Below are 72,089 nucleotides of genomic sequence, written 5' to 3'. Positions count from 1 at the left end.
TTTACCTGACAAGAAACGAATCGACGACCAGCGTTGCCCTCTGTCCATGCTATCTGTTCAACCAAAGGTCGACCACAATCACAAGAATTCATCTTGGATACTTTTTTTAAGAATGGAGATGAAGAACTTGAATAATAGATTGAATATGAGAGAAGTATTTAATTTATTGGGAATAAATGAAAAAGTGGGTGGGTTGGTGGGGATAACAAGAGGGAAACGTATAAAGACCAAATTACCCTCACGTGGAGATCACGTGGGAATGGGTTAACGGGAGAAGCAAACAGAAACCGTCATTTGGGCTATCCTTGCACAAGAATTCAAGCATAATGACTATCCACCCTCAAATCCACAACTATGTCAATCCTAGCTGGGTGGTACAAACCACAGGGGCTATCCGCGTAATTTTCTCATGTATAAATAATATATATACCCGTCCGTGCGTTTCCTTCAAACGAATCTTCGAAAACCAAAAGCCAACTTTCCGCCAAACGTAACTCATCCCATTCGTTCCAAGTGTTTTGAGTGATGTTTACGGGTGTGTTTCTTGGCCTTTTTTCAATTTCTTTAGCCTTTCCTTTGCCCTTTGCCTTTGCCTTTGCTCGTGCCCTTTCGGAAGTGGGTGTCGGAACCTCGTCTTCAAAAGATCGAGTGAATGATTGTTGTGATCGTTGCAAACTTTTTTCCTTTTGCCATTCCATCCAACTAGCATAATCTTCGGGTGACATTTGAGTTTGTGGTATTCGGGTTTGTGTGTCGACGGGTTCGGGATGAGCTACGTTAAATTCGTGCCAATTAAAATTGAGACCCATCGGGTTTGATTCGTCGTAAACGTAGTTGGGTGAATTTGGGTCGGAAGAATTGAAATTCATGTTTGTGAAAGAAATGTTGTGAAGATGATTTGTGAATTGATGTTTAAAGTTTGTAGTGAGGGTGTAAATATATAGAAAAAGAAAGAAATAAAAAATGAAAAAAAAAAAAAGGAAATAGCCGTTGCAAACGGCTAGAAATTTAAAAAAAAAAACTCCAACGGCTCATTTTTTCCACCGTCGAGTTTTGGTGGTTGGAAATCGACGGCGGGATCGACGCCGTGCCGGTGTCGACCGACCGTCGATCCGGCGTCGATTTTTGGGGGACGGTCGATTTTGCTATGGATACCGAGTGCTCTTAGATAGGCCTCATTGTTGGAAATGTGATGGTTATCGTTCTATAGAATTATACGTCTTCGTTAATATATTTACCGTACTCTATTTGACCAAAGTAAAACATAGAAATCCCTATACACGCATAATTTAAGTTTCTATAATTTAACCATTCAAACTGACATAATAATTGATTATAATGTTTGTGTAAAATAATAGTATTTTTTACACAAAAGTTATTTTTTAAGAAAAGTGAATAATAATCGTTATGTAAAATTTATTTTTGTACATCAACAACATTTAAAAAGATTATCGCTAGAAAATTCTACAATGAGTATGTAATTATAACTGTGAAAAAATTTGAAATTACAGTCTTTTTATTTTATTTAAAAAAAAATAAATGCCTAAAACACTTAAAAAAGTATGTTGCGAATTAATATAATAAAATATAAACCATCATATAAACTAATTAGTGACTTAAATGTAGTATGTAGTATGTAATTGTCGTTTGGTAATATCAAACGACCAAAATGTGTTGCACGGCGTCGATCCCGGCGTCGATTTTTGGGGGACGGTCGATTTTGCTATGGATACCGAGTGCTCTTAGATAGGCCTCATTGTTGGAAATGTGATGGTTATCGTTCTATAGAATTATACGTCTTCGTTAATATATTTCCCGTACTCTATTTGACCAAAGTAAAACACAGAAATCCTCATACACGCATAATTTAAGTTTCTATAATTTAACCATTCAAACTGACATAATAATTGATTATAATGTTTGTGCAAAATAATAGTATTTTTTACACAAAAGTTATTTTTTAAGAAAAGTGAATAATAATCGTTATGTAAAATTTATTTTTGTACATCAACAACATTTAAAAAGATTATCGCTAGAAAATTCTACAATGAGTATGTAATTATAACTGTGAAAAAATTTGAAACTAGAGTCTTTTTATTTTATTTAAAAAAAATAAATGCCTAAAACACTTAAAAAAGTATGTTACGAATTAATATAATAAAATATAAACCATCATATAAACTAACTAGCAAAATGGGCCCGCGCGATGCTGCGGGGCTTCTGGGTTGCGCATTCATAGTTAACGGAGCGTTATGTATTTACAGAATAGATAGTACCTAGGTGTGTGTATGTATTATATCCGAGATATTTAGCGTTTTTTTTAGAAGTGTCCGTTTCGCGTATAGTTAGTCCCGTTGTGTTCATAAGGTTTTTTTGAGTTGAACGGTGTGTTCGAAAAAATTTAACGCGAGGCGAGCGGAAAGATATGTCCCGTTGAAAATATGAGTGAAGTTTAATTAAGATTTTTAATTAAAATATTAAGTTTCATGTTTAACCCCTGAAAGAGGGGTTGGATTTGAAAGTTGGGAAAAAGTTGAGGGGGTTTTTGGTTTTTTTCTCCTCCTTTTCCACTATTGTCGTTTTGACAATTTTTGTGGGGGGTTGGGGTCAAAACGACAAAAACCCGCATGGGAGTTGGGGTCAAAACGACAAAAACCCGCATGGGGTTTAGTATATAAGGTTAATAATTAGTGACTTAAATGTAGTATGTAGTATGTAATTGTCGTTTGGTAATATCAAACGACCAAAATGTGTTGTTGTTTTAGTATATATCGAAAATAGTGACTTAAATGTCGTATGTAATTATCGTTTGGTAATATCAAAAGACCAAAATGTAAAATGTGTTGTTGTTTTAATATATATAAATAAAACGGAGTAGTAAATAATTAACTAGTTCATTTTAATTCGTACAAACATAAGTTTACTTTCAAAATATTGAAGCTAGTATTGGAACTTCGAATCATTGTTATTGCAGGCATCAGAAAGACAAATATTTACATCACTAGTTAAGTTGTCTTGACAACTTAATTACCTTATAAACCCTAAAACCCACACAAAAATAATAATAATAATAATAATAATAATAATAATAAACCAATATGATACCACAAACTCATATTGCTACAATCTCCGAGCCGTTATCTCCTGAAAAAGGAGATCGGCTCGAAACCTAGAAATAAACTCCTCGGCCCTCTCATTAATCCCGTCCATTTGTGTCGAACCCATAACCAACGACTCCCACATTTCATCGGCTACACCTCCACTACTTTTACCACTAGTCCCAGCCACCGCGTTTTCCTTAATCATTCCCTCCACCGGTTTCTGATCAACATGATCATTTTTGTCCAAAAAAAGCTGATCAACATAAACCGGCTTTGTTTGCTTCCTAGGATATCTATGAATCTCTTTTCGTTTCCTTTTGAATCGAGATTGAAATGATAACGACAACCAACTACTACTTCTGCCTTTAGTGATGGTGGTTGTGTGATGTTTCTTGATTTTTCGACTGGTTTTGGATTTTTGAAGCTTGTTAAGACGGAGTTTGGTAGCTACTAGTCTTAAAACCTTTTTAGCAGCTATAAGCCTTTTGAAATTTTTTAAATACGCCATTGAAATACAAGAGGATGAGTTGTGAAGGTGGTTTTATAGAAGGGGCTTGGTATGCATGTTGTCAAATAGAGTAAGTATAACTTAATTTTTAAGCTAAGTAAACTTTATGTGATTCGGTTTTTGTGGATGGTTTAAGCCAGCTAGAGAATCTGATCCACTTTATTTTGTGATTCCACTTGCTTGCAACATTCGAATATTCTAGAGTTAGCTTCGACGTTAAGCGTTTCCAATTTTTTGGCCTGGAGATATGACATATATATGACACTCTTTAGAAAATAAAAATTGTGTTATATCATTGTGAAACGCATAACTTAAAAGAATTCGGGGATGAATAGAAAATTGTTGAAATATAATATAGTTATCTTAATTAATAATGTATATGTTGAATATATGGAGATGATTAAGAATTTAAGATGGAACTTACGACTCTCACATTTCATCATGGTAAATATAAATTTTATCAAGATAAATGTAAAAAGGACGAAATGTAAAATTAGGGAGAAAAAGTTATTGATATTTTAAATCTTTAACATTATTGATATTTTAAATCTTTAACATTTCATGATGAATTCTTTTCGTATGTTATAGAGTACTAATAAATTAAAGAGGTAAAAACATTCGTATGTTATAGGAGTATTCAAAATATATAACATTCATCTGATGGTTGAGATGTACTTTCCCTTTCTCCTAAATTAAAGAGGTAAAAACCTATTACACTTATGATACGCATATACTCTCCATTTTAAATGGACACCTGAACATATATTTGAGTATATAATTAAGAGAGTATATAATTAAGAGTGCTCCCATCTGTTGTGTCTTGATTTCTGCCCGGGCCACCGCTCAGGAGGGCTCCATTGGCAGAGGCTCACCCAAGCGGCCGTCCAGCCAACCGCCCTCCTTCTCATCTCTCTTTCGGTGTTTCTCTAACATTTGTGTGGACGGACAAAATTACAAAAAATGGACCGTTAATAAAAAAAGAAAAAAAAATGCAGCTGCTAGTTTAACGGCTACTTTCATTTTCTTTTTTTTTTTCTAAATTATTTATACTTTATATATACATGTCAATATCCTACATTTTATTCACACAACTACTCAATATCTCACCATTTCACATCCATTTTACATTTCAATCTCAAATCCACTTTCTTTTTACAAAAAACGAATTCTAAAAAACCTTCAAACAAAGGAAAATCCAAACAAAGATCACAAGTTCAAGATAGAAACATAGTCGAGCGAGATATGTTGCAATCCTTACTTGACTCTACGCAACAAACTTCCGGTTTTTCTCAATTTGCAAATGTCAATCCGTTTGTGAATATGTTCCCAAATGTACGTTCACACACAACAACTGGCATACTACCCGAACCAACAACAAAGTCAACAAGTTCCATATTACCCCAACCAACAACAAAGTCAACAATATCCATACTATCCGAAGCAACAACAAAGTCAACAAAAAACACCTTATTATCCAACACTACCCGACGATCGGACGACGAACAAGTTCCCAAAACTCCACGGGAAAACGAACCCGATCCCAAACCCGTAGCCGATTTGAAAGGAAAGAAACTGAAGTGTCCAAAAGTTACTTGGTCCGACTTAGAAACTAGAGTTTTAGCCAACGTTATATGTACGTTTCCGAACATCAGGATGCGGGAAACGACCAAACTTTTAATTCATTTTGGGGTAAAGTCCGAAGACAATATAATCCGCTAGTTTCGGAGAAAAGACGTGCGGATCAAATTAGTGGGAAATGGGCTAAAATTCAAAGGGATGTTAAGATATTTATTGCAATTTGTTCAAAGCTCTAGATAGAAAATGTGGCTAAGTGCTTGTGCGGGGGAAGACCTTATGAACGCGGCCCGAAAAAAAATTCAAGATACAAACCAAAAGAGTGTTTAAATTTGAAGATGTGTAGCGAGTTCTAAACGATTGCCTGAAGTTTTTACAAGGTGAAGGTATCGATGTTACAAACAAAAGAAAATAGCCCGACGATATACCAATTTATTTTACCAATAAAAGTTCCATCCCGAACTCAAGCACGAACCCTGACCCAAGGCAAATTGAAAATTTGTTCAAGGATCAAGACTCAATCCGACGCCCTCCAATTCGAGCTAAGAGTCAAAGGGATTCATACTCATCTGATGCCGCGAGCCATATGTTATTATGAAGTACGACTAAAGATAGCTCAATCCGCCGAAGCTTCACAACTAGCGGCGAATCGAGCTTTGGAAAGATATGTGAAGATAGCGATATGAGAACAATTTTTAAAGGTTTGAAGCTTCTTTCCAAACCGGTGTCATGTGATTTGCCTCCAGACGAATACGACATGATGATGAGGGCTCGGACGAGAATTAAGAAAATATATGTGAAAGAATTGGAAGCTTCGGGTGAGGACGAGTAGTTTGATTGTTTAGTTTCTAGTATTTTATTTTAATTATCGTCTTAATTTTTTAAATTTTAGTTATTTTAATGTTTTTAATTTTTAATGAAAATATAGTTATATTTGTTTAATTATTTATAATTTAAATAATTATAACCATTTGATTGTATAACTAAAAAATAATTTAAAAGAATTTAAAATATTGAAAAAGTATGCCATTTTTGGTAGTGTTTAGTCCTAGGTTTAGTCCTGAAAAGGAAGTGCAAATGTGTCGCTAAGTAGCAGCTAGTCCTGGGAAGGAAGTGTTGTCACCATTGGGAGAACTCTAATAGCCGGTGTATAAATGATCTTCTTTTTTTTTACTTACACCTTGCATCAGTTGCTTTTGAGAAACTCTTTGAATATACATTTTGATTTGTTAAATTGATCAAAATGTCCTTAAACCTCAAAATGTTTAACGGGTATTTGTTAGTGCAAAATTTAAGTCTTTAGTTCATTTATCGATTCCATCTGTTTTTGAACAATTTGAATGCTTTTATGATTGGTTATTGCTTCACACGTGTATTACATTGACAGGTAATCAAGCATGTATATATTTTCGTATATGTAAAACACATCGTTAATGTCTATTCGCACGAATCAATTATGCATCCGTACGAATCAAGCTATGAGGAACGGATATAGGTACATCTGTACGAATGTAGATTACATCCGTACGGATCAGTCGTCAGATACTCTAAATATGATGTAACGACCCGGATTTTTCCGACTACTTGATTATACTATTTACATGATTTAAAAATTCCGACTTGATAAGCAATGAATTTTAATAAGTCTTGAACCTCCGGAAAGAGTTTTACACAAGCTTTTAGTCACCATTTTATTCTTACGATTCACGAACGTCATAACTTGTATTAATTATATGTGTGTGTGTGTGTGTGTGTCTATATATATATATATATATATATATATATATATATATATATATATATATATATATATATATATATATTAAGTTGAAAATATGATAATTAAATATCTCATTAAGTATATTAACAAAGTATTATATATATATTTTTTTCATACTACTAATTTAAAGAGTTTTTGAACAATATATATGTTACTATTTAAACGACGTAATTAACTTATGTTAAAATGTATTTACATATAATGTATTACGAGTATAAATATATCCTTACAAGTATTAAATATACTTTATAATATACCAATACATATAAAGGATAGCTATACTCATATTTTCGTTCAATTTCCTCAAGAATTCTACTCGCATTCATACGGCATTTTTACCCGTATTATATACAGCTTCTAGAAGTATTTACTATTGGTATATACCAATAGAAATCTGCAATTATTTGTGTAATATGTCATCCATGACCTAATCAATTTAATATGTCATCCATGACAAATCTTAGATATTTTCACTAAAAACCAAATTTTCAAGCCTATAAATAAGCACCATTTCTAACTCATTTTTACACATTCAATTTCCAAATTTTACTTCCAATTCTCACACATACTTGCAAGAACTCTTTCAAGTTTTGTTCTACTACTTCTTTCCAGCAACTTTACATTCTAAACTTGAGGTAAAAACTCTACTTCAACTCTTGTTCAATTCATATGTCTATAGCTATCTATATAAGAGTTTATAAACTAGAACATAGTTTAGTTAATTCTAAACTTGTTCGCAAACAAAGTTAATCCTTCTAACTTGACTTTTAAAAACAACTTAACACATGTTTTATATCTATATGATATACTAACTTAATGAGTTAAAACTTGAAAACACGAAGAATATCGTAAAACCGGACATACGCCGTCGTAGTAAAATCGGGGGCTGTTTTAGGTTGGATAATTAAAAACTATCATAATCTTTGATTTAAAAGTTGTTCTTCTAGAAAAATGATATTTCATATGAACATGATACAATATCCAAAAATCATGGTTAAACTCAAAATTGAAGTATGTGTTTCAAAATGGTCATCAAGATGTCGTTCTTTCGACGGAAATGACTACCTCTTTCAAATATGGATTATAATTTGTAAATCTGACTATAAACCACTACTTTTTCAGTTTAGTTTCACAAATTATAGTTCGTTATGAAACCATAGCAATTTTATTCACTAAAAACGGATTTATAACGAAGAAATTATGGGCAAAACAATATTAGTTAAAAATGGATAATTTGATTACGGGATTAATTCATTAAAATCTATACTAACCATATCCTAGCTAACTTTTTTTGTATTATACATGTATTCTAACATGTCATGGTTACACAATACGTCAGATAAATCAAAAGACACCACATACACAATACGTGTAACTACAATAGCGGTATTGTGGGTCATGATTGAGTCTTATACAACACGTGTATACTATGTACTACTAATTTTAGGACTACTAACTGTGGACTACTAATTGTGGACTACTAACGTTGGACTGCTAACTTGACAACTTAAACAATCACACGTGATTGAAAATATAAACTTAAACAATCACACGTGATTAAAAATATGAACTTAAACAATCACATGTGATTGAAGATATGATATGAATAATAGTTGTATTACATTTTGATATACATATATATTTGTTACAGGTTCGTAAATCCAAGGATGACGGCCATATTTTTAATAAGTTGAAAACTTATTATTAATATACTTTTACTACCGTGAGTATATAGTCCCATTTTTAAACTCTAAAAATATTTTGGGATGAGAATACATGCATTACGCCATGGACACAAGTACTTAAAATATATTCTACGTTGAGTTGTATCACATTGCATATCTTCCCTAATAGCTTGGTAACTAATATTTACATGTTGTAAGAACAAGTAAACACGAATCCTATTGATAAATCTATCGAGTTTGACAACTCCAACCGGGCTAGTCGCTCTAGTATCATAAACGGTTGCATAGTACTTCATTTTTACTACACTTGGTACAGTGTAGGGAGATTTCATAATAAAGGGAATATGCCATATTAATGGTTAAGTATGGTTACCGAAGCGCTCAACAACTTATAGAATATCTTTATTGAAATATTTATAACTATGAAATCTTGTGGTCTATATTTATATCGATGATAGCTTTAAACCTATATATCTCACCAACCTTTGTGTTGACTGTTTAACCATGTTTATTCTCAGGTGTGACGACCCGGAAATTTCCGACCAAATTTAAACTTAACCTTTATATGTTTCCGACACGATAAGCAGAATTTGTAATGTTGAATCTCAAAAAGTTTGGAACTACATTCATGTAATCAATTACCCTTTGACCGTGTTCGACGATTCATGAACAATTATGAGTATATAGATATGTATATAGAATATATAATATTAACTGAAAACATTAACAAAGTATTAGATATATGATACTTTACATGAACGTATTTGTTTCGATATATTTATCGACAGAATTAAGAGATAATATCAAATGATTGAATTATCAGATACATTATGATATGATTACGGGCCTATGTTATGAGGTCCACTGTGATTTAAGAAATCTATTCTTTTTGACAACATTCGAAAAATGGTAAAGTGATTTATAAATAAGAACAAATGTGTCAATTAACGGGAACTAGACAAGGGTTAGTGGAAATTCCTGTTTAATTTCCAAGGCATGTTTTATAATATTTTCCTCGTGACCTTGATAAGATAACTATGTTAACTTTCATTTTATTTAATATGAAAATAAGAACGTGGAGTGTAAATAACTTAGATGTTGGATATCGACAAGTTAAGTAACTCGACATTTTTCATTAAGATGATTTCATACGTTTATTTAACCTTTGGACTTTATCCCATGCTTCACCAACAGACTGTAATTTAAAAACTTGAAACCTATTATGAATATATATAATTCTACTTTTCTAAAATATTTTATGATATAACGATTTCCATTATTTTAACCTTTTAACAAAATGATTCTTAAATATATTTAGTTTTGGAAAACAAAATTATCATATTTATTTGATTTAGTTTCAAAAGTACAAAAAATGTTTTCAGTTTAAAAAGAACTTTATTATTAAAACATATATATCTTTTATAAATATCTAGAACCACTTTTGACAACTCATTACTTAACAAGTATGATAAAGATAACGATATTTATATTTTATTTTATTAAATATATATAACGATTTAAATTAATATTATATATTTATACGCGTATTATACGTATATAGTTTTATACTTTTACTATACTTTAACTTTACCTTTACTTTACTTTTATTTTACTTTAACTTTAATAATTCATACTTTAATAATTCACTTTAATAATTCATACTTTAATAATTCACTTTAATAATTCATACTTTAATAATTCACTTTAATAATTCACTTTAATAATTCATACTTTGATAATTCACTTTAATAATTCATACTTTAATAATTCACTTTAATAATTCAAAAATCTATTATAAATAGAATTCAATAGGTTTCATTATTTCATAGAAACTTGAAAATATATTTCTCTAAACTCTCTCAATCGAATTACATATATATATATTTTTTTTGTATTATTTCAAGATATTATTAGTATACATAAAATACTACGACGGAGTTATACTCGGACGATTTCAAAATAAGTTTTCAAACGGGATAGAGCTAAGGAAATTATGGGTTATAGCTATGGAGGTTATGGGTATTGATCGAGGGTATTGCTCGTGAAGTCAACCTAACGTTTATCATTTTCAGTGCCGTCATATACATAATTGCTACGAAATACAGTATTGTGAGTTTCATTTGCTCCCTTTTTAATTGCTTTTGCAATATATATTTTTGGGCTGAGAATACATGCGCTGTTTTATAAATGTTTTACGAAGTAGGCACAAGTACTAAAACTAATTCTATGTGGGTTTAAACCAGAAATATACCCTTAGCTTGGTAACATTAAACTACTTGTCTATGTACGGTAGGCTCGAATCCTAAAGATAGATCTATTGGGCCTGACAAACCCCATCCTGACTATGGGATGCTTTAGTACTTCGAGGTTATTTTAAACACACCTGATCTGGTGTACTTCAGAGGGTAAAACATGAATGTTAAGGCTTGTTACCGGGTGCCTACAACTTATAGAATACTTTTAAACACTTGCGAGTGTACGGATATTTATGAAAACTGAAATCTTGTGCTATTACTATTACAGAAATGATTGATTATGATAAACTAATGAACTCACCAACCTTTTGGTTGACACTTTAAAGTATGTTTATTCTCAGGTATTAAAGAAATCTTCCGCTGTGCATTAGCTCATTTTAAGGATATTACCTGGAGTCATTCATGATATACTTTGAAAGAAGTTGCATTCGAGTCGTTGAGTTCATCAAGATTAATATTAAGTCAATTATAGTTGGATGTAATATGAAATGGTATGCATGCCGTCAATTTTTGATGTAAAGAAAGTTTGTCTTTTAAAAACGAATGCAATGTTTGTAAAACGTATCATATAGAGGTCAAATACCTCGCGATGTAATCAACTATTGTGAATCGTTTATAATGTATATGAACTTGTCCTTTCAGTTGGTATCAGAGCGGTGGTCTTAGCAAACCAGGTCTTGCATTAGTGTGTCTTACTGATAATTGTTAAGATGCATTAGTGAGTCTGGACTTCGACCGTGTCTGCATGTCAAAAGTTTTGTTTATCATTTTTAGTCGGAAATCATCTACTTACCATCCTTAGGAAATTACCTGCTTATCATTCTTAGTCTAGACACGTCTTGCTACATTGATTGCATGAATAGTGTATAGACAAAATTCATATCTTAGCGTATCTGCTAAATCTTATCTTATCGTATCTATTACCGTAAACTTTGCCTGACATATTTCGTAAATTCCTCCGTAATCTATGAAATCTTTTGATCTATATATATAGATATTCTATGTAGTTAGAATACCACCCGATAGCCGGAAAATCATTTCGTATCGAAAAATCCTTTATCAAATTGTTCGAAATGGAATTTGTCATCAGTTCAAGTTCCTCGGATTCCGAAATGGAATCCCACTCAAGCTCCGAAAGCAGTGTGACTGGAATGGATCAACCAATCAGCCATCATCTATTCTGGATGAATTGGGGATGGGTTCGTAGCCTCCTTAATCATTGGAGACAAGAAGAAGGCGATCCTTTCCATCCACCACATTGCCCTCTTGGCAATGAACCTGAAGCACTTACCGGCGAACCTGTTCGAAACACCATTTTCTCTCATTTCCAGAGTATCTCGTCATGATTATATACTACACCAAATTCTAGATCTTATTTATCCACTCGTCCGAACCGACAATCACCCAGGTGTAATAGAAGAAGTCAACGAGCTTCGTGCTCGGGTAGTGACTTTGGAGAATATGGTTCAAAGGTTACAAACACCAGCAGCAGCACCAGCAACATAACAAGTACCACCATCAACAACATCAACAGTACCATTACCACCACCAACAACAACCGCATCGCAAACCTCAACTTCACAATCTGTCCCATGAGCATCGACGTCATACGCCCTGTAGATACTAAGGAATACCACAACGATGAAGTATTGATTCATAACTTCATTGGGAAAACATTCTACAACGATTATGTAATTTCTAAAGTTTATAAATTATCTATCCTAGCCTTAACCATAAATCAAAGAGTTTAATTTAATATTAACTCATTAAATCTATATTACATCTGAAGAAATATACACATATATTTCCATAAAGACTGTAATAAAATTCTTTTGTACAAAATATTAATTGTGACATTTTTTTAACGGGTAGGTAATACCCGAGAGATATATAAATTCACAATTAATATGTTACATTATTCGAATCTGATTCAGCAGATCATCCATTATACTCCCTACTTTCACAACAATATACATTCTTTTATAGAAATCAAAACAACCATACTCATTCAAAAATCTAATTACATATTATGATTTTGAAATCGCCGAATTCAATGCAAGTTATAACCGGTATCATCACTCTTAGATTCTTACATCTTTCAAAGCTATACTTTAACTTCAAAACTGTGTTAGAACATCGTATGTATATTAACGATTATAATCTGTGTTCAAGCCCTTCGAAATACCTGAAGACATTTCAAATAATGAACAATCGAGATGATGATCCAACCACATGTTATCCACAGTTACGTACCTGAAAAACTCTTGAAACCAAAGTCATAATTTAACATGTATCCATGTCAGACCTTTTAGCATTTACTAGCTAAAATAACTTTTCAACCCCTTCTAAAAATAGACGGTTTTGTCACAGCTCCAGCAAACCAACTTCAATTGTTCATTCGAATAAGCCTTATTATAATGATTACCCCTTCATCATTATTACCGGGGAACCTTTCATATCTCGCCACATTAGCAGTAAACTTATTAACAACTTCATTGATCTTTGACTTTCCGAAAAATCTTTATATTTATCAAAACCCCATCATTTACTCATCTGCATCTTGTAACAAGAATTGCCATACGAATCATCAGAAATTAGCAATCAGTATTTTGAAATCTCGCAGCATGTCTACGCCAACAATTATATGTGTCTATCTTCTGGACTTATATACTTTGAATGTGAAGTTTCTGAAAAACACTCTAAACTGCGAACTTATATACTTTGTTCTTATCTATCTTCCTGTACTCTCGTGATTTACTATCTTCAGCTAAATCCATTGGATCGAATTTTGTTTACCAGCTATATATAACCGTTCATCAAACTGATACAATTAATTGCTTATGATATTTTTTTTCTTTTTCCTTTTATCCCTGCTCGAATACCATTTTTACTCTTAATTTGAAAACGAATCAATCTTTAAAATCTAAGAGTGCAGTTGTGTTAGGAATATTTAGTTTAATCTATCTGCAAAGATACAAGTCTCAATTCTGGATATCGAATATGAATTTTAGAGTCAAACCTTCGAATTTAAAAGTCAAACTATTTGTTCTTCATGAAAATTTGGATTCGTTGTATTATTTCTGGTTAAATTATGGAATTGAAAAGTTTCTGGGCATGATTTTAAAACTATTCCATGAAGGAATCGTGGTCTCAAAATACTTCAATCTCAAAAATCGAATCCATGTTCTTCATTTGTTATAAACCGTAGCAGCTACTGCTTGGTTATTTTTTTTTTCTTTTTCGTTGATTTAATTCATCAGTACAGACCCTATCTACTTCTGTTATTGTAAATAAATCTCAATTATGAGTTATAATGGATTCTGGCCGGTTTATAAAATTGGAGAAGATGATGGAACAGAATAGTAAACGAATTAAATAGATATGGGTTTAGTTTTAATCAGAAAAACTGGATCAGAGTAGTGGTTATGGGTGTTATGTAAAACCGAGAGGTCACGGGTTCGAGTCCCGTATGGGACAATTCTTTTTACAAACAAGCTTCAAGGGTATAATTTTCATAACTTTTATTTTAATTATTATTATTATTATTATTATTATTATTATTATTAATATTATTATTATTATCATAGATAGTATTACTTGTATTATAATTATTATTGTTATTATAATTACTAACATAAGTTACAGTTATCAAGTATTAGTATTATTGTCAACACGATTATGATTATTATTATTATTGTTATTATTATTAGAATTACAATTATAATTTTATCAATATTATTATTATGATTTTAATTATTATTATTAGTATTATCATTTAGGTTATTATTATTAGTATCATTATTGAAATTATTATTATTACTAGATTTCTAACATAGATTATTATATGTATATCACTATTATTTTTATTGTTATTATTATTAAGTATCAATATTGTTAATAATATTTCTATTATTAATATTATAGCAAGTAAATATTATATATATTATATCATTATCTTGACAAATAATAAGCTCTTCATTATAAAACATATAAACTAAATATATTAAAATATATAATTGATTGATTACGATTACGTGTATTAATATATCCACAAATGATATAGGTTCGTGAATCTGAGGCCAACCTTATACTTGTTAAATGATGTTATATGTATTTCTACTACGAAATACAGTAAGGTGAGTATATAGTCCCTTTTAAACTCTAAATATTTTGGGATGAGAATACATGCAATTTATGATTTACGTTATGGACACAAGTGATCAAAAATAAATTCTATGTTGAGTTGTACCATGGCATATTTCTTTATACTTGGTAGCTAATATTTACTTGAGGAATGTAAACTCGAATCCTGTTGATAGATCTATCGGGCCTGACAACCCCAACCGGGCTGGACGACCAGTTTTCAACGGTTGCACAGTACTTCGTTTTTGTATACCACACTTGGTACGGTGTAGTGATTATTTAAGAATATGCTGCGATGATTTAAATGTTAAGTATGGTTACCAAGTGCTCAACTACTTTTACATACACTTGCGAGTGTATTATGTTTAAATATATGAAATCTTGTGGTCCATAGTTATAACGCTGCTAGCAACAAAACCTATATATCTCACCAACTTTATGTTGACATTTTAAAGCATGTTATTCTCAGGTACGAATTAAGTCTTCCGCTGTGCATTTGCTCATGTTAAGGACATTACTTGGCGTGGATCATCGCAATGGAACCAAATGTTGATGACTTCGTCCAGGAGGATTAGGACGGGTTGTTAAAGTTGGTATCAGAGCGGTGGTCTTAGCGAACCAGGTCTTGCATGAGTGTGTCTAACTGGTAGTTGTTTAGATGCATTAGTAAGTCTGGACTTTGACCTAGTGTTGTTAGGATATATTAATAAGTCTGGACTTGAACCTGGTCTACGTGTCAAAAGTTTTGCTTATCATTACTAGTCGGAAACCATGCTTATCATTCTTAAGTCTAGACACGTCTTACTGCATTTAGTGCATCGATAGTGTATAGACAAAATTCATATCTTAGCGTATCTGATAATTCATATCTTAGCACATATGTAGACTTGCCTGATATATGCCGTAGGTTCCTCTGTAGTCTACGAAGTCTTTAGTATTATATATATAGATATTCTATATAGCTAGAATATCATCCGATATCCGAAAATTAGTTCACATTGAAGATCCCTTCCATCCATCAAATTGCTCATTTGGCAATGAACCTGAAGCACTTATCGGCGAACCTGTTTGAGAAACCATTTTCTCTCTCATTTCTAGAGTATCTAATCACGACTACATAATATCCCATATTTCGAATCTTATTCATCCGCTTGCCTCAACCGCCAATCATCCCGGTGTACTAGCAGAAGTTAACGAACTTCGCGCTCGCGTGACGGCTTTGAAGAACATGGTGCGAAGGTTACAAACACCAGCAGCAGCACCGACATCATAATCAGTATAGCCAGTAACATCAACATCACAAGCCTCGGTACCAGCAGCATAATCAGCATCACCATCATTAACGCCAACAGTACCCTTATCACCTCAACCACAATCGCGTCGTAAACCTCAACATCACAATATGTATCTCGGATATCAACATCACACTCCTCAATAACCCCATCTGTACCTCGAGTATGATCTTTGTTCTACATATCGTTTTACCTCATTTATTTTCATTCGACATGACGATTATGTAATTTCTAAAGTTTTAGAGATTATGTAATCTAGTATTAACGATAAATTGAATGAGTTTAATATCTTATTGACTCGTTTGATCCATGATTACATTCGAAGAAAATATATATGCAAGTATATTTTCATAAAAATTGTAATTAAAAATTCTTTCATACAAACTATTAATGATGAAAATATTTTAACGGGTAGGTAGTACCCGAGGAATATTTAGATACATTAATAGGTTACACTGTACATTCTTCGAATCTGATTCAACGGTCATTTACTATCCTATTTACAACCACCGATAAACGAATCCGTTCATCACAGAATAACCATTTCCATTCAAATTTCATAATTGGATTTTGACCTATCAGAATCCAACAAGTGGCATAATGAAGAAAACATTGGACATGATAAAAATTTGTTAGAAACAAACAAATTAATGATGAAAAATTCTATTAGGAATCTACGCTAACTGTTCCTAGCTAACTGTTCCCAGCTAACTGATTACATTTTATTTATCGCAATTTATATTATCGCAATTTACATTCTCGCAACTTTATTTATCTTCATTTAATTTCTGCACTTTACATACCGTCGGGACACATGTACACAATACGTCGGATTAATTCTGAGACAATACGTTGTACACGGGTCATGATATATATTTATTTATTTTACGCACTTTAAATAACGGGACACGTATACAAGGTTTCGACCTATCATATCGACCCATCTATATATATATTTCGGAACAACCATAGACACTCTATATGTGAATGTTGGAGTTGGCTATACAGGGTTGAGGTTGATTCCAAAATATACATATGGTTTGAGTTGTGATCAATACTGAGACCGGTACACAGGTCACGATACGTATTAATTAATTCGAATATTATATATTAAATTATATATGAATTTATTGGACTATTGGACTATTGGACTGCTAACTTTGGACAATTAAAATGAATTAAAATATTGATTATAACATATGAAACTAAACAATTCTTCAAGTTGCCACTTGATTTCATCTTGAACCTCATTTGTACCTCGACAGTTACAATTCGTGTTCAAATATTTCATGATTTTTGAAAACACCTCGATCGGGAGGATAAACCAGCCGCACTTCATCTACGGAAGAAAAGATTTATGCACCTGAAAAACTCTCGAACCCAAATTCATAGTTTAACACGTACCTGTGTTGAATCCTTTACCATTTATTAGCAAAAACAACCTTACGATTCCTTTTCAAGTAACTAATTTTGTCACAGCTCCAGCAAGTTAATTCTGACTTTTCAGTCAAATTAGTCGTATTATAATCTCGTTAGATACGTTGTTCTTTCACCGTCGTTACCAGAGAACCTTTTATATTCCACGACATCATCAGCAGATGTACCAGCAGCTCGTCATCCCTTTGGCAGAATCAACAATCAGTATTTTTAAAATCTCGCAGAACTTCTCCAGTTATACCTACAACGTCTATCCCTAAGAATTTCATACTTCGAATGTGAAGTTTCTGAAAAACACCCTGAACTGCGAACTAGTTCTTGAAATGCTGATGAAGCAGCAAAAACTGTAAACGACTTTAACAGTCAAAAGTTTGACAATAAAGTACAGTGTGTTGGTAAAGCTCGGAAAAAGAGGAGGTTTGGAACTGGAAAACGGATTGAGCAAAGTATGAAGGAGGCCGTGGACAAATCGTGAAAACTAAACCTGACTTCAAAGGATCCAAATGATTCAGTACATGCTGAAATCATTAGTAAACACCTTACTCCTCATTCTAAACCTTCGCAGACAAATCTTCTTCATCATCCATCGATGATAGAGAATCTAAGATATCATCGTGCCTTTCATTATAAATATCCTCGATGTTTTTGAAGATATTTTCATAAGCATTTGTATCTGAGATCATTTATCTCTCCGTAATATCTGCGTTACAACATAAAAGGAACTGTGTTAGTTTCTAAATTCTGAAATCTTCAAGTTTAAAATATGAATGTTTTGAAGTAGTGTTGGGAACTGATGCATGAATTAGTATAATATAATGACACTTGATCAACGTCATTATATTACAGTAAGTCATGTTGAGTTTCTAATGGAATGTGATGATTCACAGTACCATCATCATGTGCCATGTTACACGACTCTTACATTCTATTTAATCTTTAAATATATCAAGAAAATATCTCTTGATGATTCGGTCTTTTCCAGGATATTTTGGTAATTTGACAAATCAAAATCGTGTCATTACCATTTCTTTCTTAGAACATTAGCTATGTTCATTTCGAATTTCATACCTACGAATTTCGGATCATTGCTCGTTTGACTTGAGGACGAGAAGAAGAAACGAAGAGACAAAGCTCCGAAATTGAAATTGGAGTATATATCGCAGCAAATAGGAGAGAACATTAACTGTGGATGACAATGATTATATAAGACAGAAGTAGGGACATTGAAGTATAAAGGAAGATATAAAATCCAACAACCACCTCGAAATTTACAAACCATGTATATCGATGCATATAGCAATATAAAGACACGGGAGAACTAGAAACACTATAAACACAAGAGTATAGTAGAAGTAAATAGATTCTTCTGGTGGTAGATGAAAAAGAAGAATGACAGATGTGAAAATTAAGAATATATCAAGGATCAGAATGGGATGGAGCATATTGGCGAATGTCTTAAAGTAGGAATTAAGGAGAAAGAGTAGAAGATGTGAGTTGTGGAAAACAAGGAAACGAAGGGGTGGATTTATAGTGAAATACTCGACAAAGTAATCGAAACAGATTGTTTCATTTAATCAAAGAAGATTCTGATTTTCTAAATCGCCGAAGAACCAAATCCTATTACGTAAGATTTTCTTTAAATTCCTTAAATCCCGGAAATCAATAGTAACTACGTCATCGGTTAAAACGAATATATTTATTTACTCATTTCACTCTTTTGTGATAGCTACACCCGTGCGTTTCACATGATCGAATCATTTTATCTATATCTCTCAATAATGATAAAACTCCATTATTACCTCATATTCGTCATGAAAACATTCCTATTGTTAACCATGACGACCTCAATCAAATTTCGAGGACGAAATTTCTTTAACGGGTAGGTACTGTAATGACCCGGAAATTTTCGACCAAATTTAAACCCTAACCTTTACATGTTTCCGACACGATAAGCAAAAATCTGTAAGGTCGAGTCTTGAAAGTTTGAAATCTATATTCATAAGATCATTTGACCTTTGACTATTCCCGACGATTCACGAACCTATAATTGTAAACAGAAATGTGATATATAATTGTTAAATATTTACATGGCTAATGAATTATAATATATATATATAATGTGGTCTCAAGAAGAATATGGTTGTATACTAATATAATTATCATTACTTCGTTATTATATAATATTCATGTTAATATTAATATCAGCCTTATTAATATTATTAGATACGAAACTTGATACAAATAATGTAATAAAATTTCTAATATTGTTATTATCATAAATAATATAAGTACTATTATTAATTATATTGTTGTTACTAAATTATCATTATTATAATAATGATTTAAGTTATTAATATGATTTTTTTTTATTATATTGATATTATTATTATTAATATCATTATTATTATTATTAATTATTATTATCAATAATATAATCACTAATTTTATTATTAGTAATATCATTATTACTAAATTTATTATTAAAAATTATTATAAAAATAGTTATTGCTGTTACAATACAACTAATTATCATTATCCCTAATAAAATTATTACCACTTATTATTATTAGTAATATATCAGTATTTTTATTATTTTTATTAATATTAATAGTATTATTAAGATATTTATTTATTAATAATTAATATTAAATATTATTTATAAAACTGATATATATACACGTAACTAATATATCATTATCAGAAAGTTTTTTTTTTTGTTCTTATCTATCTTCATGTACTCTCGTGATTTACTGTCTTCAGCTAAATCCATTGGATCGAATTTTGTTTACCAGCTATATATAACCGTCCATCAAACTGATACAATTAATTGCTTATGATATTTTTTTTCTTTTCCTTTTATCCCTGCTCGAATACCATTTTTACTCTTAATTTGAAAACGAATCAATCTTTAAAATCTAAGAGTGCAGTTGTGTTAGGAATATTTAGTTTAATCTATCTGCAAAGATACAAGTCTCAATTCTGGATATCGAATATGAATTTTAGAGTCAAACCTTCGTATTTAAAAGTCAAACTATTTGTTCTTCATGAAAATTTGGATTCGTTGTATTGTTTCTGGTTAAATTATGGAATTGAAAAGTTTCTGGGCATGATTTTAAAACAATTCCATGAAGGAATCGTGGTCTCAAAATACTTCAATCTCAAAAATCGAATCCATGTTCTTCATTTGTTATAAACCGTAGCAGCTACTGCTTGGTTATTTTTTTTTCTTTTTCGTTGATTTAATTCATCAGTACAGACCCTATCTACTTCTGTTATTGTAAATAAATCTCAATTATGAGTTATAATGGATTCTGGCCGGTTTATAAAATTGGAGAAGATGATGGAACATAATAGTAAACGAATTAAATAGATATGGGTTTAGTTTTAATCAGAAAAACTGGATCGGAGTAGTGGTTATGGGTGTTATGTAAAACCGAGAGGTCACGGGTTCGAGTCCCGTATGGGACAATTCTTTTTACAAACAAGCTTCAAGGGTATAATTTTCATAACTTTTATTTTAATTATTATTATTATTATTATTAATATTAATATTATTATTATTATTATCATAGATAGTATTACTTGTATTATAATTATTATTGTTATTATAATTACTAACATAAGTTACAGTTATCAAGTATTAGTATTATTGTCAACACGATTATGATTATTATTATTATTGTTATTATTATTAGAATTACAATTATAATTTTATCAATATTATTATTATTATGATTTTAATTATTATTATTAGTATTATCATTTAGGTTATTATTATTAGTATCATTATTGAAATTATTATTATTACTAGATTTCTAACATAGATTATTATATGTATATCACTATTATTTTTATTGTTATTATTATTAAGTATCAATATTGTTAATAATATTTCTATTATTAATATTATAGCAAGTAAATATTATATATATTATATCATTATCTTGACAAATAATAAGCTCTTCATTATAAAACATATAAACTAAATATATTAAAATATATAATTGATTGATTACGATTACGTGTATTAATATATCCACAAATGATATAGGTTCGTGAATCCGAGGCCAACCTTATACTTGTTAAATGATGTTATATGTATTTCTACTACGAAATACAGTAAGGTGAGTATATAGTCCCTTTTAAACTCTAAATATTTTGGGATGAGAATACATGCAATTTATGATTTACGTTATGGACACAAGTGATCAAAAATAAATTCTATGTTGAGTTGTACCATGGCATATTTCTTTATACTTGGTAGCTAATATTTACTTGAGGAATGTAAACTCGAATCCTGTTGATAGATCTATCGGGCCTGACAACCCCAACCGGGCTGGACGACCAGTTTTCAACGGTTGCACAGTACTTCGTTTTTGTATACCACACTTGGTACGGTGTAGTGATTATTTAAGAATATGCTGCGATGATTTAAATGTTAAGTATGGTTACCAAGTGCTCAACTACTTTTACATACACTTGCGAGTGTATTATGTTTAAATATATGAAATCTTGTGGTCCATAGTTATAACGCTACTAGCAACAAAACCTATATATCTCACCAACTTTATGTTGACATTTTAAAGCATGTTATTCTCAGGTATGAATTAAGTCTTCCGTTGTACATTTGCTCATGTTAAGGACATTACTTGGCGTGGATCATCGCAATGGAACCAAATGTTGATGACTTCGTCCAGGAGGATTAGGACGGGTTGTTAAATAAGATATCATCGTATCTTTCATTATAAATATCCCCCATATTTCTGAAGATATTTCCATAAGTATTCTTATCTGAAATCATTTACCTCTTCGTGCTGTCTGTATTACATCATAAAAGAAACTATTTTAGTTTCTAAATTCTGAAACTTTCGAATTTAAAATAGGAATATTTTTGAAGTAGTGTTGGGAACTGAAGCATGAACTAGTATAATATAATGACACTTGATCAACGTGATTATATTACAGTAAGTCATGCTGAGTTTCTAAATGGAACGTGATGATTCACAGATTATAACATCATCATGTTCTATGTTACACGACTCTTGTATTCTCTTTAACCTCTAAAATATCAAGAAAATATTTCTTGATGATTCGGCCTTATCCGAGGTATTCTAGTAATTTGACAAGTCAAGATCGTGCCATTACAATTTCCTTCTTAGAACATTAACAATGTTCATTCCGAAATTCATATATGCGAATTCTGGACCATTACAAGCGGTGCTTAATCACAAGAAGAAGAAACGAAAGGACAAAACTTCGAAACAAAAATTGGGGTATAAATCGCAGCAAATAAAAGAGAGCATTAATTGGGGATGACAATGATTATAGAAGACAGAAGCAGGGACATCGAAATATAAGGGAAGATATAAAACCCAACAACAACCCAGAAATTATAAACCGTATATATCGATGCATATAGCAATATAAAGACACGGGAGGACAAAAAACACTATAAAACCAAGAGTATAGTAGAAGTAAATAGATTCTTCTAGAGGTAGATGAAAAAGAAGAACGACAGATATGAAAGTGAGGAGTATATCGAGAATCAGCACTGGATGAAGCATATTGACGAATAATTTTAAAGTAAGAAATGAGGGAGAAAGAATAGAAGGTGTGAATTAAAAGGAAACGAAGGAGGTGGATTTATAGTGAAATATCCGACAGAAAAATCGAGATGAATCATCGCATTAAATCGAAGAGGATCATAATTTCCTTAATCATCGAAGAATCAAATCCTATATAGATTACAAAGATTTTCTTTAATCCGGAGATCAACTGTGATGACGTCAAAAGATAAGACGAATCCCTATTTTCTCATTTCACTCTTTTACGATAGCTTCACTCATACGTTTCGAGTAATCGAATTATTTTATCCATATTTCTCAATCATGATAAAACCCTATGAATCAACTTATATTCGTCATAATAACATTTTTATTGTTAGCCATGACGACCTCGATCAAATTTCGGGACGAAATTTCTTTAACGGGTAGGTACTGTGACGACCCAGAAATTTCCGACCAAATTTAAACTTAACCTTTATATGTTTCCGACACGATAAGCAGAATTTGTAATGTTGAATCTCAAAAAGTTTGGAACTACATTCATGTAATCAATTACCCTTTGACCGTGTTCGATGATTCACGAACAATTATGAGTATATAGATATGTATATAGAATATATAATATTAACTGAAAACATTAACAAAGTATTAGATATATGATACTTTACATGAACGTATTTGTTTCGATATATTTATCGATAGAATTAAGAGATAATATCAAATGATTGAATTATCAGATACATTATGATATGATTACGGGCCTATGTTATGAGGTCCATTGTGATTTAAGAAATCTATTCTTTTTGATAACATTCGGAAAATGGTAAAGTGATTTATAAATAAGAACAAATGTGTCAATTAACGGGAACTAGACAAGGGTTAGTGGAAATTCCTATTTAATTTCCAAGGCATGTTTTATAATATTTTCCTCGTGACCTTGATAAGATAACTATGTTAGCTTTCATTTTATTTAAAATGAAAATAAGAATGTGGAGTGTAAATAACTTAGATGTTGGATATCGACAAGTTAAGTTACTCGACATTTTTCATTAAGATGATTTCATACGTTTATTTAACCTTTGGACTTTATCCCATACTTCACCAACAGACTGTAATTTAAAAACTTGAAACCTATTATGAATATATATAATTCTACTTTTCTAAAATGTTTTATGATATAACGATTTCCATTATTTTAACCTTTTAACAAAATGATTCTTAAATATATTTAGTTTTGGAAAACAAAATTATCATATTTATTTGATTTAGTTTCAAAAGTACAAAAAACGTTTTCAGTTTAAAAAGAACTTTATTATTAAAACGTATATATCTTTTATAAATATCTAGAACCACTTTTGACAACTCATTACTTAACCAGTATGATAAAGATAACGATATTTATATTTTATTTTATTAAATATATATAATGATTTAAATTAATATTATATATTTATACGCGTATTATACGTATATAGTTTTATACTTTTACTATACTTTAACTTTACCTTTACTTTACTTTTATTTTACTTTAACTTTAATAATTCATACTTTAATAATTCACTTTAATAATTCATACTTTAATAATTCACTTTAATAATTCACTTTAATAATTCATACTTTAATAATTCACTTTAATAATTCACTTTAATAATTCATACTTTAATAATTCACTTTAATAATTCATACTTTAATAATTCACTTTAATAATTCAAAAATCTATTATAAATAGAATTCAATAGGTTTCATTATTTCATAGAAACTTGAAAATATATTTCTCTAAACTCTCTCAATCGAATTACATATATATATTTTTTTTTGTATTATTTCATGATATTATTAGTATACATTAAATACTACGACGGAGTTATACTCGGGCGATTTCAAAATAAGTTTTCAAACGAGATAGAGCTAAGGAAATTATGGGTTATAGCTATGGAGGTTATGGGTATTGATCGAGGGTATTGCTCGTGAGGTCAACCTAACGTTTATCATTTTCAGTGCCGTCATATACATAATTGCTATGAAATACAATATTGTGAGTTTCATTTGCTCCCTTTTTAATTGCTTTTGCAATATATATTTTTGGGCTGAGAATACATGCGCTGTTTTATAAATGTTTTACGAAGTAGGCACAAGTACTAAAACTAATTCTATGTGGGTTTAAACCAGAAATATACCCTTAGCTTGGTAACATTAAACTACTTGTCTATGTACGGTAGGCGCGAATCCTAAAGATAGATCTATTGGGCCTGACAAACCCCATTCTGACTATGGGATGCTTTAGTACTTCGAGGTTATTTTAAACACACCTGATCTGGTGTACTTCAGAGGGTAAAACATGAATGTTAAGGCTTGTTACCGGGTGCCTACAACTTATAGAATACTTTTAAACACTTGCGAGTGTACGGATATTTATAGAAACTGAAATCTTGTGGTCTATTACTATTACGGAAATGATTGATTATGATAAACTAATGAACTCACCAACCTTTTGGTTGACACTTTAAAGCATGTTTATTCTCAGGTATTAAAGAAATCTTCCGCTGTGCATTAGCTCATTTTAAGGATATTACCTGGATTCATTCATGACATACTTTGAAAGACGTTGCATTCGAGTCATTGAGTTCATCAAGATTAATATTAAGTCAATTATAGTTGGATGTAATATGAAATGGTATGCATGCCGTCAATTTTTGATGTAAAGAAAGTTTGTCTTTTAAAAACGAATGCAATGTTTGTAAAACGTATCATATAGAGGTCAAATACCTCGCGATGTAATCAACTATTATGAATCGTTTATAATGTATATGAACGGGTCCTTTCATCAGGTCCTTAAGAAAGTCTTCCGCTGTTGCATTATCTGAGCAAGCTGTGCATGGAGTCTCATGCATTTAATTAAATAAAGTGTTGCATTCAATAAAACCTTTGTCATGCATTATATTCGACTGTTATGTCGCGTGTGTAGTATTTGAAAACCGATGTATTATGGGGATTATTCCTTAAATAATCGCCCAGTTGTTTAAAACATGCATTATGTATAATAATGGTGTGCTTTTTATGAAATGAATGCAATATTTTCTAAAACGTATCATATAGAGGTCAAATACCTCGCTATGGGACCAATGAATAATGTACTGCATTTATTGTAATATGGACGGGTCGTTTCAGTTGGCATCAGAGCGGTGGTCTTAGCGAACCAGGTCTTGCATTAGTGTGTCTAACTGATAGTTGTTAGGATGCATTAGTGAGTCTGGACTTCGGCCGTGTCTACATGTCAAAAGTTTTGCTTATCATTTCTTGTCGGAAATTACTTGCTTATAATTCTTAGTCTAGGCACATCTTACTGGATTGATTACATGAATGGTGTATAGACAAAATTCATATCATAGTATATCTGCTAAATCATATCTTAACGTATCTGTTACTGTAAACTTTGCCTGACATATTCCGTAAATTTCTCCGTAATCTATGAAATCTTTTGTTCTATATATATATATATATATATATATATATATATATATATATATATATATATATATATATATATATATATATATATATATATATATATATTCTATGTAATTAGAATACCATCCGATAGTCAGAAATCATTTCATATCAAAAAAAAAAATCCTTTATTCAATCCTATGAAATGGAACTCGCCACTAGTTCAAGTCCCTCGGATTCCGATATGGAGTTTTACTTGAGCTCCGAAACCAGTGTGACTGGAATGGATCAACCAATTAGCCATCATCTATTCTGGATGAATTGGGGACGGGTTCGCAGTCTACTTAATCATTAGAGACAAGAAGAAGGTGATCCCTCCCTTCCACCACATTTTCCTCTTGGCGAAGAACCAGAAGCACTTACCGGCGAACCTGTCCAAAAACCATGTTCTCTCTCATTTCCAGAGTATCTCGTCACTATTATATACTATCTCAAATTCTAGATCTTATTCATTCGCTCGTCCAAACCGACAATTATCCCGGTGTAATAGAAGAAGTCAACGAGCTTCACACTCGGGTAGTGGCTTTGGAAAATATGGTGCAAAGGTTACAAGCACCAGCAGCATCACCGGCATCAACAGTACCACCATCAGCAACATCAACAGTACCATTACTACCATCAACAACAACATCCACATCCCACACCTCAACGTCATAATCTATACCTCGAGCATCAACGTTATATGCACCGTAGATACCAAGGAGTACCAACAACAATAACCGATGAAGTATTGATTCATAACTTCATTGGAGAAAAATTTTGCGGCGATTATGTAATCTCTAAAGTCTTAGAGATTATCTATTCCAACCTTAACCATAAATCAGATGAGTGGACCGAAATGATAGAAGGAAGAGTAGAAACCCTGACAAGAATGGTGCGTGGTTTACAAGCTAGACTTGTTATACAAGTACCACCGGTAGTACCACCAGCATCCCCATCAGTATCACCAACACCGGCAAAACCTGTAGCACTACTAGCTCCGCCAATTCCATAATCATCAACATCATCACAAATCAACAACGCGTATATTGTATCAACGAGTTATGAAGTATTAACTCATTCCTCCTGAAGAAATTATATGTATATTTTATATATATATGAATTTTGAGATCAAAATATATCTTTCCGTACTAAGCTATTATGTATGAATTAAATAAGGGTAGATACTACTCGGTTAAATTCATATTACTAATATGCTATGATGTACATCCTTCCTTAACAACTTAACCATCGTTAACTACGACCTCTGTTTCAACTCCATGAATTCCGTTTCATAATAAACTAAGTGTATTATTCAATTACATGTTTGATTTTACACTTAGATATACTTGAAGCTTTCTAGAAAACATCATTCATATCTTACGAAGTTCGCAAGAATTCACAAGCATCAACATCCATCACCAAGGAATGTCAATAAAAATAAATAATAAAGTATTGATTACATTAGTGAAATACTCCGCGAAGATTATGTAATCGCTATTGTTTTAGAGATTATTCATTTCTAATTCCAGCCGAAAATCAAATGAGCTTAATTTAATATTAACTCATCAAATATGTATTACATCTGAAGAAATTATACATATATTTTCATAAAGACTGTAATAAAAATTCTCCTGTACCAAAATATTACCTGTGAAACTTTTAATGGGTAGGTAATACCCGAGAGATATATAAATTCACAATTAATATATTACATTCTTCAAATCTGATTCAGCAATCATCAACTATACTCACTACTTTCACAACGATATACATTCTTTCATAAAAATCCGAAACAATCATTTTCATCCAAATTCGATTACATATTCTGATTTTGATATATCAAAATCAAAGTCAAAATTTGACAGGAGACATCACTCTTAAATCCCTACATCTTTCAAAGTTATACTTTGACTTCAAAACTGTGATAGCACGTCACTTCTATTCATAAAACCCAGAAAAGTATTCGTATCATTCAAAATTCTAGAACATCATAGGTATATGGATGATTACTATCTGCATTCAAACCCTTCATAATTCTTGAAAACACCTCAATTAATAAATAATCGAGAGGATGATCCAACCACACGTTACCTACAAAAAGAAAGACTTATGCATATAGTCTTACATCTGGAAAACTCCCGGAACCTAAGTAAAAGTTTAACACGCATCTGGGTTAGATATTTTGGCATTTATTACTAAAGATAACTTTTCAATCCCTTTTCAAAGTAGCCAGTTTTGTCACAGCTCCAGCAAGTCAACTTCGACTTTTCAGTCAGACTAGCCTTATTATAACCTCGATATATATGTTGCCCTTTCGCCATCGTTACCGGGGAACCTTTTATATTCTACCACATTATCAGCAGATGTACCAGCAACTTCGGACTTAGTCTCTCTGAAAAATATCTATATTATTCATGAAACCCCATCATGTACCCATCTACATCCTGTAACAATAATTTCCATACCAACTACCAGGGAATCATCAATCATCAATCTCGAATCTCGCAGCGTTTTCACCTCAACAATTATATATATACATATAATGTGTCACTCCTGGAAATTTTGACCTTCAATTCTGAAATTCTGAATAGCACCCAGTCTACGAATCAATACCCTGAATTTTGAAAGAAAAAAAAAACTGAATGAAACAGCAGAAACTGTAGACAACCGTAACAGTCAAAAGTTTGATGATAAAGAATAGTGTGTTGGCAAAGCTAAAAAAAAGAGGGTTTGGAATTGGAAAATGGATTGAGCAAATCATGAAGGAGGCTGTGGACAAATCACAAAGACTAAATCTGCCTTCAAAGAATTCAAATGATTCAGTGTCTGCTGAAGTCTTTAGCGAATACCTTGCTCCTTACTCTCAACTCTTGCGGACAATATTCTTCATCATCCTCTGATCTTAGATATTCTAAGATATCATCATATCTTTCATTATAAATATCTTCGATGTTTCTGAAGATATCTTCATAACTATTGTTATTCGAAATCATTTACCTCTTCACGCTATCTGTGTTACATCATAAAAGAAACTATTTTAGTTTCTAAATTCTGAAACCTTCGAGTTTAAAATATGAATGTTTTTGAAGTAGTGTTGGGAACTGAAGCCTGAGTTAGTATAATATAATGACACTTGATCAACGTGATTATATTACAGTAAGTCATGCTGAGTTTCTAAATGGAATGTGATGATTCACAGATCATAACGTCATCATGTGCCATGTTACACGACTCTTGCATTCTATTTAACCTCTAAAAAATATCAAGAAAATATTTTCTTGATGATTCGGTCTTTTCCGGATATTCTGGTAATTTGACAAATCAAATCGTGCTACTACCTTTCCTTTCTACTTTGTATATTATGATAATTCGAAACTCCATACCTACGAATTCTGGACCATTACTTGCGAAAAGAAAACAAAAGCATGAAGCTCCGAAATAGAAAGGGGGTATAAATCGCAGCAAATAGAAAAGTCCATTAACCGTAGATGTCAATGATTATGGAAAAACAGGAGCAGGGACTCCGAAAAATAAGGAAAGATATAAGGCTCGACGACAATACATAAATTACAAACCGTGTATATCAATATATATTGCAACGAAAAAACACGGGAGAACTAAAAACACTATAAAACCAAGAGTATAGTAGAAATGAATAGATTCTTCCGGCGGCAGATGAAAAAGAAGAATGAAAGATATAAAAGTTAGGAGTATATCAAGGAATAGAACCGGATGGAGCATATTGACGAATGTTTTGGAAGTATGAATTAAGGAAGAAAGTATAGAAGATGAGAGATGTGGAAATAAGGAAACGAAGGGGGTGTTAATTTATAGCGATATATCAGACATAGCAATCGAGGCAGATTACGCACCTAATCGAAGAAAATTCTAATTTCCTTAATTACCGAAGAAATCAAATCTTATTAAGATTACAAAGATTTTCTTTAATCTGAAAATCAACCGTGATGACGTCAAAAGTTAAGACGAATCTTTACTTTCCTCATTTCACTATTTTGCGATAGCTTCACTCACACACTTCACATAATCGAATTGTTTTATCCATATTACTCACTGATGATAAAACTCTAAATTTTCAACTCGTATTCGTCATGAAAACATACTTATTGTCAGCCATGACGATCTCGATCAAATTTCGGGACGAAATTTCTTTAACGGGTAGGTACTGTAACGACCCGGATTTTTCCGACTACTTGATTATACTATTTACATGATTTAATAATTCCGACTTGATAAGCAATGAATTTTAATAAGTCTTGAACCTCCGGAAAGAGTTTTACACAAACTTTTAGTCACCCTTTTATTCTTACGATTCACGAACGTCATAACTTGTATTAATTATATATATATGTGTGTGTGTATGTATATATATATATATATATATATATATATATATATATATATATATATATATATATATATATATATATATATATATATATATTTAACTTGAAAATATGATAATTAAATATCTCATTAAGTATATTAACAAAGTATTATATATATATTTTCATACTACTAATTTAAAGAGTTTTTGAACAATATATATGTTACTATTTAAACGACGTAATTAACTTATGTTAAAATATATTTACATATAATGTATTACGAGTATAAATACATCCTTACAAGTATTAAATATACTTTATAATATACCAATACATATAAAGGATAGCTATACTCGTATTTTCGTTCAATTTTCTCAAGAATTCTACTCGCATTCATACGGCATTTTTACCCGTATTATATACAGCTTCTAGAAGTATTTACTATTGGTATATACCAATAGAAATCTGCAATTATTTGTGTAATATGTCATCCATGACCTAATCAATTTAATATGTCATCCATGACATATTACATTTTAACTTATCTTAGATATTTTCACTAAAAACCAAATATTCAAGCCTATAAATAAGCACCATTTCTAACTCATTTTTACACATTCATTTTTCAAATTTTACTTCCAATTCTCACACACACTTTCAAGAACTCTCTCAAATTTTGTTCTACTACTTCTTTCCAGCAACTTTACATTCTAAACTTGAGGTAAAAACTCTACTTCAACTCTTGTTCAATTCATATGTCTATAGCTATCTATATAAGAGTTTATAAACTAGAACATAGTTTAGTTAATTCTAAACTTGTTCGCAAACAAAGTTAATCCTTCTAACTTGATTTTTAAAAACAATTTAACACATATTTTATATCTATATTATATACTAACTTAATGAGTTAAAACTTGGAAACACGAAGAACACCGTAAAACCGGACATACGCCGTCTTAGTAAAACCGGGGGTTGTTTTGGGTTGGATAATTAAAAACTATCATAATCTTTGATTTAAAAGTTGTTCTTCTGGGAAAATGATATTTCATATGAACATGATATTATATCCAAAAATCATGGTTAAACTCAAAATTAAAGTATGTGTTTCAAAATGGTCATCAAGATGTCGTTCTTTCGACGGAAATGACTACCTCTTTCAAATATGGATTATAATTTGTAACTCCAACTATAAACCACCACTTTTTTAGTTTAGTTTCACAAATTATAGTTCGTTATGAAACCATAGCAATTTGATTCACTCAAAACGGATTTATAACGAAGAAATTATGGGCAAAACAATATTAGTTAAAAATGGATAATTTGATTACGGGATTAATTCATTAAAATCTATACTAACCATATCCTAGCTAACTTTTCTTGTATTATACATGTATTCTAACATGTCATGGTTACACAATACGTCAGATAAATCAAAAGACACCACATACACAATACGTGTAACTACAATAGCGGTATTGTGGGTCATGATTGAGTCTTATACAACACGTGTATACTATGTACTACTAATTGTGGACTACTAACTGTGGACTACTAACTGTGGACTACTAATTGTGGACTACTAACGTTGGACTGCTAACTTGACAACTTAAACAATCACACATGATTGAAAATATAAACTTAAACAATCACATGTGATTGAAAATATGAACTTAAACAATCACATGTGATTGAAGATATGATATGAATAATAGTTGTATAACATTTTGATATTCATATATATTTGTTACAGGTTCGTAAATTCAAGGACGACGGCCATATTTTTAATAATTTGAAAACTTATTATTAATATACTTTTACTAGCGTGAGTATATATTCCCATTTTTAAACTCTAAAAATATTTTGGGATGAGAATACATGCATTTTATGTTTTACGCCATGGACACAAGTACTTAAAATATATTCTACGTTGAGTTGTAACACATTGCATATCTTCCCTAATAGCTTGGTAACTAATATTTACATGTTGTAGAACATTTAAGCGCGAATCCTATTGATAGATCTATCGGATTTGACAACCCCAACCGGGCTAGTCGCTCTAGTATCGTAAACGGTTGCATAGTACTTCGTTTTTACTACACTTGGTACAGTGTAGGGAGATTTCATAATAAATAGAATATGCCATATTAATGGTTAAGTATGGTTACCGAAGCGCTCAACAACTTATAGAATATCTTTATTGAAATATTTGTAACTATGAAATCTTGTGGTCTATATTTATATCGATGATAGCTTTAAACCTATATATCTCATCAACCTTTGTGTTGACTGTTTAAGCATGTTTATTCTCAGGTCCTTAAGAAAGTCTTCTGCTGTTGCATTATCTGAGCAAGCTGTGCATGGAGTCTCATGCTTTTAATTAAATAAAGTGTTGCATTCAATAAAACCTTTGTCATGTATTATATTCGACTGTTATGTCACGTGTGTAGTATTTGAAAACCGATGTATTATGGGAATTATTCCTTAAATAATCGCCCAATTGTTTAAAACATGCATTATGCATAATAATGGTGTGCTTTTTATGAAACGAATGCAATATTTTCTAAAACGTGTCATATAGAGGTCAAATACCACGCTATGGGACCAATGAATAATGTACTACGTTTATAGTAATATGGACGGGTCATTTCAGTTGGCATCAGAGCGGTGGTCTTAGCGAACCAGGTCTTGCATTAGTGTGCCTAACTGATAGTTGTTAGGATGCATTAGTGAGTCTGGACTTCGGCCGTGTCTACATGTCAAAAGTTTTGCTTATCATTTCTTGTCGGAAATTACTTGCTTATCATTCTTAGTCTAGGCACATCTCACTGCATTGATTGCATGAATGGTGTATAGACAAAATTCATATCTTAGTATATCTGCTAAATCATATCTTAGCGTATCTGTTACTGTAAACTTTGCCTGACATATTCCGTAAATTCCTCCGTAATCTACGAAATCTTTTAATCTATATATATAGATATTCTATGTAATTAGAATACCATCCGATAGTCGGAAATCATTTCATATAAAAAAAATCCTTTATTCAATCCTACGAAATGGAACTCGACTAGTTCAAGTCCCTCGGATTCCGATATGGAGTTTCACTCGAGCTCCGAAACCAGTGTGACTGGAATGGATCAACCAATTACCAAGATAATCACCGAGACAACCTATAATCCTCGCAACTGGCACCAAACACGAGCAACACACACCGTGTGTGGTACGTGGTGTGAGTTGCAACAGAACTTTGAATAGTCGTATTTTTTGATTTCTTGCTCTGATTTAGTCACTTTCTTTTAGAAATCATGTATTTTCTAGAGATATATCACTTGAAAAGCTGCTGAAGTGACAATATTGATTTTGAAATAAGACCTTATATTGCGATTTACGTCAAACGTAGAAAATGTTCGATTTGCTAAATGTGTTTTTTATTCAATTGATTTGAGGTTTCGTGTATTTTTAGTCAACATTATTGATTAGTTTAGGGGGAAAAAACAAATTGAAGGACAAGTATTTGGAATCACTAGCGGGGGAATAACCCACCCACACGATCATTTTCCAAGCACACACGCGCTTTCGAACGGAAATCCGAACCACATTACAGGGACTTGATCCTTAAACAATCCCAATAGGCAGGCGAAGTAGGCCGAAATCCTGAGATGTAGGTCGGTAAAACCTCTCAGGGTCACTCAATAAATTGGGTAAATACCATAGAATATTTTAAGGGATGGACTCGAACTTGAGACCTCCCACTCATATTCAACACATTAGGTGTCAGGTGTAACACTAGGCCACAAGGGCGAGTATATTACAAATTAGAGTGTTCTATAGTAAATTATGAACGGTCAAAATATATTTGAAAGTTAAAATCAACAAAAACGTCAAAATTGAAGGTCTTCAGCGCCAGATTTCAAAAAATCTTCGGACCATTAAAAAATGATGACTAAATTGGACCAAGAAATCAATTGACACGGCAGTTCAAAGTCCAGGTGCAACTCACACTACGCACCACGCATTGCGCACGTGTTTGTTGTGAGTTGCGAGGATAATATGTTGTCTCGATGAATATATCGGTAACACGCACCAAACACCAAGCACAACGTACGGTGGGTGAGTGGTGTGAGGACATTTTTGCAATTATAATTTTTCGAGAGCATATTGTTAAATACTTTAAGATATGAGAGCATTTTGAACAATATTTCATTTGATTTTTATGTGACATCGATCCAAAATAATGACACTTAATCAAATTACTCGGTAAAACCATTTCAAGTGGTGACTACGACGTCATGGGCAGTTAGTTCACTTTTTGGCCAAAAAGTGCAATCTGATTGCGACATGGCAATGTCAGTTTCTGACATTTTTAACCGTTGTGTCAGTTTTTTGTGTCAAATATTTGGTAGGTGATGTGGTAAAATATGATTGGAAATTGGGTGGGAAAATAGATTAATTATAAAAATATATATTTATTAAATCTGAAAAATCAGTGATTAGTTAAAAAAAAGTGACAACTTTTTGTTTTTTGCGTCAGAAGTCAAACTGACGAAACTGATTGACTCTTCGTTAAGCTCCGTCAGTTTTGTCCATGTAATCTGACGGATGAAACTAACGAATGGTTATATATGGTCTAATAAAACCACCAGACTCAAACTGTATTTTTGAAAATGGCCAAGCCCATATTCCCAAAATGTAGGCTCATAGGTCCGATAAAATCGTATAATCCAATTTAAATACACATATACATATATTTATTTATACATATAAAATTATAAAATATACTACACTTAATACGTCGTATATGGTCTGTTTTTTAGCTTAAAAGACGATTACTATAGAAGGTTAAATAATCAAAAGATGAGAAACCGAAACAAACATACAAATTAAGAAGATGAAACGGCTCGAAACTAGAAAACGCGATCCTACACCGGCTATCTAAAACCGAGCCAAGCAAAACATCGCAATCTAAAACAACAAGAGAACCACTTACAAAAAAGATAACGACACAACACTAACAAGACATATACAAAGTAAATCACCCTAACGATCAACCCTCTTCGTCTTTCCGTCAATGGTCTCACGATCGATTCTTTTACCATTACAATTAACAATTTTGTAGGTCAAAACGTTAGCGTTCCCATCACCAACCAAAATCGTCGTTAAGGCGATAATCACGCGATCTTCAACGTCTTGAAAAAGGCCTTTCCCGTCAATATGTTGTCCCGGTTCCGAAGAGCTAGCCTCACGATCGACCACACAAGCATCCATGAAAAGATTCTAAATCGAATCCCCTATATCCTCATCATCATCATTATCAACCAAACTAAAAAAACTTGAAACATCTCTAGCATTCTTTTTGCTCGCCCCTTTACCTCCCTCATTAGCCACATACTCTACCTGCATCCTTCAATTTTCCTTTATTATAACTAATACATTGTTGACAGAATCCAACGCACGAAGCAATGACGCAATCGCAAAACAATCTACCACCACGACCAAACTTTGACGGAACAAAAGGAGCATTATTATCTTCAGGTCGACCACCATTACCATCACCACCACTATTTGAAGAAACTGGATCCATAACACCATTCCAATGTCTTAACAAATATACTCCTAATAGACTTAAACTCGCTAACAGTATCATGTGTAACACTTTTATCACCATCATTACCAACGCCAATATCAGTCCCAAAAATATCTAAACATTCTCTGTAAACCATCCCTTGATCCGAATAGTAAACATCTAATACAGTATTAATGTATTGTCAATTGAAAAGTTCCATCCCGAACTCACGAACGAACCCTGACCCAAGGCAATTTGGAAATTTGTTCAAGGATCAAGACCCAATCCGACGCCTTCCAAGTCGAGCTAAAAGTCAAGGGGATTCATATTCATCTGATGTCGCGAGCCATATGTCATTCGATGAAGTACGACTAAAGATAGTTCAATCCGCCAAAGCTAGCGGCGAATCGAGCTTTGGAAAAGCTATGTGAAGATAGCGATATGCGAACAATATTTAAAGGTTTAAAGCTTCTTTTCAAACCTGTGTCACGTAATTTGCCTCCCGATGAATACGACATGATGATGAGGGCTCGGACGAGAATTAAGAAAAGATATGTGAAAGAATTGGAAGCTTCGGACGAGGACGAGTAGTTTTATTGTTTAGTTTCTAGTATTTTATTTTAATTATCGTCTTGATGTTTTAAATTTTAGTTATTTTAATGTTTTTAATTTTTGATGAAAATATAGTTTTATTTGAATAAGTATTTATAATTTAAATAATTATAACAATTTATATATCTAAAATAATATAAAAAAAATTTAAATATTGAAAAGTGTGTCATTGCTGGTAGTGTTTAGTCCTAGGTTTAGTACTGGAAAGGAAGTGCAGATTTGGCGTTGATGCTGCAGCTAGTCCTGAACGGAAGTGTTGTCACCATTGGGAGAACTCTAATAGCCGGTGTATAGATGATCTTCTTCTTTTTACTTATACCTTGCATGAGTTTCTTTTGGAAAACTCTTTGAATATATATTTTGATTTAAGAAATTGATCAAAATACCCTTAAACCTTAAAATGTTTAACGGTATTTGTTAGTGTAAATTTAAGTCTCTAGTTCATTTATCGATTTCATCTGTTTTTGAACAATGTGAATGCTTTTATGATTGGTTATTGCTTCACACGTGTACTACATTGATAGGTAACCAAGCATATATATATGTTCGTATATGTAAAACACATTATTAATGTCTATTCGTACGAATCAATTATGCATCCGTACAGATCAAGCTATGAGGAACGGATATAGGTACATCTGTACGGATGTGGATTACATCTGTATGGATCTGTTGTCATATACTCTAAATATGAGGTTTCGGTTTCCATGTCAAGGTTACGCACCATAACTCAACCCTAGCCGTATCTTATCATTCTAATTCGTCTAGCATCTGTTTTTGTCGATTTACAACGTTTACAAGTCTAATTCTAAGTGAATCGATCATTGTTTTCTAGTGTTTTTGATGTAAAACATAATATCGAGGATTCCGCATTCGATATTGTAATAACCTATGATTTATAATTGAATCCATCTAACAATAATTCGCTTAAATTTTGGTAATGCAAAAATGCTCTTGCACTACGCACCACACACTGTGCGTGGTGCTTGGTTATTGGTGTGTGTTACCGAGATAATCACTGAGACAACCTATTATCCTCACAACTCGCACCATGGAATGTTTTAAGGGAGGAGACTCGAATTTGAGACCTCCCACTCATATTCAACACATTAGGTGTCAGGTGTAACACTAGGCCACAAGGGCGAGCACTAAGATATTACAAATTAGAGTGTTCTATAGAAAATTATGAACGGTTAAAATATATTTGAAAGTTAAAATCAACAAAAACGTCAAAATTGAAGGTCTTCAACGCCAGATTCCAAACAAATCTTCGGACCATTAAAAATGATGACTAAATCGGACCAAGAAATCAATTGATACGGTAGTTCAAAGTCCAGGTGCAACTCACACTACGTACCACGCACTGCGCACGTGTTTGCTGTGAGTTGCGAGGATAATATGTTGTCTCGATGAATATTTTGATAACACGCACCAAACACCGAGCAAAACATACGGTTCGTGGTGTGAGGACATTTTTGCAATTATAATTTTTCAAGAGCATATTGTTAAATATTTTAAGATATGAGAGCATTTTGAACAATATTTCATTTGATTTTGTTGTGACATCGATCCAAAATAATGACGCTTAATCAAATTACTCGGTAAGACCATTTCAAATGGTTACTATAAAATCATGGGCAGTTAGTGCACTTTTTGGCCAAAAAGTGCAATCTGACTGCGACATAATGTCAGTTTCTGACATTTTTTAACCGTTGTGTCAGTTTTTTGTGTCAAATATTGGGTAGGTGATGTTGTAAAATCTAATTGGAAATTGGGTGGGAAAATATATTAGATATAAAAATATATATTTATTAAATCTGAAAAATCAGTGATTAGGTGAAAAAAAGTGACGATTTTTGTTTTTTGCGTCAGAAATCCAACTGACGAAACTGATTGATGCTTCGTTAGGCTCCGTCAGTTTTTGTCAGTTTTGTTCATGTAATCTGACGGATGAAACTAACTAATGGTTATATATGTTCTAATAAAACCACCAGACTCAAACTGTATTTTTAAAAATGGCCAAGCCCATGTTCCCAAAATGTAGGCTCATAGGTCCGATAAAACCGTATAATCCAATTTTAAATACACATATACATATATTTATTTATACATATAAAATTAAAAAATATACTACGCACGCTTAATACATTGTATAAGTTTTTTTTTTTTTTTTTTTTTTTTTTGCTAAAAAGACGATTACTATCAAAAGGTTAAATCAACAAAAGATGAGAAACTGAAACAAACATACAAATTAAGAAGATGAAACGGCTCGAAACTAGAAAACGCGATCCTGCACCGGCTATCTAAAACCGAGCCAAACAAAACATCGGAATCTAAAACAACAAGAGAACCACTTACAAAAAAGATAACGACGCAACACTAACAAGACATATACAAAGCAAATCACCCTAACGGTCAACCCTCTTCGTCTTTCCCTCAATGGTCTCACGATCGATTCTTTTACCATTACGATTAACAATTTTGTAGTTCAAAACGTTAGCGTTACCATCACCAACCAAAACCGCCGTTGGGGCGATAATCGTGCCATCTTCAACGTCTTGAAAAAGGCCTTTCCCGTCAATATGTTGTCCCGGTTCCGAAGAGCTAGCCCCACGATCGACCACACAAGCATCCATGAAAAGATTCTGAATCGGATCCCCTATATCCTCATCATCATCATTATCAACCAAACTAAAAGAACTTGAAACATCTCTAGCCTTCTTTTTGCTCGCCCATTACCTCCCTTGATAGCCACATACTCTTTAAAACCCGCATCCTTCAATATTCCTTTATTATAAAAATATACTAATCCTGAAGAGCAATTACTGTTCATAGGGCTATTTTAGACATTTTGCTATTTTCTTTTGTCTCATCTGCAAACAAAAATCAAGGTCTTCCATACACTTGTTATAACTAATCCATTGTCGACATAATCCAACGCACGAAGCAATGTCGCAATCGCAAAACAATCTACCACCACGACCAAACTTTGACGGAACAAAAGGAGCATTTTTATCTTCGGGTCGACCACCATTACTATCACCACCACTACTTGAAGAAACTGGATCCATAACACCATTCCCAATGTCAGAAACCTTTGGAACGTCAAAATTAACCTCAATTGATTTCTTAACAAATTTACTCCTAATAGACTCAAACTCACTAAGAGTATCATGTGTAACACTTTTATCACCATCATTACCAACACCAATATCAGTCCCCAAAAATATCTAAACCTTCTGTGTAAACCATCCCCTAATCCGAATAGTAAACATCTAATACAATATTATCAATTGAACCAAATAACAAATGAGGAGATAAAACTGGAATTAAGTTACCAGACATAACAGAAGGAATAACAAACGAGGTCGTATATGGTCTTTTAGTAGTATCACAACTTTTAGTATTTTATCAATCATATCTTATACATTTATGTAGTACGGAGTATTACTTACGTAATATATGTTTCTTTAAATGTATTACACCGTATTGTATTCAATTACGGATGATTAACCATGAATCCATGATATATTACGTTTGTGTAATGTGTCGTGCTCATACATGACTACATGAGTCTAAAGTGATAACACGTACAAAATCAGAAACAACAACAGTAGTTTTAAAATGTAATCATGTTGGCTAATATATGCACACATTTGTCTAAAGTAAAAGACCATAATTGCCAAGTGTATATACACATCATGCCATGCACCACCACGTCCATTTAACATCCAGTGCAAGGTGGCATTTTATCGGTGCCAAAAACAAAACCTTTGCGCCACACCATCACCAATTTCACCCTATAAATTCACCCCTAATTAACATCGCATAACATCACTTGTAGTACATTGTGTTTCTTCATCAGCTTGCTAAATAACTAACCATGGTTGCTAAAAACGTTCTCATCGGCTTCTTTCTTTGCCTTCTTGGCACCACTGCGTTCGCCACCACTCGCTCACCACGACTCGGTGGCAACCCTGAGTTTTGTAACCTTCAGAGACTTGGCACCACACAACCGTCTCAACGGCTCGAGTTCGAAGGTGGTTCTATTGAACGATGGGATGTGAACAACGAAGAGCAGTTGCAGTGTGTTGGAGTTGAACCATCTAGAGTTACGATTCAACCCAACTCGCTTTTGGTTCCTAACTTCCATCCAACCCCTCTTCTTGTCTTCATTGAAAGAGGTGATGTCCCACACTAATTTATACATGTATCACATATATAAACACATATTCATAGGTTCGAATATTAACAATATATATATGCATTGTGTATACAGGTGAAGGTATTATCGGAGTACACTTGCCGGGATGTGCGGAGACATTCGACACCGGAGTACAAGGGCAACAGCAACAACAGCAGCAACCACGCCGCATGCGCCAACAAGGACAACAGGTGTTCGGCAGTGAACAAACCGACTCTCACCAGAAAGTACACCGCTTCCAACAAGGTGACATCATCGCCATTCCTGCAGGTGTTGTTCACTGGGCTTACAATGATGCAAACCAAGAAGTTGTTGCTATTGTCATGAATGACATCAACAACCCCAACAACCAACTTGACATGCAGCCTAGGGTACGTTCGTTATATTATTCTTCAATTTGATCAAGTTATCTTCATATTGTAAATGTATTAAATATTACTCCGTAAATATGGATCAACCATTTTATACTACAATTGATTGATATGTTCATCATAACTTTTCAGTACATTGACCATCGAAAACGTATACATACTTTTTAGAACATTAGCAGGGCCGTCCCATTAATTTTAATTTTTTATGTGGGCCCTGTTCAATTAACAAAAGATATGCCTTTTTGTATACAGAAGTTTTAAATATATGTACGGATAAGTTCAGTAAACACTACAAAGTTTGGTTAAGTACTAGCATTATAGGCCCCTTTGGATTATGAGCCATGTGCGACCGCACGTGTTGCACGCTCTCAAATCCGCCCCTAACTATAATAATTAAGAACTTTACATTTATCCATCTCAAAATGTTCACATTTCATTTCATTATATTCGAAAATAAATGTGCACTTTCAAAAACCTTTTTACTCTTAATTTTTGTTAAAAATTATGTGAACAGTTATAGCTAGTGTTTTTTGACATTTTAAGACATTTAATTATTTTTTAAAAAAATTATGTAAATATTAAAAAGTGACATTTGACATTTTAGACATTTAATTATTTTTTTCAAAAATTATGTAAACAAGTCAACACAAATTTATAGTTTTAGTTATACTTCTTGTAGACCTTCTTACTTGCCGGAGGAGTTACAAGTCAACACATTCAAGGACAAATGAGGATCCCACGGTCCCAACAAGGCCAGGGCCCACAATACCGACAAGGAAGCCGTGGCCCACAGTACCAACAGGGCGGTCTCAACATCGAGAACATCTTCTCGGGCTTTGACACCGAATTACTTGCTGAGGCATTCAACGCCGAGCCAGAGACCATTGCAAACATGCAACGATCAACTGAACGCGGTGTCATTGTTCAAGTCCGTGAACCAATGCGATTCGTCACCCCAGACGAACAACAACAGTTCCAAAGGTCCCCTGCTAACGGCCTTGAAGAGAAGATTTGCAGCTCTAAAATCTTTTACAACTTGGATAACCAAAGAGAAGCCGATATCTTCTCGGAACAAGCTGGTAAACTCAACATGGTGAATGAACACAAGTTGCCAATTCTTTCTTACATGGATTTAGCTGCTGAGAAAGGACACCTTCAACAGGTAATTATTAAATCAATCAATAAATTAATATGTCATTTGAATTATTTGAGCAAATTGAGAGGGTTTGGGATTCTTATATTAAGACCAACAGGGTCGAGACGGTAGCGATAAAACGTCGTAACGGATAAAACGGGGTTGAGACGGGTTAGAGACTGATGTTGAACAGCGTTGACTTTTTATACCGTACATATTTCAAACATAAATTCATTATATTTTTTTAAATTTACCACAAATTAAATTAACAAGTTGTACCATACTAATCTCTTTGTTTGTTTATATAGCTTGCTTTTCTAAAAAAAAGAAAATAAAATAAAAAAAATGTACCATACTTAGTATACTATTTTATTAATGCATAATTTTTGTCAATATTTTTTTATTAAAAAAAAAAAAAACTTTAGTCTGAAAGTATCAAACTCTTATTTTAAAAAATTAATCTTTAATCTTAATTCCTAATAATTATAACCCGTTTATTTTGCCACATTTACAGAACGCGTTGTTGTCACCACACTGGTCAATTAACAGCCACACAGTTGTCTACGTGCTCAACGGTGATGCTCGAATCCAAACTGTTTCAAACAACGGTGAAGCCGTGATGGACCAGCAAGTGAACAGAGGTGACATTTTCGTGATCCCACAGTTTTTCGCAACAACGGCTCAAGCTGGACAAAACGGGTTCGAGTGGGTGGCGTTCAAGACCAACAAGTCTCCAATGAAGAGTCCAGTGGCTGGGTACACATCAGTGTTCCGAGCCATGCCACTTGACGTCATCACAAACGCGTACGATATCTCGCCAAGCCAGGCTCAGAACTTGAAAACCAACAGGGAGACTGAGAGTATGTTGTTCTCTCCACAGAGAACTAGCCGAATTCCTTACTAGATCTACTAAGATGAGGTTGCAGGCCTAAGAGAAATTAAGGGTCTTTTTCGTTATTTTATGTTTATGTTTATGATCGAGAATAAAGTGTATGAATAATGTCGATGATGATATGATGTAATCACTTTGTTAATAAAGTTTGGCCTTTTTAATTATCTAATCAACATTTTGTTTGTGGCACAAATGCTATAGGCTATAGCTTCTAAGATCAATTATAACTTCAATATCGAAGATAATAGGAAGAAAAAAAAATTAACCAAGGAAAAAAATAGCTCATCAAGACATATCGTTTATTTTCTCGCATATTAACTGTTCGATATTAAGTGTTCGATGAAATGCTTGAACAGAAATTGGGTGCTATTATTCATATTAGCCATTTCACAACACTTAATTGACATATTTTGTACCCTTTCTACCATCTTTAATAAAACTATTGCTGGAGTGTAGTGAGAAGTTTGAATATCCCCAAATTGGAGCCACAAAGTTGACCTTGTCAATTTGCTTACGTGTCTGTTTTTAGTCCACAAACTTCCAGCTTGAAGATGATGTATCTTTTCATGCACCCAAGATCAGTTATTAAAATTACGATACATTTGTTATCAGTGGTACATGATTGTAGTTTTAGTAAATTTGCAATATACAGTGATGTAGCTGTAATCTATCTACTTATAAATGTGTGTATTGATACATACATAAATACAGTGATGTAGCTATAATGTGTTCATGGATATATCGAACACAAGAATGAAGAATGAGTATAAACTACTCTACTCATATACGGATAAGGTAGACATGATAACGTATATCTTGAAAATACAAATACAGTGATGTAGCTATAATCGTCCTACGTATAAATGTGTGTATTGATACGTACATAAACGGGCAAAAGTAACTGAAAAACCTTTTTTGCCCTGCAGAAGAGAAGCTACTCTTAAGCACCGGCCCCAACCGCGATACAGTTTAATAGTTTTGAAAAATGAAATCTAATCTGTAATAGGTAAAGGATTCATAGGTGCAATGGGTTTGAGTTTGTACCTATAAAAAACCTTTCTATTTTTAGAAGAAGGATTAGCAAATGTGATCAGGATCTTTCCAGGCTCAGTCACATGAAATAAATTTGAAGTCATTCTCCCAATTTGCTTCCCTTTTTGAACTAACACATTGTATGAACCTTCATCTTCTGGTACAAATTCTTCCTTGAAGGTTACTTCACTTCCGGTCACCGTAAAATCCCAGTATACCGTCATCCCCGCCTGTTTATTTACCACAACAAATAAAGTGTATCAGTCAAATTATCTGATTAGTATTAGTTTTATACCCTAATAATAATCAAGAACAGAGCTAGTAATACACATTCAGTGTTGGCTGAACCCTTTTAACCAGGCTGTTGTTGTTGTTGTAGTTTTAGTGTAATATTACTCCCAATTTTCTAACAGTAACCATCTATAAGGGGCGTAGCCAGAAAATTGATCGAGTAAATTAATAACTAGTTACTAGTAATTAACAAAGATTATAAAGACCACAAACCTCTATCATGGTGCCAAATGGCTAAATTCGGCGTGTTCATTAAGGACCTTTGACTTCTTTTTATCAGCTTCATGTTTCTTGATTCGTTGTAATCTTTAGAGTTTGTATTCCATTGTATCGTTTAATGTTAGTTTTGGTTTGGTTTGGTTTTAGTTTAGGTTAGGTGTGGCTCGACATAGATAGTTCATTGGTAGCCGCTTTTTAGGTACGAGCCTCACCGGGGTCCTCTTTCGTACTTATTGTTGAATTCGTTTTCTTTTCGAAAACGTTTTCTGTTTTATATAAGTGTCGTTATTTAAAAAAAAAAAAAAAAAAAAACAAACAAACAAACCTCTGTCATGGGTATTTCGATGTTGTCGCTTCCGTATCCTTTGAGCTTGATTTCCAACACTTCGTCTTCCGGTGTGAACTCGCCCTCTTTCCTTCCGGCTAGACCTCCGTATTGAGCCAATAGGTGCTCTGGTTCTATAAATCTTCACCACCATAAAACAAGCTTTACATCATTTTATGTGACAATAACAACAATACACTATCCCGCAAATGTATTAAGCAGAATCATTTAAAGAACAAAAAATTCTCAATAAAGTATTAAGACGAGAGCCGAAAACTAACTTGAGAAGGGTATCTGTGATCGCAGATGGCTTCACATACATCACTTTATACTTCCTAGTCATCAATCTCATATTTAGCGTATAAAACGCGAAAAACCACATCGGAACATTAACAATCACCTGCATCAAACATAAGAAAAAACAAGACACGTAAACTCACCATAACCATAATCAAAAAATTAACATATAAACACAATAGTAACATTGCAACAAAAGAATAAAAAACTTACAATTCTATAAATAATGCCTGGATAATTATCCTGCAAAATGGAAAAATAATTCTTACTACCTTGAATCATTTCATTCAACAAAGATCTAGGTATATTCTTCACATCAATTATTTGAATAACTGAATCCGATCCATCGGGTTTAAAATCAAGTTTCTTAATACATCCTTCCATTAACTTAATCCTCCAACGAAGAAAGTCGTTACTCGAATCTTTAACCCCTAATCTCTTCCTTAACATTTCTTTATCCTTAAACCCTTCATACAATTGATAACACAAAGGATGTTTAGCTTTATCATAACCTTCAATGTAACCATAATTATCAAGATCTTGTCCAAAATTCTCTTCGAAAAGTTTCTCAACTTCGAAATCCTGCCTCCACATTATCGTGTTACCGATCATTTCAAGTGCATATTGTGCATTGTAATCTTTAGCTTTCAAGAACTTTTTTAAAATAATATCGGTTCTTTCGTAGCCTTTACTAGGTAACAATGGAACACCCCAAAGTTCGAAACTTTTGAGATTTTCGTTCGCTTTGTATTCTTGTTTTATTAATGTGTTGTTTATGATTGAATCTTCGAGTTTTGAACGTAACTCAAGTAATGCTCTTCTTTTTTTCTTCTTCATTTCGGTTGCAACCGAGCTTTCTTGTTCGCGTTCTTCTGTTGTGATTTCTCCTTCTATTGTGTCGTGAAACGTCTCGTTTGGTGATGAAGGTTCTTTGTTATCTTCCATTTATGAAAATATGGATTTCGAGCTCCGACGGTGTAGTGGTGGCCGGAAACTCAAATGGGATGGTGGTTATTGTTGTAAGGCGTTTAGGCTCCACTAACCATACGAGTTTTTTAGATTTTCTATTTATTTTGTGGTCAACAATTTGTTGGGTCAATATAATAAACTGCATTAGCTTATTCCTAAATAAGGTTTATAGCATGTGACCACATAAAAGTTTGGTGCCCAACCAAGTATTATTTTTATAATTAAACTGTGATGGGAAAATGGTCACAACGGGCAATCTACAAAACGGAAACAAACATCCGTTTGACAAGCATTTCCCGACCCATATGAACCTGTGAGAAAACTAACAAATAAGGTATACCACAATCACCACAAATCAGCCCCAATTCTGTCCCAAATCAGCAAATACAAAATAATTGAGCACACACAATACACACGAGACTTTTTACGTGGAAAACCTCTCAAAATCGAGAGTAAAAACCACGGGACTCGTAAGCCACTTAATGTTCCACTATCATCAACAAGAGAGCAATACAATAATCCTTCTCTAGCTCAACTAGAGGTATACAACATCATCATACTCTTGAACAACAATAATCAACAAGTATATGAAGAAATTAAAGACAAAAGATGAACAACACTACCCCAAAAACTGCTACTGTTCCAGCAGCGAAAATACGAGCTACAGACCTTTTTAGACGAATTCAACGGTTGAAAACCTTGGCACTGATGTCAAGAAGACACAGTCCAAAATTGGAGAAGATTCAACGGTCGGATCTCCGGAGATCGTCTCTTTTCCGAGCTGCTGTACATAAAAACGGGTATTTGAGGTTTCTCTCTTTTTTCTTGATTACTTTTTGATCTCTCTCCCTCTTGATAGATCAAAGAACAGCTGCACACAACTGATTCAAATAATGCACCCAGATGTTGACCAAGTCAAACTTCATCTTGGGCCTATTTTGTTGGGCTTGGACCTTTCACATTAATTGGAAACCAATAACCCAACAAATCTCCTCCTTTCCAATTATGAGGAAGGAATCGCCATCCCGGCGATCGAGCAACATACCTTGAGCTTCTCACTTGCTAAAGCCTTTGTGAACATGTCGGAACCATTATCATCGGTATGAACTTTATCAAGTTCAAACGAACCATCTTCAAGACGTTCTCTAATCCAATGATACCGCACATCTATATGTTTTGTCCGCTTATGATACATAGAATTTCTAGCCAAATGAATCGCACTCTCATTATCACAAAGAACCACATATCGTGATTGCTTAAACCCAAGATCTTGTAGAAACCTTTTCATCCACAATAGTTCTTTGCACGCTTCTGTTGCTGCCATATACTCAGCCTCGGTTGTAGACAATGCAACACACTTTTGTAACCTTGATTGCCATGAAACTGCTCCCCCTGCGAAAGTCATCAAATATCCAGAAGTGGATTTCATGTTATCTTTGTTTCCTGCCATATCTGAGTCTGTATAACCAACAAGCACCGGCTCTCCATTTCCGAATGTGATACCTAACTTTGAAGTACCTCGTAAGTATCTCATAATCCATTTAACCGCTTCCCAATGCTTCTTACCCGGATTTGACATAAACCGACTAACAACACTTACCGCATGAGCTATATCTGGCCTAGTACACACCATAGCATACATCAAGCTACCAACTGCTGACGCATATGGAACTATATCCATCTCCTCAACATCCTCCTTTGAAGTAGGACAATCTCTTTCTGTTAGCTTAAAGTTTGTAGTAAGAGGGGAACTAACCACTTTAGCATTCTTCATGTTGAACCTACTAAGCACCTTTTCAATGTATTGCTCTTGTGATATATGTAACGTCTTAGCACCTCTATCTCTAGAAATTCGAATGCCAAGAATCTGTTTTGCTGGCCCCAAGTCTTTCATAGCAAAAGACTTGCTCAATTCTCGCTTCAACTGCGCAATTCTTTTAATATTTTTACCAACAATCAACATATCATCAACGTATAACAACAATATGATGAAATCATCATCACCAAACCTCTGAAAGAAAACACAATGATCTGAAGTTGTCTTTCGGTAGCCTTGCTTTCCTATAACCGACTCAAACTTCTTATACCACTGTCTCGGTGCTTGCTTCAACCCATATAAACTTTTCTGAAGTCTACAAACATAATTTTCTTTACCCTTAACCCGAAAACCTTCAGGTTGCATCATGTAGATTTCCTTATCCAAATCACCGTGAAGAAAAGCAGTCTTGACATCCATCTGTTCAACCTCAAGATCAAGACTAGCAGCTAATCCAAGAACCACTCGAATAGATCCCATCTTCACAACCGGTGAGAAAATCTCATCAAAATCAATACCCTTTTTCTGGCTGAATCCTTTAACGACTATCCTAGCTTTGTACCTTGGTTGTGAAGTAAGCTCATCTGTCTTCACTTTGAATACCCATTTGTTTCTCAAAGCTCTCTTGCCTTTAGGTAACTTCACCAGCTCATAAGTATTGTTCTCATGCAAGGAATTCATCTCATCTTGCATAGCTTCACCCCACTCTTTCTTATGCTCATCTTTCATTGCTTCTGAATAACATTCTGGCTCTCCCCCATCAGTAACTAATACATACTCATCAGCAGAATATCTAACAGAAGGATGACGGTCTCGGGTAGACCGCCTAAGTGGGACAAATGGGGGCACATCTGGTACTGGAATCTCTACCTGCTCCGGAGCATAATCATCATCAGTACCATGTTCATCATTATGAACATCATCTCCAACATGTTGTGGAGTAACTGGATCCAAATCAACAAGATCAGCACTAGGTTGAGGAATTGAATCTGTCTTATCAACATCTTTTAACATCTGATCTTCTGTAAATACAACATCTCGGCTTCGTACGAGTTTCTTCTGAACTGGATCATATAACCTGTACCCAAAATCATCTTCACCATAGCCGAGGAATACACATGGCTTAGTCTTCATATCAAGCTTTGACCTCTCATCTTTGGGAACATGAACAAAAGCTTTACATCCAAAAACTCGTAAATGACGGTAAGAAACATCTTTGCCGCTCCAAACCCTGTTAGGAACATCAAAATGCAAAGGAACACAAGGGGTTAGATTAATAATATGAACTGCCGTATTTAAAGCCTCACCCCAAAAGGAATCGGACAACCCTGCATGTGAAAGCAAACATCTAACTCTCTCAACCAAAGTTCTGTTCATCCTCTCTGCTAAGCCATTCAACTGAGGTGTCTTTGGTGGAGTCTTTTGATGCCGAATACCATTCTCCTTACAATAAGCATCAAATCTGCCAATGTATTCACCGCCATTATCAGTCCGAATACACTTGAGTTTCTTCCCCGTTTGCCTTTCAACTAGTGTATGAAATTCCTTAAACTTTTCAAATACTTGATCCTTTGACTTTAAGGTATAAACCCACACCTTCCTGGAATGATCATCGATGAATGTAACAAAGTAGGAACATCCACCAAGTGTCCTAGTCTTCATAGGCCCACAAACATCCGAATGAACTAGATCAAGTATGTTCTCCATTCGAAAAGGAGAATGACTCTTAAACGCAACTCTGGTCTGTTTCCCTGCCAAACAGTGAGAACACTTACTCAAATCAATACCACTAACACCCGACAACACATTCTTCTTGAACAAGATAGACATCCCCTTTTCACTCATGTGGCCAAGTCTTTTATGCCACAACTCAGTAGAATCAACATTGTCCACTGCGTTAACAATGTTCTGGATGATCTTCGGACGCGTGATGTATAATCTTGAGTCTTTCTTGCCTCTTCCCACTATCATAGAACCAAGAGTTAGTTTCCAAATACCATTACCAAAACCGTTATAATAACCATCATCATCAAGAATGCCTGTTGAAATAACATTAAGTCTCATATCCGGAACATGTTTTACATTATGCAAAACTAACTCCATTCCCGTGTCAAATTTCAAACAAACATCTCCAATACCAACGATCTTTGATAACCCGGCATTACCCATCCTGGCAAATCCATAGTCACCTGGAGTGTAAGATGAGAAGTGATCTCTACAAATTGCAACATGACATGTAGCACCACTATCAACAATCCAACTCGTGTCATCATGAGTAAGATTGATCATATCATAATCAATACAAACAAAGAACTCATCTGTGATAGCGTTAACTTCAACCTTATCATCATCACCACCATCACTTTTCTTTTGTTTATTCTTGTCATATGCCTTTTTCTTCTCATTCTTCAACTTTGGACAATACCACTTTGTGTGCCCCTTTTCATGACAATTATAACACTCAACGTTAGCAAATTTGCCTTTGCGTGAGCTGCTACGATGATTGCCTCTTTTACCCTGACCTCTACTATGACTTCTCCCCCGCGTTTCTGTGACCAAGATATCTGACTGTGAAGAGGAACCTTGTGACTTTCTTCTCATCTCTTCATTCAAAATACTACCCTTAGCCAATTCCATGGTGATAGTACCATTCGGTGCAGAGTTGGACAAAGATGTCCTAAAAGTCTCCCAAGAGTCCGGTAATGTACCAAGTAACCAGAGACCCTGAATCTCATCCTCAAACTTGATACCCATACCTGCAAGCTGATTTATAATACCCTGATATGCATTTAGGTGATCTGTAATAGGAGTCCCATCATGATACTTCAAAGCCATCATCTGCTTAATTAAGAACAACTTGTTATTCCCAGTCTTTCGTTCATATAACTGCTCAAGCTTTTTCCATAAGGCTTTAGGATCAGTCTCCCCAGTAATATGATTCACAACATTATCATCAACCCACTGCCGAATATACCCACATACTTGTCTATGCAAAATTTTCCATTGAGCATCAGATTTTTCCTCAGGTTTATCCTCAGTAAAAACAGGCAAATAATAATCTTTCACATAAAGAAGATCCTCCATTTTACCTTTCCAAACATGATAATTTGAACCATTTAAACTAATCATTTTACTTGTATTAGCTTCCATCTTTCACACAAGTCAAATCAAATAACCTAGCTCTAGATACCAATTTGATGGGAAAATGGTCACAACGGGCAATCTACAAAACGGAAACAAACATCCGTTTGACAAGCATTTCCCGACCCATATGAACCTGTGAGAAAACTAACAAATAAGGTATACCACAATCACCACAAATCAGCCCCAATTCTGTCCCAAATCAGCAAATACAAAATAATTGAGCACACACAATACACACGAGACTTTTTACGTGGAAAACCTCTCAAAATCGAGAGTAAAAACCACGGGACTCGTAAGCCACTTAATGTTCCACTATCATCAACAAGAGAGCAATACAATAATCCTTCTCTAGCTCAACTAGAGGTATACAACATCATCATACTCTTGAACAACAATAATCAACAAGTATATGAAGAAATTAAAGACAAAAGATGAACAACACTACCCCAAAAACTGCTACTGTTCCAGCAGCGAAAATACGAGCTACAGACCTTTTTAGACGAATTCAACGGTTGAAAACCTTGGCACTGATGTCAAGAAGACACAGTCCAAAATTGGAGAAGATTCAACGGTCGGATCTCCGGAGATCGTCTCTTTTCCGAGCTGCTGTACATAAAAACGGGTATTTGAGGTTTCTCTCTTTTTTCTTGATTACTTTTTGATCTCTCTCCCTCTTGATAGATCAAAGAACAGCTGCACACAACTGATTCAAATAATGCACCCAGATGTTGACCAAGTCAAACTTCATCTTGGGCCTATTTTGTTGGGCTTGGACCTTTCACATTAATTGGAAACCAATAACCCAACAAACTGAACTATAACCTGAGAATTAAATATTAAATATTTATAAGTTTTACAGTATTATAAATATGGCAATTTTAATTTGTTGAAGATGAACTATAAACTGAAAATTAAATTATACAAAAAACAGACTCAGTTGTATGTACGTGACCTAATGTTTTTTATTTTTTACTTTTTATTTGACTATCCAATATGTCTTGTTCGCTAGATTTGATTTTGAGACAATTCTGAAAATTAAATTATGTCATAAGTTAATTATAGTAATTTAATTATTTACGTATTCGAAATTAATATATGTCGTTAATACTTGGACATTTTTCAGTATTTCATTTCATCCACTAAAAAAGGCCAAATCCATTTATATGGATGTACCAATAGCCCTTATAATATCATAAAATTTGGTTTTATATCTTGATACCATCGTTTGTTTGAATCTCTGTCGGTCTTCAGCCTTTTTTTGTATCAAAGTATCAACTTTTACTTTGACCCAATTTACAATGTCAGTATCTCGAGAAGACTGCCATCTTTTATGTAATTAAATATATCTAAGAATAAAAAATGAGTTGTCAAGATCTAGCTTCAAAATCAATGTATTATGAAGTGTACTGAATATTAACTGGAGCAAGAATTACATTAATAACGTGGTTTCTATACAAATATCAAGTATCAAGTAATACGTATGAACAGATTCACCGACAACTTTATATTTAGTAACTAGACTAGAGTAGATTAGTAGAATAGCAAAAACACAATTTATCATCTTTATATCGCGTTTTGTTGTGTTAAAATCATCCCTTAATAACACCAAGTATCCCTTAATGACGTAAACGTTCTATGATTTCATATTATACTCCGTAATACATAGTTGTTTTTACTTATTATAACCTCTCGCCTTAACACGATCACAATATTGTCTATTTTGCTTACAAGCACACGACCTTTTCTTGACGACCACACAAGGCATTCACGAAATATGTTGTGCTTGTAGCCCAAAACGTATTGTGTCTGGTACTCTGATAGGAGATGCACGAGCCGAGTACCCGTCCCACAACGACAATATTGTCCGTTTTGCCTACAGACGTTCAACAAGCTTAACTGCAGAGTTATGACGGGATCTGTTGTACTTATAACCCCAAAACGTGTCGTGTCTAATAAACTGGGAGTTACCTTACAAGGGACTCAAACTTACAAATTTTATCCGATGTGTGACAGGTTTGTTACACTGTCATTCACAATCCAAAGTATAGATGCAAATATATATCACTATCCAAAGTCGATGCATCATTAAAAGTTTTTTTTATGTTGTCCGGTATGGTTGTTTTTTAGAGACACTGCCCGACTGTCCAAATATGAAGTTAAAAAAAAAAATCCGAATGATCCCTTTTGCATTTGCGTGCAACAACCCAGATTTAGCAGAAAATAGGTTTTTCAATGCACAAATGTCAAATGTGCATAAACATAGTAATTGTTTTGCTTAAAAGGTTTACTAACAGCACGGATTAACATGAAATCTAGCAAATCCTGCACAAACTGACCACGTTTTAGCTAAATTTTTATTATTTTAAAGCCTCAAATACCTACAAGATTACCAAATGCACAGCGAGCCTATCTTCAAATTTATCATGCCTCCCGATATTGGGTAAGATCGAATGTCAAAGTTCTTGAACAGCTGCAGTGAAACGATACGTAAAAGTTAAAACATTAATACGGTGTCACAGACTTGCAAGTTATACAACATGTTTGACTAGTTCAATAAAGAACAAATCCTGATACTAGGATGATCTAATGCAGTCAAATCTTTTACGAGGAACTTGTTAATTAATCATACGGATTATGAAATAAAATTCAAAAGGAAGGGAGGAAATATCATTTGTTGATGAAAACTTACCTTCTTTCAGAGTCCCTGTAAACCCCAACCAGAGCTTCAGCCTTGTCATAAAAGGTATCCTTGAGTGAGATCACGATACTCTGGAAACCATTCCCTTCCACAACCTCCTGCTGATTAGCCCTTTCACCTCCACACGATTTTGATCTGATGAATCCAGCAACCTTAGCAACATTTAGATTATCTAGTGCTGCATCAACCTCATCCAGTATAAAGAACGGTGATGGCTTGTAACTGCACAATATTATATTAGTAAATCAACGTCATCACATCAAAGTAGCTAATATAGTGCTACTAGAAATCAACAACTTATGGCAAGCAGCATTAAAAAGATGAGAAGAAACAACTAGAGTAATTGATTAATGCCTTGTATATTGAGAAATATATTTGAATAAAGAAGAATGTGAGATACTTATTTTCAAATAAGTTATTCAACAGTATATAGTATACAGATATGATACAATTAGTCAATCAGTCAATTAATGTGATACAAAGAGGAATGTGTACAATATGATAGTATCTACATTACAAATATATTTGGAACAAAAATGAAGTATATACCCATGTCAAGTGATTAAGATATTCAGACGTGTACCTATGGATGGAGAACAGTAAAGCAAGTGCAGCAACGGTTTTCTCCCCACCTGATAGTAGCTCCATACCCCGGAAACGCTTCGTAGGGGGCATAGCAGTGAACTGGATGCCATGTAAAAATGGCTCATCTTCATTTTCCAAATTTAAATGTGCAGTCCCACCCAGTGGATGAGTGTTGCTTTTCGTCAGTTGCTTGTAGATTATGTCAATATTATTCTTTATATGCTCAAATGCATCATTAAAAAGTGCAAGCCTGTAACAGCACATCAATACAAGTTTTTGTATGAAAGTTTACATATTCTACAAATTTTATTGAATGAGTATTATAAAATGTTACCTTCGGGCCTTCACAGCTTCAAACTGTTCACGTATCCGACTCTCTTCACCCCTGGCCTCTTCAAACTCTTTGCTTGCTTCTTTCTCCTTCTCCAGTAAAGATGCATATTGATCTAAAGCTTTTAAGTTTGGGGCAGTTCTTTCAATTTCTGATGCTATGCTTCCGATTTTATGCTTAAACTCTGCCTCGATTTTCTCCCTTTCAGCAGGTCTCATGTTATTCCGAAGTGTTCTATTTAGTTGATCAAAATCGTACACTGGCCCTGATGCTGAATCAATATCCATCGCATCAGCCACCGTTGGGAGTTTGATTTGCTCTAATTCACACTTCTCCAGGATATCTTCTTTCTTCGAATTTAGCTGTGTGATTAGATTCTCCTGCAAACGAGAAATGAATAGCAATAATGTAATAAGTATATGCACCTAAAGTAGCAAAATATGGTTAACCTCCTAAAAGATCTACACTTCTGTTTTAAAAAAGAACTAACCTTAGTATCAATCCTACTTTTATGCTTTGTTATGTTTGTGGTAGCAGCAGAGATCTTTGTTTTCCATTCTTTCATCTCCTTCTCACACGCGTCCGATTGTGACTTCCACTCTAGAATTAGGGAAAAAGATAACCATCACACTTTTATTAAATGATGTACATGACTAGATAAGGACCTAAGATGTAAGTTCATTTTGGGAAGAAAACAAAAAGAAGGGGAGCTGGAAACATACCCTGTATTTCATCCTTCAATGTATCAATCTCAGCGGTAGCATTCTCTATAGTAGATTTAAGTTCTGCCTCTTTCTCATCAACCTCAACCAAAGCATTTTTCAGTTCATTCTGTGATGATTCCAGCTTAGCAATGCGTGCCCCCATGTCCCTCTTTTTCTCATACTCCAGCCTGAAATCGGAGATCAGCCACATAGATTTTGAGTGCCAAAACACCAAAAACAGTATGAATTTGGTCTCAATAAAAGATAAGCTTATACTTGAGGCCAGGCCGAAGTGAGAATATCATTTAGATATTGGCTAACTTTTTGCCAAGTAAAAACTTCATAGTATGATAATTCATCAAGTAGATTGATCTATTAGAAAAAAAAAATAACAACGTGCAATAATGAATTTGATACACATACTGGTATTTCAACTTTGACTGCTGATTACGTAAGTTAAGCCTTTCCTCAGCCAACTCCTGGGCAGCTGCTAGTTGATTCTCTTCGTACTCACGGATATTTTCCACTCCAACAGACTCACTGAACCTCTTATAAATTTTATCAACAATTTCATTGATCCTTTTCTCCAGTGATAATATTTTGCGTTGTCGTGAAGATATGTTTTCTTTTATCTGCAGATTACAATAAAGCTTTTTCTAGTCAGTTCACTGCATATTACTCAGTAAACAAAATCAGAGGGATAATTTATTGTCACAAAACCACCTTTTGAAGTTCAGGTTCAATATGGCCAATTTCTTTTTTGATAATACTGTATTCCACCGTCAACTTCGATAACTTATCCTCCATATTTTTCTACAGCAAAACAAAATGAAAATAGATTACGTCATGACAGTTGATAAGAAAGTAAGACAACATAAACGATATGAAATTAAACGACACAACCTTCTCAATCTCTGCATACTGAATCTTCTTCTCGAGCCCACTGATCTTCCCTGATGCTTCAGACTCCTTTAACTGCATCTCTCTTATTGACCCAAGTTCTTGTAGCTCTGCTTCCAATCCGTCTTTTTTCTTTTTGAGACCTAAAAAATGCTTCCATGTGTAAATAGTACAGCAAGAAGACCAAGAATACTCAGGTAAATTACTAAACTAACCTTCTATCTTCTTATCATCCCATTTATGTGACCTCGCTTCCATTCCACCACTCGTACCACCAGTCATGGTACCAGCCTTTGTCAACAAAATTCCATCAACAGTAACAACTACAACAATGTTGAAAGTTATATTTAGAGACATTCAAGATCGTTGTTCAACAGAGAAAAGAAATTCTTTTACCTTTGAATCTCTCTCCAGTCCAACTCAGACGCTTGGCCTCATCGAGTTCATCACAGACTAAAGTATTTCCAACAGCAAACAGGATAGCCTTATCCAATACTGGGTCAAATCTGTCATTGTTAAGCTTATGAAATAACTAACCAAGATCAAGTGAGACCTATCAAATGCTTAAAATGGAAGTTAAAATTAAAGCGCATAAGATTACTGGATAACGTCAAAAATAAGTCTTGCGGTTCCGCCTAAAGCCCGCAGCTTCTCGTAGACTGGCTTAACTCTGACTGAGTGAAGGGGTATAAATGTCATAGGAGGAAGCCTTTGGTCTTTTAGATACTGCAAGGGAAGTGAACAAGTAAATGCACCACAATTTTATATTGTGACTATAGACAGTACTACACAAAACTGTATTATTTGTTGGTTTTAACCTTCAATAAGTCCACTCTATACTCAAAACTGATGCAACGTACAAAGAAACTAAATTTAAAAGTCGCAGATAGATAAATTTATATATGATATTAACCTTGATGCATTCTTTCCCCGTCTGGTCATCATCAACAACCACAGCATCCATAAATCTTCCCATAGCAACTGTAACAGCAAGATTATATTTCTTCTGTGTTGGCCTGCACAGCTCAGTCATACGACCATGAACACCAGGAAAAAGGCGCCTGAGAGCCTCAACTGCTTGAGACAACTTCGCATCCCTATCACCTTCATGTTTGTCGGCCTTCAACTCGCGTAATTGATTCTCTAATTCACTTATTTTGGCCCTCAACATCTCATATTTCTCTCTGCAAAAGTAACACATGTAATCAGTATGTGAAAAGGTAAATCCAAAAGAGAAATAACAAACCACTAACTTGGAGTCTCCAAGTTTCTTCCGCAAGTCATTTTGTTCCTTTCTAAGTCGTTTGAGCTCTTCGTTATGTTTGCCAATGGCCTCTACAATCTTCTTAAGCCTACTTTGCATTTGTTTCTGTTGCAACTCGAGCTCTTGCTTCCTACTCTCTAACTGCTGGAGATTCTCTTCCAAATTCTTTTGAGCTTCCAAATCAGCATGTTGTTCCCTGTCTTGAACCTCTTTTTCGTCCTTTAGCTTAGTAGTCTTCATACCAGCTTCCTCTTTACTGTACAAGATCAACTACTACAGTTAGTTGAAAAAAATACACTTAGAATATAAGAAAGGGTACATAAAAATGTACTTCTTGACACTTGTTTGGAATTCTATCTGTTTTAATTATTAATTATATAATAACCAGGTTAAATAAGTACTTACATACGGTTATATGCATCCAATTGATCATCACCTAAATGAAGCTTGCCCCCCTCAGATTGATTTCTAGTTTGTAAGTTATCGAGTTGCTTGGTAAGGTCCTCTAAGTCATTCTGAAGCTTTTCAACTTCAACCATATGCTTCTTCTTCTCTTCTATTCTTTTATCAAGCTCTTTCCCTGTGTTCTTCAGTTTTGCATTTAAGCGAGTTTTCTCCTCCTTCAGCTTAAGAAGCTCCGGTTGCTTTTCAAACAAAAAAGTATACAGTAAGCTACTAAGGTAGTGTTATGTACGAGTTAAATATGTTATCATAATAGGAGCAAAGCTTATAAGAAATTTCTAAATTAGAAGAGAATAAACTCACATTTTTATCAATCTTGTTCTTCTTCTCTGCAATCTTCTTTTCACGTTTATCGATTTCTTTTCGGTATTTAGCTTGCTCCTTCTCTCTTTTGCGTGATTCATTCTCATAACCATCCAATTCACTTATAATTTCTTGAAGACTTCCCTGTTCAGCTTCAATCTCCTCATTGGCCTTATTAACATCCTTTTCTATGTTAAATAACTGCCACAAGTAGTGTTCTCTCTTTTTAGATATCTGCAAAACGACAAGTACATATAAGAGATAGTTAGAGAAGGAAAGATCTCAAAAAGGTATAATAACCAGAAGTTTCATTAAAAAATTAGAAAGTTAGCAAATATGTAACAACTTGGTGTTAGGATAACAGTATCAATATTTACATGCATCATGCATGCTAAGCGTGTCGTGCAATGGAGGATCTTTGGGAGGGCATGGGTGGGCCATGGCCCTCCCAAAACAGACACTTAATACGAATCTTTTGTAGATAAATTGCGTAAACATCAAGCTGACACATTGTGTTTTTGTTATTTGCAATTTCACAATATAAAGTTGGTGTAGGTTTAAATCCTGCACCCACATCCTCTTCTATATTTTAGCTGTCATTGTTTTTTACAATGATGTATTACTAATTAAATTGGCCTTCCAAAATTTATGCTCAAGATTGCCCCTTAAACTTTGCGTTCAAGATCCGCCAATGGTGTCGTAAGATGTCAAAATGAACGTGAACACGCATGCACACACACTCTCATATACAGCTACACATACACATCACTTATACATGAATAGACATGGTAAAATTAAACAACGCCTACCAATTCCTCTTGCAAACGCATATGTTTCTCGGCCTCTTCTTTCTGCCCCTTCTTCTGCTTTCTCTCCATAACAATGGTCTTCTTTTTATGATGAGCAAGTGCAGACTTTTCCTCGGCAGCTCCTTTCTTTTCCTCCAGCTCTTCATACAATCTTTTATCTTCATCGGACCCAGATATTTGCTCAAGAAGCACGGTAAGTTCTTTAGGATTTTTCGATGCAACAGACTCCACGTCACCCTGCATTTTGACAAACATAAACAGTCAGGGATAGCATACCAGGCAACCACTTTTCTAAGCCAAACCTACAGTCCAACATTTAAAATTTACTGCGGTTGCATAAGACCATGAGAATGGTCTTCCCTCCCCATTCAGGAAGCATATGCCATGCATATACCTGCAAACATATAACCTATCCCACCTCTTCCAAATCAATTAGATACCACACATGCTAACTTTCAGAACGTCAGTTATAGTTGCACAAAAATAAGATATCTTTTTATTTCCATAAACAAAACCATCTCCAGAAATAATAACGGTGACTAGCATTAACTGATAGTCATAGATGACAGACTGATAAAAGACAATAAAAACCTAATTCTTAGTAATGTTTAAGTTTATATAAAAAAAAAGATCAGTTGGCAAGCCACATATAAATATAAAGATATCTATTTAAGCTCATGTCGTTTTCTAAAAGCCAGAAGGTTTAACCACAGAATTCTCCGAATACATGCTGCCCGCCTGCCTAAAACATGGAGTCATGGTAGTTAAAAGCGAAGCGAAGGCAACATGCTTCTGTATTTTCCTAAAAGAGGATGCGGAAAAAGATGATCGCCCAAGTGTACTAAGCTGTTCAGTTATGCTAGTAACGTATGTCACATTTATATTAATAAAACATATAAATGAAGAGTAATAAAGGCATGATATGACGATATAAAACATGTATAGCTTTTAAAATAGTTGTATTATAGAAAATTAACCCAAATATATAAGCTTTAAAATCAATCAAATGACAGTGACCTACTTCAAGATATTTATATATCCATAAAATAATTCTAATAAAAAGGCAATCTTGTCAATACAAATGTCATTAAAAAAGAAGCCGTTACGATTTTAAAATAAAACCGTTAGTATACCAAAACCCTAAATATTTGAAAGGTGGGCGCCTTATCGCTTAATTAACAAAGGTGATTTCCCCTGTAGAACACCTTACCGCCTATGCGCTCGCCTTTAACTACACTGGCATAAACAATATCAATCCTTAACTTGATCAATAATACAAAATAGGCCATATTAAAGACTCTGTAAGTCCACTACTTGATGATCAATTATAAGCAGGTTACAAACATAGTTTTGTATAAAGTGGACAATATGATTAAAAACTGTAACTAGTTATATTAGGACTGATGCTAGTCTGTCTCAGAGAAAACAGGCTCCACTAGAAGGAAAAAAAAATACTGCTACAAGACTTGCATGAAATACAAATAATTAACTTGCTTGCCAGTTTCTTAAATAACTACTAAAATGAGTTCATATAGAAAAATAGTCATTCCCACAGTTTCGAATTTTAATAATTTGGGTAAATCATATCTAGCACTTTCCACTTTGGACCAAAAAAAAAAAAAACAACTAAGGTGACTACAAATCATAAAAGAAAACCCTTCCATAGAAACAACACATTTGTAAACATATTACCATACATTGGACTATCATCCATTTCTTAAATCACACGTGCTAAACCTTCCTACATACAGATCAACCAAATCACAATATTGTACCGAAATACATAAGAAACTGTATATGCTCTTAACAAAAGTAAATCAGAAGAACAATATTCATCACCATTTACCACATATCTAACACAACAAACAAGCCTATTGTAGTTCCATTTACATATCCAACACTACAGTAATATGCCTGTCAATTCACTTAGGTATTTATAACCCTAACCCTAACTAAACAGTAATCGATGTACTAGTAGGAAACTAAAACAATGAAATACTAAAAGTAAACAAAAAATAATGAAATTACCTGAAATACCAGAAAATTTCTGGCCTTAATAAGAATACCTAACGACTTCAACTTGGCACAATAATCATCCCAATTAACAACCCTATCATCAATCCGGTACTCACTACCACCAGCACTTGTAATACTACGAGTAAACAACAAATCCGTACCGTTTCCGAGGCGATAAACTAACTTAACATACGCCTTACGTCCTCTCTGCTCTTTCTCTCGATCGTCAAAAGCGTAAATCAAATCCTTCAATTGCGCGCCTCTCAATTGACCTGTACGAACACCGAGAACGAAACTAATTGCGTCCATTAGGTTTGATTTACCGGAACCGTTAGGGCCGATGATGGCAGTGAAGTCGTAAAACGGACCAATTATTTGATGACCTTTGTAGGATTTGAAGTTTTCGAGTTCGATTCGGTGGATTTTGCCTTGTGATGCCATGGCTGGCATGATTTTAAACCTAATTTTAGGGTTATTAGTTTTGTGATGATGATTGGCAATATGTGGGGGTTTTGTGTAGGGTTATGGAGCGGGAGAGTGGGGGTTTGTAAACATTTTGGAGATCAGAGTAGAGAATGAATACTGAAATGGAGGGTAGTGAATGAATGCTAGAAATTTTAGGTGGGTGTTGTGTGAAAGATGAAATGCAAATATTTACAGAAATAATAATTAATACTCCGTATTTTGATTTGATATCTTAATAAAATAATTTAACTTATACGGAGTAGATTTTTCTAATCATAGTTAAGTTGGTTTAAGCAGTAACGCTAGAAATTTTGTTCAGTTCGCTTTTTCTTCGGATGTTACTGAAATTTTACAAAAGTATACAGGATGCTCGACAATTTATCAATACTAATGTGAAGATGTTGCAAAAATAGCTATGCCATACAACTTATATAACTTTTATTTTTTCTCCCTCGATATCAATTTGAGAGTTTAGCCGATGCCCGACTTGTCTTTAGGTTTAGCATCATATGATTTAGGATTGGCGAGCCGGGTCAACCACTCGATATAACCTTTTTTTTCATCGGCACGATATCCATTTGAATGATTTGATTGGTATTTCGTTAGCCAAATATGAAAAAGTGTATCTGGTAATTTAGATGGTGAATATATCATTAGTTTTTGCTTATTTGAATCTCAATCATTAATTATTAACAAACCCAATTCATTCACAACCACCACCATTACAACATACCACCACCACCACCCATCACCACACCACCTACCACGACCACCGCCCAGTACCACTGCCCACCATCTACACCACCAACATCATTAATCATCACTACCAAACAATTGAACAACCACCGAACCACCACCAGAACACTAGACCCTCACCGGAAAATCACTACCAGACCAACCAACCACCACCGGACCACCGAACAACCATTGAAAATTGGACCACCACCGGACCGATGGACCACCACCGGACTACCGGACCACCACCGGACGAATGAACCACCACCGACACCAATGATCCCTCAGACCACCACCGGAACACTATCGAACCACCACGTACCATCGGACCACTACCGGATTACTAAACCACCATCAGAAAATTGAACCACCACTGGAACACCAAACCACCATCGAAACACCAAACCACCACCGGACCAACGAACCACCACCGGAACACCACCAAATCAACCATTGATGGGAGTAATTATATATAAAGAGATATGATTATGCGAATCTGCGAGGTGTGCGCTAGTCTATGCGTGTGTGTGTATATGTATATATATATTATAAATACTTTACGTAACTTACGTTCAGTATGTATACTAAAAAACAAATAACAGTGCATGTAAGTTAGATCGCTCCTAACGCATATGTCATTTGCTCATGTCTTTTCTAGTCTTAAAATAACTTGCATGACACCATATAGTAATTCTAATATTTGCATATAACTTGTGATGATTTCCGTCCTTTTGAAGAAGCATCAAGTCTTAAAAGGGTGGTCATAATCAACAGATATGTGAGTGTGTATATGATTTAAGATTTTGGATGGCATAAATACGTGTATGCACGTTTTAGAGTATTCGTAGTGGTGTTAAATACGTTATGAGGGATTGTTGTGACGTGAGGAAGGTGGTGGCATGAAGAGGACCAGTGACTAGTAAGGAAGGTGCTAAAATAAGTGTTAGAGTGATCTGTCAAAATAGGATTGTAAGTTGGTTGAATGAGTTAATAGAAATTAGAAAAAGTACTCCGTATTATATTAGTCCATTACGTCCAATTTACATTAGGTGCTTCTATCACCTTTTGCTCATCATCTTTCCCACCAACCAGCTATCGGGCGTGTTCAAAATACCCTTTAAGTCTATCACGCACATTATAAATAGTCATAAATATTTCAGTTATTGTGTTATGAACAAAATAGTTTAGTCTTTCTTTAGAATTTTAAGAAGTGTTGACGTAATATTTAAACGAGATTTTATTAGGGTCTATAAACCCATGGTAGTTCATTTTGTTATTGCTTTTGGCCGTTGATATCGTTTGTCACTCGTTATCGTTTTGTTTACTTTGTTGGTTGGTTTATGCGTATTTGTATTGTGTTTAGATGCCGTTACATGTTTAGTGTTTTGTTACGTTGAAGCTATGATATATGTATGTATGTATGTATGTATGTATGTATGTATGTATGTATGTATGTATATATATATATTATATATATATATATATATATATATATATATATATATATATATATATATATATATATATATATATATATATATATATATATATATATTACTATTGGTTGAGTGGTAAAAAAAACCTTAGTTGGTTCTAGGCCCGTATCCTTGAAAAATTAGTGCAGGATCAAAATCCTGGAGGGGGAGTTTTCTCCAAGGTTGTGTGCCTTTGGTTCCTTCACTCGGTGCGGACCAAGCAGTTAACCTAAAGCATTCCCGGTACGCTTTGCGCGACGGATGCGAGGAGTTTCTTCCTGTGATGACCTGGAAATTTCTGACCAAATTTAAACTTAATCTTTGTATGATTAACGTTTCCGACACGATAAGCAAAGTCTGTAATGTTGAGTCACGAAAGTTTTGGAACTATATTCATATAATCAATTATTCTTTGACTGTTCTCGACGATTCACGAACAATATATATATAACTTAATGTGCATATATATATATATATATATATATATATATATATATATATATATATATATATATATATATATATATATATATATATATATATATATATATATATATATATATATATATATATATATATGATTTCAAGTTATTTAGTAAACGATGGTAACATTCGATTATTGATTCGATTAATATTTAGATAAGTTAACTAAAACGTTTAAGATGAACCAGTAAAACACTAATTTGCTACAGTATTTTCGAATTGCTACAGTACCCGAAATGCTACAGTGTTTTCGAAAATCACTATTTGCTACATTAAAAAAACTTTGCTACAGTAACTTTGCTACAGTAAAACTCTATTTCTAAATGAAAATGTATATATATATTTTACAAGGTGATAAAATAAAATATTAACTTAATCTTAAAACGATTTGATTTAAAATAGTATTATTAAATATATATTAATAAATAGCGAGACGATGATTTATAGAAGTAAATGACCAAAACACTCGAAAGTTTAAGATACACTTTGAGTGATATAGTTTATTGATAATTTAAGACTATATTTTGACAAAGGTACGAGTCATGAAACGTAAAATGCTAGTTTTCTTTGCGTACGAAACAACGTTCGAAAAACCGGAACCGGGACATGAGTCGAGTGACGACGTACGACTTATCGGAATGAAAATTACAATTCAACTATGCACGTGAATTTAATATAATATATAATTAATTATATAAATTATATATTATAAAATTAATATAAAATTATGTCAACGAGGAAGAAACCAAAGCATTGTGAGCTGGAAAATACATCCATGCAATCACATGGATAACCGGCACAAACCCCATGCGATCGCATGGGGGTTGGTGACAGGAGAGATACTATAAATTGCTCGATTTCGGTTCTGTTTTTCTCACACTCTTCTTAATATTACTCCGTAAGTATTTATTTACTTTATTTATATTATTATTATTATTATTATTATTATTATTATTATTATTATTATTATTATTATTATTATTAAAGATTGATATTATTATTAATCTTATTATTAGTAGTATGAGTATTATTATTTATACATAAAATACTACGACGAGGTCATAAGCGTGTCACTTTCAAAATATGTTTTCGAGCGGGATAGAGCTAAGGAAATTATGGGTTATAGCTATGGAGGTTATGGGTAATGTTCGTGGGTATTGTTCGCAAGTCAAACCTAGTGTTTATCATCTCCGTTGCGTCTACGTACTTTCCTGCAATATTGAATCACAATATTGATACGTGAGCATTCATATCTTATCTTTTATATATTAATTGTGTATCCATGTCTAGTGCTCGAGTATATATATTTATGCATGCATGTATGCTAAATTTCGTCGCTAAACAGTTTATAATGAATCACGAATTAAATACATATATTACTGGTAAAAGGTATATGATATACATGTTTTTGGAAAGCTGGCGAAAAATCAATAACTTTTCATTTAGATATAGAATAATTTCGATGAACGGATTAAAAGATATGATCAACTGAATTATGATTAACGTTAATTGAAATTGCTTTTGAATCTACAATTAAGATTTAAACAACTTGTTTACGAGATTGATAATTTGGATTTTTGAATATTACCAACCGAGTAAATGAATCCTTATATAAGGTACCTCTCGTTTTGTTAAACAACTGTCAAATTTGACTTTTTGAAATGACTTTGGATAACTTTTGTATGTCGATATCGAGCATTAGGATTATGATACACTATGACCTGACCTAGCTTGATATACATTTATTGACCAACATATGTTCTCTAGGTTGAGATCTACGGTTATTTGGTAATCCGAGTTTCAGTCACATTTTGGTGAACGACTTTATATGCTGCTAAGGTGAGTTTATAGACCCCTTTTTAAATGCTTTAAAATATTTTTGGGCTGAGAATACATGCACTTTATTTTAAACGCAATGGACACAAGTACATACTAAATTCTACACCGAGTTTGAACCGAAAATCCCTTAGCTTTGGTAACTAGTAACTGTCGGTTATAAGAACCGATGGGCGCGAATAGAGGTATATGGATCCATAGGGCTTGACATCCCCGTCTGTTCCAGGTATAGAAACTCTAGCCTGAACTATAAAACAAACGTATGCTATTTGAGTTTAGTACACGTTGGTTTGCGTGTATTGTACATTTTGGTTGCATGTATGTTGAAACAGGGGTACTTATTATATAGACGTTAAAGTTTAGTTACCAGGGTGCTCAATCTTGTAGAATATTTTGATAAACGTTTCTGGATGAAACGACTAAAATCTTGTGATCCACCTTTATATACAGATTATATGAAACAATAAAACTATGAACTCACTAACCTTTGTGTTGACACTTGTTAGCATGTTTATTCTCAGGTTTCCTAGAAGTCTTCTGCTGTTTGCTTATATGTTAGACAAGCTATGTGCATTGAGTCATACATGGCATATTTTTCAAGGAAACGTTGCATTCACCAAATCATCACCATGTATCTTATTTTTGACTGCATTGTCAATGAAATCGATGAATGACGTATTCATCCATATGGATTTGGAGCGATCATCACACTTCCTAACGGGTGTGTGAGTGGCAAATGAGAGTATTCAATGCTAAAATTGTCGTTCTAAAAAAATTTGTTGTTTTTTTATAGGTTCGAGCCTCAATTGCAGTTTTTTCTATATCGATAAAGTTTTTCTTTATGAAAACTTCATAGTTTCTAAATGAATTTTCTTACGCAAGCTTGCCTGAGTGGCCACCGAGTTGCCCAATGAAGCACACCACCCGGGTTCAATTCATGACTATGTCAAATTGCTCAGAATGTGACCAGAGGTTGCGCATAATGCGTAATTCATCTGGAACTAGGTCTCACCTTGAGGTGGCTTGATTAACCGATGTTTCACCCTCTATATGAATTTTCTTTATTTTATAAAATATAAAAAAAATCTTTTTGTTGTTCCTCACAATCTCACATCCACACTAGAAAACGCACACACACATACACACACACACACACATATATATTGTGACGACCCGGAAATTTCCGACCAAATTTAAACTTAATTCATATTTGATTTCGACACGATAAGCAAAGTCTATTAAACCGAGTTCCAAAATGTTTGAATGATTCTTTATTAATGCATTTGACCTTTGACCATTCCCGGTGATTCACGAACAATTGTTTGTAAATAAATATGTATTTATAAATATAAATGTAAGTGTAAATAATAAACATAAAATATAATTTAAACAATTGAATTAGCTATGTAAAATAAGATACAAAATAATTAAGTATAATTTAAAATGAATATATATATACATGTATATATGATTGCTATTAATAATTATTACATTGTATTATATAAATATTAAATAACCAAATATGTTATTAAATAGAATAAATAATACATAAGTGATGTTACGCGAGGTGTATATAAAATACTATTAAATTTTACTAGAAACACTATTAAATACGATACAATTTTACACAAGATATTTATTTATTTAGAGAATGGATATACTTAAACCTTGCTACAACACTTATAGGCAGTGTACCTAATCGTACAGTAGTGTAGTTTTTAGTAAGTCCGGTTCGTTCCACAGGGAATCTTTTTAAACAAAGCTTAACGCTATATTAGTTTACTTTTATAAAAATACAAATATATTTATAAGTAATATTATTATTATAAAGGGGGGGTTTTTACCGTTTAATGACCGGTTTGTCGATTTTAAAACTTTAGTCGCAGTTAAAACCAAATGTAAAATATTAAAAATAAATACAAGACTTAAATTAAAGCGTAAAGTAAATAACGATAATGAAATTGCGAATAATAAAAATGCGATAATTAGAAGTGCAATTAAATATAAAATAAAGGAAATTAAATATGAAATAAAAGAATTATGCTTATTTAAACTTCCGTAATCATGATGTTTGACGTGTTGATTTTAGTTTTATGCCCATGGGTTAATTGTCCTTTGTCCTGGATTATTTAATATGTCCATACGGATTTGTCCATAATAGTCCATCAGTCATAAATATAAAGAGCGAAAGCCTTCGTCAAATTATTCTTATTCCCGAAGTTAAATATTCCAACTAATTGGGGATTCGAATTGTAACAAGGTTTTAATACTTTGTTTAATGAATACACCAGGTTATCGACTGCGTGTAAACCAAGGTTTTACTACTTTGTTAACAATTACACCAATTACCCTTGAATGTAATTCACCCCTGTTTCAACAAGTCTATTAACTATTAATCCAGTTTCGTATCCGGTAAAATGAATAATTATTGGTATTTATAGATATCCCGCCCACCGTACCCAGTCAAGCATATGTGGTTATATATAAATACGTCGAATTATAAGTTTGTATATTAAATTAACAAGGTATTGTTTAGTTAATATAAAACCCATTAATAGCCCATAGTCTAATTTCCACAAGTGTCGTTCTTTTATCCAAACCTCAATTATGGTACAAAGCCCAATTACCCAATTTTAGTAATTAGCCCAACATCATGATTCCTTCGGATTAAATAAGCATAATAATAACTTAGCTACGAGACATTAATATAAAAAGGTTGAACATAACTTATAATGATTAAAAATAGCGTAGCGTTACACGGACAGAATTTCGACTTACACCCTTACAACATTCGCTAACATACCCTTATTATTAGAATTATAATTAAAATTAAAATATAAATTATAAATATATATATATATATATATATATATATATATATATATATATATATATTTTACGATATAGATAGAGAGATGGATGGATATATTGTAATTTTTGCGATCAGAATTCGTTTGCTTTTATAGGGATTTTCAAAACTTGGGGCTCCGCGACTCGCGGCCCTTTTGGCCTTCAAACTCCGCGAGTCGCGGAGTTTGCTTTTACAGCTCAAACGAGTTTGGCTCTTTGTTTACCGACGGTTTTATAAATAAATATAATATATTAAATAATTATAAGAATTATTTAAATATTATATTATATTTATGTGCATAGTTGACTTGTAATTTTTAGTCCGTTGCGTCGAGCGTTGAGAGTTGATTCTGGTCCCGGTTCCGGATTTTCGAACGTCCTTGCGTACAATTTAATATCTTGTACTTTGCGTTTTGAATCTTGTACTCTTGTAATTTCGAGACGTTTCTTATCAATAATTGGAACCTCTTTGATTGTCTTTTGTACTTTTGAGCTTTTTGGTCATTTGCGTCTTCAATTCGTCGAATCTGTCTTTTGTCTTCACCTTTTATTATTTAAACGAATATCACTTGTAAATAGAACAAATGCAACTAAAAGCTTGTCTTTCTTGAGGAATAATGCTATGAAATATATGTTCGTTTTTAGCATTATCAAATATTCCCACACTTGAGCGTTGCTTGTCCTCAAGCAATATCGTCTTGAAATACAAGAATCACTTCTTTATTCTTCACACTTTGTACATCAGTGATTTCTATACGGCGGTATAAACAATGGTACTAACGATATGGTTTACAGTCCCACATGACTATAAAAATTTAGATCCATTAAGGAAATTGGATCTTTATGAAAACATTTGATCTTTTGAAAATTAAATCTAGTTTTTACCCTAGATAAGTTTTCCGGAATAACCCTTTACCGGTGTTTGCAAAATATTTTTGTGGGTTTGGTGGGTTTCAGATTTGAAAATTTTAGCTCAAAACTTGCGGTTTTGTGTCACCCACTTGCTAACCTTGTATTTGGAAAGCAACACGTCCAGTTTACTTGTCCCGTATATTACCTTTCGGTAAACTACCGTCCGGTTGTAAAGGAAAGCGTTGAACAAGCAACTGTTAAGGCAATGTCCCCTGACATGCTTTTAATTATGGTCTATAACGTGTCGGACGCAATTACTATCCTTGGTAGGAGCAATAGTAAAGCTCACCCTTATAATTTTTCAGTCTGGCACAAGGTCCTGTCTTTGACCATGCTATGCAACCACCGTTCTTACGGTTGACACCCGATTTAGTTCAGGTGACCTAATGAATTCCAGGTGAATTCCTAGGATTTTACGTTCAATGGTAATGAACGCATTGAAAATAGGGTTTTCAGAAAACAAATCGGTTTGTAATTTTGATCAAAATATTTTCTCGTTCAAGCTCGAGTTTAGATATCATTGAATTTCATGAGTTTGAATTCTCAATCTTTAAGGTCAATCTCTAGGATTGAGTAATATCAGGCTTAAAAGCTGATTTTTGATCTTTTAAGGAGATTATCCTTTATGGGGATCTGATTTATTAGTCTTATCCAGCTAATTTGCATGGTACCCCCCCATTTTACGAGATAAATCCTTCTCATGGTTAGGATAAATCTGACCACTTGGCGACCCTGTTTAATGCTGAGGTCCGTGGATTTCCTGCTGATTTTAGTGATGACTTTTCTAGATTTTTCGTCAACCTACAGCTGGTCTGGACGACAACTTCATGACCTAAATCAAGAAGCGCGTGTCTTTTTCGGAAGACTTTACTTCCTTTTAATGATGGAATTGATTCATCGTATAGATCCATCTTTCTTACAGTAAATCAGGTAAAACAGTTTAGTTTAGTTCAAAGCAAAAGTATTTTCAGTTATTTGTATAAAAATATGTGACATATGTTTAAGATAACTTGGTAAATTTTCCCACACTTGGCTTTTATTTTCCTTTTTATCGTCCTCTATTCCATTTTAAATGAATTTTAACATTTTGATTTGTTTCTCAATTTATGTCCTTTCCAAGGTTACAATAATTTCGGTGTTAAAACCTAGTTTTATCGTTCATAAATATGTATAAACATGATTTTGAGTTCATTTAATTGAAAATTTTGAAAATTTT

The 72,089-nt window shown here is 33.4% G+C and overlaps 3 protein-coding genes across 3 annotated transcripts; 1 reads left to right on the top strand and 2 right to left on the bottom strand.

The window, feature by feature from the left end:
* Positions 1 to 41,233: 41,233 nt before the first annotated feature.
* On the top strand, positions 41,234 to 44,116 carry LOC139880853 (11S globulin seed storage protein 2-like). Its single transcript, XM_071865506.1, has 4 exons — positions 41,234 to 41,534; positions 41,630 to 41,925; positions 42,605 to 43,087; positions 43,575 to 44,116. The coding sequence occupies exons 1-4, from the start codon at positions 41,234 to 41,236 to the stop codon at positions 43,962 to 43,964; spliced, it is 1,470 nt and encodes a 489-aa protein (XP_071721607.1). The 3' UTR covers positions 43,965 to 44,116.
* Positions 44,117 to 44,799: 683 nt separating this feature from the next.
* Positions 44,800 to 47,061, bottom strand: LOC139843957 (patellin-4-like). The gene is made up of 4 exons (XM_071834146.1): positions 46,330 to 47,061; positions 46,101 to 46,219; positions 45,820 to 45,961; positions 44,800 to 45,214 (listed from the first exon to the last, which is right to left on the bottom strand). Exons 1-4 carry the CDS (start codon positions 47,059 to 47,061, stop codon positions 44,945 to 44,947), a joined length of 1,263 nt encoding a protein of 420 aa, XP_071690247.1. The 3' UTR covers positions 44,800 to 44,944.
* A 7,193-nt stretch (positions 47,062 to 54,254) lies between these two features.
* On the bottom strand, positions 54,255 to 62,727 carry LOC139886674 (structural maintenance of chromosomes protein 1-like). Its single transcript, XM_071870616.1, has 18 exons — positions 62,130 to 62,727; positions 60,102 to 60,338; positions 59,293 to 59,526; positions 58,933 to 59,171; positions 58,517 to 58,783; positions 58,177 to 58,447; positions 57,865 to 57,989; positions 57,660 to 57,769; positions 57,479 to 57,586; positions 57,267 to 57,406; positions 57,087 to 57,176; positions 56,787 to 56,995; positions 56,382 to 56,551; positions 56,150 to 56,259; positions 55,663 to 56,039; positions 55,327 to 55,578; positions 54,735 to 54,965; positions 54,255 to 54,515 (listed from the first exon to the last, which is right to left on the bottom strand). The coding sequence occupies exons 1-18, from the start codon at positions 62,565 to 62,567 to the stop codon at positions 54,467 to 54,469; spliced, it is 3,657 nt and encodes a 1,218-aa protein (XP_071726717.1). The 5' UTR covers positions 62,568 to 62,727; the 3' UTR covers positions 54,255 to 54,466.
* Between the last annotated feature and the right edge of the window lie 9,362 nt (positions 62,728 to 72,089).

Source organism: Rutidosis leptorrhynchoides, chromosome 1 (assembly GCF_046630445.1).
Source record: "Rutidosis leptorrhynchoides isolate AG116_Rl617_1_P2 chromosome 1, CSIRO_AGI_Rlap_v1, whole genome shotgun sequence".
Classification (NCBI taxonomy): Eukaryota; Viridiplantae; Streptophyta; class Magnoliopsida; order Asterales; family Asteraceae; genus Rutidosis; species Rutidosis leptorrhynchoides.
The sequence above is the reverse complement of the archived record's forward strand: the minus strand, read 5'-3'. Positions and strand labels throughout refer to the sequence as shown.

What these genes read in the sequence shown, in the direction of transcription:
- LOC139880853 (XM_071865506.1), top strand. Translation starts at nt 41,234, where the DNA reads ATGGTTGCTAAAAACGTTCTCATCGGCTTCTTTCTTTGCCTTCTTGGC. An exon ending in TCTTGTCTTCATTGAAAGAG is followed by an intron (nt 41,535 to 41,629) that starts GTGATGTCCCAC and finishes TTGTGTATACAG; the next exon opens with GTGAAGGTATTATCGGAGTA. An exon ending in AGAAAGGACACCTTCAACAG is followed by an intron (nt 43,088 to 43,574) that starts GTAATTATTAAA and finishes CCACATTTACAG; the next exon opens with AACGCGTTGTTGTCACCACA.
- LOC139843957 (XM_071834146.1), bottom strand. Translation starts at nt 47,061, where the DNA reads ATGGAAGATAACAAAGAACCTTCATCACCAAACGAGACGTTTCACGAC. An exon ending in CAGGCATTATTTATAGAATT is followed by an intron (nt 46,220 to 46,329) that starts GTAAGTTTTTTA and finishes TGTTTGATGCAG; the next exon opens with GTGATTGTTAATGTTCCGAT. An exon ending in ATCACAGATACCCTTCTCAA is followed by an intron (nt 45,962 to 46,100) that starts GTTAGTTTTCGG and finishes ATGGTGGTGAAG; the next exon opens with ATTTATAGAACCAGAGCACC.
- LOC139886674 (XM_071870616.1), bottom strand. Translation starts at nt 62,567, where the DNA reads ATGCCAGCCATGGCATCACAAGGCAAAATCCACCGAATCGAACTCGAA. An exon ending in TGCGTTTGCAAGAGGAATTG is followed by an intron (nt 59,527 to 60,101) that starts GTAGGCGTTGTT and finishes GTCGTTTTGCAG; the next exon opens with ATATCTAAAAAGAGAGAACA. An exon ending in AGTATGCAGAGATTGAGAAG is followed by an intron (nt 57,177 to 57,266) that starts GTTGTGTCGTTT and finishes GTTTTGCTGTAG; the next exon opens with AAAAATATGGAGGATAAGTT.